Consider the following 64,271-nt stretch of genomic DNA (forward strand, 5'->3'; position numbering starts at 1 on the left):
GTAGCCGGGACAACCAGCGGGGACCCTGTCCTGTGGATATACCAAAACAGGAGTGTTTTAATCACTCGGCGTGTGCTGTGCTGCAGAGTACTGCACCAATCCAGAAAACGCAGCTTCGATGTTACAGCAAAACACGTCTCGCAATGCCCCAGGGGCCACGCGCAGGTTATCGGGGGCCACTATGACAAAGTTCCGTATAACAAAATATATGACATATCTGACAATTTCCTTTTAACCTTCCATATAACAAAACTCCTTTTTACATATATCCATACAGCCAGAATAATCATGATAGTAACCATGGTAACACAATCATTTTAAAATTGATATTATTGAAACATTCTGATCCTTTTCAATCCAAAATTGGATAATTAAAATTATTCAGCATACACAACATCACAGGCTCTATATAGTACCATAGAAGTGTATAAATCGAACTCCTAGATTGTAAGCTCCTTTGAGCCGGGCTCCCTCCCACTTTTTGTTTTCTTTAAATCCAGATGGCTATGCGATCTACTGCTTGTTATGTTCTGTTTACATGTTGTACAGCGCTGTGGAATATGATGGCGCTATAGAAATCAATAACTATCGAATGCCATTTTTTTATGGGGGGATGCCTATGGCTACCTAAACTGCAGGGCTTCATTAACAGCATGGTTACCCTGCACAATGCATAATTTAATTTGTGTATAATGCATTAACAGTATAGATGGTCACTCTTGTATAAAATGCATTATTCATGACATACTGTATAACTTTCTTCTATATGTGCATCGTTTATACCTATAGGGTAATAATATAATATATTACCTATAGTAATAATATAATAATAATATATTACTTTACATTTATTTATATAGCGCCAGCAGATGCCGTGGTGTTGTTACAATAGAGGGCAGTGAAAATATTTAACAATCAATTTAAAATAAATGCAATAAACACACGTTAAAAAATACAGGTACAGACCCAGCTTACAAACAATTGAATCGTCAGTGTGCCAGGGAGGGAAATCATAAAGGGTGCCAGGGAGGGAAATCATAAAGGGTGCCAGGGAGGGAAATCATAAAGGGTGCCAGGGAGGAGAATCATAAAGGGTGCCAGGGAGGAGAATCATCAGAGACTGCGGTACTTGCAAGATGTTTATATAGGGAGGAGGGCAAAGCCTTCTACTTAAATGGAATGCTATGGGAAAAAGTAGCCTAAATGTAAAATACACACTGGGAACCAGTAACAAAGAAACTGGTTGTATTTCAGATCCCTCATCAGGACATCTGTTTGTGATATATAGACCAGACAGTATATAATGGGGTATTTGTGATAAAGATACTTACAATTGCTATTAGATCAATTTGCTCCAATAAATAAAATAATAATAAATACACACAGACCTTATACAATGAGCCAATGGCAGTTGTGTATTTATTTAGTATGAATTAATACACAAACTTAATACGTATATAGGAGCCATATGTCCTAAAGATGAATAAGAATTCGCTGGGAAGCTGTATAGAGGTGATCGATTTCTAATCAATGATCTTAATTACCTCCAAGCACAAGGCAGCCTGGCTTTTCAAGGTCAAGCCATCCATTCTCTAAATCAAACCAGCAGGGGTTTAAAGCACAGACCTCATGCAACTTATTCTCTAAGCCAACACACAATGGAACGTTACAGACATCGACGTATCAAGAGACAATTAAGCAACTAATTAAATACATTGTATCACTAGTTTCACCGGATCCTTTAAAGCAAGAGACGAGTAGGGTAGGTTCGGGGGATATAATTACCTTTTTTTCTGGGGTCCCTTTCAAAGATCGATACGAAAAACACACAGAAAAAAAATTAAGGTTATGTTTCCCTCTGTCGCTTATAGGAGGCGAACGAGCCACAGATCGCCAAGAACACTTTGACAACTAGGATAGGAGAGCGCATGCGCGCGCAGCGGTCTCTGGGAGTTGTAGTCTTTTTGGAAGCTCGGGCGCATGACTGCTCTGTGTATGTTTCCAGGGCTGCAGTGCTGACCCCGCCTACTACACGTCAGCTGATACAAGGCAGTGCTGCAGATACGAGGGTATCAGGGCAGGTGATCTGTAGTTCTCCCTTCCCCTATACATTTTGAGATGAAAAATGTCCATTTTTGTCAAAAAGCACCACGAGAAATATGTAGTTCGCAGTGTATGTATTATAAAAGCTTTAAAAAAATTGCATGTTGATTGACATTACTGTTTTCCAAGATGTTCTGCAGTAGCAAAGTCCTATGCTATTAAGAGTGCAAATAAATATTTGTGGTCGGGTTGGATTAGCATTAACAATGCTAATGACAGCGCTGCGGAATACGATGGCGCTATATAAAAAAAATAATAATAATAGGAATAAAGTGTAACTAGTCTCCCGAGTGATCGGCAGGGAAGAGCAGTCATCAGGGTAGATGTATTTTACTGTTTATATTGTGGGATGGAGGCAGGGCCGGCCCGACAATGGAGCCGAGTGGGGCAACCGCTCCAGGCGGCACTTTTGAAAAAGGCAAGCCCTTTTTTTTTTTTTTTTTTTAAGCCGAGAAGACAGAGAGAGGGGTGCTGAGTGGTTTTATCTTACCAAGTTGTCAGTACCCGCTCGGCGTCCCTCTCTCTTTCCTCTGCGAGCCCTCTAGCTCGGTCTCGGTACCGGCGCCAGAAGATTACTTCATTTCCGGCGCTCAGCATTACAAGCCGGCACCGAGACCGAGCAGGGAGACTCGCCGCAGGACTGTAAGTTAAGTAAGGGGGGGGGCGGCATTTTAAACTTCGCCCCAGGCGGCATTTTGTCTTGGGCCGGCCCTGGATGCAGGGGTATATTACCCCACTTTATCCACAGTCGAGGGATTTTTAGAAAAATATACACTATATGGACACAAGTATTGGGACACCTGACCGTTACCCCAACAGGGACTTTTATGACATCACATTCTAAATACATAGACATTCATATGTAGGGGGACCTTTGCAGCTATAACGGCTTCAACTCTTCTGGGAAGGTTGTTCACAAGATTTTGGGAGTTTCTGTGGGAATTTTTGTCCCTTCGATAGTAACAATCTAGACACAGATGGGTCTTTATTAACCTCAGGTCCAGGTGCTCCAGACATGTTCTTCCATACCAAGCTGGAAACATTCTACTGCTTTTTTTTAGGTCAGGGTCCTTCTACTTATTGTTTCAGCATTGGGAACATTACACGGATTGTTGTAATCCTTATCCTTTGCACTTATCTTTTCATTTTCGTACATTCTGTACAGAAACAATCCCATGACCTCTGATATTTCGAATTAAATGTAACCTGTGGTATTTGCTTCACATAAAACCAATGATTACATTCAGCTGTTCATGTTATGTTTGGAATTTAAGTGCCGGCGCCGCACACTCAACGTTTCAGAGATGCTTCCCTAGCAACCAATCAGATCGCAGAAGCGAGTTATTCAACATAATCCTGAATACTTTTCAGTTTTATTCGCCTCGTCAGCTTTATGGATTCAAAAAAAAAGATCATTAGTGCTGACGAGATCAAGTTTGGAATACTTGAAAAAAAGCAATTCCTCCGATGCAGTCAAATTCAGCCGTAGAACTGAACCAAAGGGGCAAAATCAGAGAGTTACACCTAGGGGCAAAAGGGTATTGGGAGCTTGGAACAGTTTATTGTCCCCGAAGTGTTTAAAAGAGAGCACCGGACCTGATTGGAACATACCTCCCAAGTGTCCTGGGTTTCTTGTTTTACTGGCACAAGCGTCGTGGGCCAGTTAGAGAGATCTTCTGATCTCCCCTGACCAGCCCAGGGAGCTGTAAAACCAATGGAGGTCTGGGCTGGAGCACAGGCGGCCATCAGAGCTCCTATGTGGCCACCTCATGATGCTCAGCAGTTGAGCGTAGGAAGATGGCTCCTCGGATAAGGTAGACAGGTGGCCATGTTTCAAGCCCACCCACCTATGCCTCAAGCCCCCTCTCCTCCTCTCTAGCTGCGCCTCTCAACACAGGGGTCCCAACTTGGACACTTGAGATATTGGGAGTTATGGGTTGGGAGCAAAGATGAGATTGAGGGGCAAAGTTGGAAAAGTGGTCGCTTTGGTAGTGGTAGAATGGCCAGATCAACGTTTTAAGACTTTACACCAGAATTACCGGTACTTTGCATACATAACCCACAAATAATCAAACGCAGGTTACGTTACCGTAGAAACTGTTGTGTGCTTTAACTTTTCCAAAGTCAGGAAACCGTACTGTGCAAAAAATAAAACCGCCGGACTGCGCCATGCATTAAAACAATAATCTGCCGTAGTGTCCCTTTAAGAACACCCGCCATCTATGCGTTTAGGGTTCCTTATTGAGCACGATGGCGCATGGTACCATCCATACAATACCAGAATAGTATGGGGCTGGGGGGGGCTACAACAAATAAAATAATTCAGCTGCTGGTACGTCACATGCTACTACATTCATTTATACCCACGCGGCGAAACACGCCTGTGTTATTCCGCACCGACAGATTCCCCTTAAAACCCATGATATAAAAGCTGAGCATAGTGAAAGCTCACAATGCCTACAGATATTTATTTATTTTTTTGTTAGCGTAAAATAATTCACAATCTTTGTTTTACTATGAAAATGTTTAATTAACGGCAAGCTGCTCCGCAATCGGGACTCAGCCCACGCTTAGCAGTGTGTCACTTAACCCTTTCAGTACCGGTGGGTGCACCATATATCCCAAGCTACACTTTTGCACATTTCTTTCGGCACTTAAAACGGCATTGTGTATGGTACCAGGGATTTAAATACAATTCTATATGATATATCAGCTCTTCTATATACGTACATACCCCCAAACCAGCATGGCCACCCGAATAGCCACCTTGCAAATCCAGTGAGTCCCACCTGATTAAGATCCTCTCCTGTCCTGCATCAGCAATCTAGTAATTTATTACCTACAATGCTGTGAAATACATTTGTAATAATAAAAATACTAATAATTAATAATAATAAAAATAATGCTTCCCTTTCGGTCTCTGGGGAATTTGGACTGTCCCTATCCTTCGGATATAATATTTGAATTATATCTTTATGACTTGTTGTAAAAACATTTATATGATTTTATTGTTCTGTATGAGATCCCGTTGTAAAAAGGATTTAAAAAAAAACATTTTAAATCACATTGCCAATAAAACTAAGAGAAATTAAGATAATTGTTACAAAGAGGATGTCTTCTAGTTTTCTATTATTCTGTTGCTGTCTATCGGTGGAATGTGGCAATAAAGATTAGGTTGTAGTCTCTATAAATTAAAGGGGAACTGTCAAAAAGGTTTCCTGTCTTAAAATTCGTTACCGTATTCTCCCTGTATCCTTACAAAGGCTGGATGATCGTACCTGGGAACTCTTCGGGTTTCAATGGAGACTCCGGGAGAAGAGCTGCTTCTCCAGCTCGACACCCGAATCCTCAGGGTCGCCCCACTCCCCGCCCCCTTCCAATGGGGGTGTGTGCTGCGATGTTGTGCGGAAATGCCCACTGACCTCAGCGGAATCGTCCACCGACGTCAGTGGGCAGTCCTGGCCGCGTCCTGCTAGGGAAGGCTCCGGGTAGCCGGAGCCCAGAAGTTCCCAGGCACGTTGCATAAGTCAATCAACAGCAATCAGCAACTTAAAAGTGAAGAGATAAATAATAGGAAATAATAATTATGCAGAACAATAAGTTAAAATGGCTAGCCTCATGATATACGCATACCTGGGAACTCTCCGGGTTTGACATGGAGTCTCTGGGTGATGTCCTGCTTCCTCGGGTCAGTTACTTCTTTCTCTGAGAAGGCGAGGGGCATTTGACCACGCCCACTTCCCACTTATCAAGGGCTGTATGGGGCTAGCCTTGCATTGCTCCACCCCCAACAAAGCCACTCCTCCAGAAGAGGGAGAGCTTTGAGTAGCCTACCCTGGGAAGCTCCCAGGTACCGTTTACACGTACGATGACTTTAATATCAATATCTTGCCTGTTTAACCTGTAAATCCCATAACATGGGTTTATTTAGTGAATAGAACCGTAAAACATAGACACTAGTGCCAGATCTGGTCTAAATTCAAGTCATTTATATTTATAAATATTTATATCACTTCCCTATATATGATGTCCGACGACTTCTGATTCACCTTGTTCCTTATCTCCTCCACATATGTGTATATAATGAGAGAGAGAAGGGAAATCTGGCCACAGTAGACAGCAAGCCATGTGCCTGTCCGCCATGATGGGGATGGGCAATTGCTACCCCTTTGGCACAGATATATATATATATATATATATATATATATATATATATATATATATATAAATGGGCTAGAGAATTTAGCCAAGTGTTACCTGTTGTAATTAGTCATCGAGAACGGAAGACCTAAAATCAGTAAATTGGACCGTGTGTTGAGCGTAAATGCGCTAAGGAAAGCACATTAACCCTTTACTGTTTAATTGAGCTCATTTTTGGCATAGTATCAATGAAAAATGAGAATTGGGAAAATAACCCAGGATTTGTAGAAAGGTTTCGTGCAATTTCTTTGTCCTTGACGTAACAGTATCTAGAAACGCCGGGGACGCTGCTGCAGCTGGTGGGGCCGTGGAGTCAGCTCTCACAATGGAAATCTATACAGCAGCCATCTGCAGCGAACCACGAGCAAAAATAACTGCGCGCCCGTATCATTTCCTGCAGAGCAATCAGTAGCAGCGGATCCGAGGAGCAAAGGTTCGAGAACACGAGCCGCTTTGGTCAGAAACGCTGACGGCGTCACAGCCATAGCTCGGTGTGGCAGACAGAATGGGATCTCAGGCTGAGTCACGGAATACGTTCGTTTAGTTCTCTCATCTGGAAATGTTTTGCGGTCGGTAAAGACCAATAACAAAATAGCATCATGTCTGAGAGGTCCTTTTTGAGCAGATCCCATGATCCGTGCCACCCATAGGCAGTGGCACTTAGGAGGGCCCACGGTGCTGCTGCTTATTGCTCTCCATCGGGCTTGTGGACAGCAGTAGCCCTGCTTGCCCCTTCCTAGGTGCAAAGGAGACCTACAAATTCTTTTTGCCCTGGGTCCTGTAGCCCTGCCCATAATCATTCCCCGGTAGGCTATTGTTACAATGGTTTCATTTGCTCCTCTTCAGGTGAGTTGCCCCTTCACGAAGGGGCTGGGGTAGCCACATGAAGGGGTGGAGCTAGCAGCTAAAGCCTTTAGTAGGCATGGTAAAGGCAGGGAGTGGGAGTGGCTAAAACCACCACCCCTGTCTGGAGAAAGACTAAACTGACCCAGAGACCCCAGAAGCAGGGCTTCACTCAGAGACTCCAGGTCCAACCCAGAGAGCCCCCAGCGCTGCCTGTAATCAATGATTAACTCGACGTTATTTTTCTGTATCACTCATCTATCATATTGATTTATTATTAAATCCAAGTACATCAAATTGTTTAAAGCAAAGTGCTAACTGAACCTTATGTGAAATAGACTATGGAATAGAATGAATATTCCCTGCCCTAGTTAAAGTATGAAGGTTTCCTGCTCATACCATCTGTTTAGCTTTGGAAACAAAGAAAATTGAAGGTAAATGATATCTTGTTATATTTCTTAAAAATAATCCAATATACCTTATAATTTAAAATTGTTTAGAGATAATGGTTTCCCTGACACTCCGATTTAGATTACGGGTTATTTTTATATATTAGCCAAATGCGGAGAGTCCTTTAAGGAAGACAATGCTTTGTTGTACAAAGCCCTGCGGAAGCCAAATGTCATTTTATCCTAAGTCTGTACACCTCTTAAAGCCAAGTAATACAAACAGTATGTGCCAACCTGTTTTCTCATGTGTACATAAGGAACATGGGCGATGTCAGAGGCATGTACAAAAAGAATGTAAATAAAATGTACATGCTACTGAGAGATAACCAAAGGCTCTCCTGCCTAATCTACTACGGGACACTTCGCAGCAAACATGGACTACCCCGGTGTTTAGGGGGTAATAATTCCTTAAAGGGGAACTCTAACCTCCCTGCCCAAAGTGTATTTTTTAATGAAGTATTAGGTGTGTAAAAGTTTTGAAATCATTGATTTGTGAATAATCACCGACCCAAGATCCTCTTGAACTCTTTTACTTGCGACCTGGAAGCCAGCAAGAGCTTGGAAACCTACAGCAATGATGTCATTACCAGACCCGGACTGACCATCTGGCATATCGGGCAAACGCCTGGCGGCACGCACTCACTGCTCCAGCGTGCGGCCGCCGGCTGGATATGCCTGGGCGCACGTAATGTGAGTGTAAAAACGCTGTCACTTACGTCATCAGACAACCGCTGGCCTTAAAGTGCCAGGGTTGATACATCATCGCCAGTCCCACCTTGGTCATTACATAAGCATGGCGTCTAACTTTCCATATAGAAGCTGTGTATTGGCCAATCGATGTGTTTCGATGTTAAAACATTCTTGCGATAAATTCAATGTTTTTGTTAATCATTAATCAGACCCAGACTGGCCATCGGGTCCACCGGGGAAATGCCCAGGGGGCGGTGCCTGATGGCATCTCCCAAGTTTACTGATGCAGCTGATCTGATGCTTTGGTGTGCTGGATACAGACAGCCACACGCATGTCATTGATCGTCTGCTGGCCTTAAAGTGCCGGGGATGATTTTAATCCCCAATCCGTCCCTGGTATAAATTACGTGTGTGTGTATTTTGTAATAAATAGGGAATATTCAGGGCTATAGCTATGCTGTGAAATTACCCCATCTGTTTCCCGTTCAAGGTGAGACGTCGGCAAAGATTCTGCTTACATTTTGCAGCTAACTGACCATTTTTACAAAGAGGACAATATGTTTCTTTGTGGAGAAAGTGCAGACCTTTGGCAATTCCCCGGTAAATTAGTTGAGTCTGAAATTCTGGAGAGAATGAGCAGAATTTTAGAGTCTGGACGGTCATTTGAAACCCTGTTTTTTTTAGCTGTCTTTTGCTAGGGGTTCTTTGAGCTGCACTATTTTGGGATACCAACAAGATAATCCTAATGTTGATCTTATATATATATATATATATATATATATATATAATTCCTTCCAAGCTTATTGGGTAGAAGTATGTGGTTTAGATGGAGGATTGGAGTGACACAATTGTAGCTGGTGATAAACGGGTTGATTTTTGCCTGGTTTAGTAAATATGGAAAGCCACCTGCTGTCAGTCTGTGTTTTCTATGGCTACTGGGGCCATACGCCAAAACCCTCTCCGAGCCAGTACTGGTGCTGACTGGCAGTGAGTATATGATCCTATCCATATTTATATACTTGGGAACTTTCTAAATGATCTGACCCTGAGACCCTTTAAAGGTCCATCATGCAGATTCAATGTCGCAACTCATGAAATGTGTTAAGTAAGTGACACTAATAGTAGTCCTCACAGAAAGCTTGATTTGTGATTATTTAAAGATAAATGTAATTCATCAACCTGCATTCAAGCAGGAATATCAGCCATAACATACTGGTAGCAAGGACACCAATTGGGAGTCCTCTCCATGCTCAAAGCATGGACTGTGTGACCCTGAGAATTTGCTCCTTCACCCTGAGATTGGGATAAAAAGCCTGAGACTTCCCAGGTATGTATATTTCACCTATTGTTAAGCAGACATTGTACAGATGGGTAAGGAAAAAGGAGAGAACTATAGTACAAGAAATTGATCCTGTAATGCTGGCACGGCCACAGGCTGCCACCGATCATACCTTCCACAAGGTTAACCTTTTTTGCTAAACGTATTATTTATTTAACAAACATTTATTTCCTTTTCAGATAACAAACATAAACTGACAGAGAATTACAAAGCACCGCAGAGCAAATCGCTGCTTGGATTGCTGATACCTTAATGTTATCCAAAAGAAAGATGGCATCCAAGACTGCCAGTTTCAGGCGGCCCAACGAAGGGCACGAGCTGTGAGTTGTTTTAACTCATGAATTAACGAACAGTTCAAGCCATCACTACGAAGGCACATATGGAAAGAGAAATTACCAACAACTATTTTACCGGGGATACATGACTGTTTGATCCCACTGTGCAGCGCTGCGGAATATTATTATTATTATCCTTTATTTATACAGCGCCAACAGTTTACGCAGCGCTTAATACAATACATAAATTCAAGGGATATGACAAGACAAGAATTGACAGACTAAGACAAACCGATACATTTGGTGGAGAGAGCCCTGCTCGCAAGCTTACAATCTAGATGATGGCGATATAATAAACATTACTACTGCTACAAACAATTATAATGACTACTACAAGTAATAATAATTATAAATACTACAGGTAATAATAATAAATACTACAAGTAATAATAATAAATGCTACAAGTAATAATAATAAATGCTACAAGTAATAATAATAAATACTACAAGTAATAATAAATACAATACTACAAATAATAATAATAATAATAATAATAAATACCACATGTAATAGTAGTAACATTTGAGATAAACCCTGCCTAAAAAAGCACAGTCCACTAAGCGTCGCCTTGGTAACACGACCCCAAGCGCAATTCACTTCCGGTGCGCGGCCGCATGCTTCTGACGCAGTTACGTCATACGCACGGGACGTTCTGTCGTTGGGAACTGAGGCTTCTCTGACCTGACAGCAATAATATTAACGCGAGTTATCGGTCGCGGGCGGGATTCTGCGTATTCTGGGATCTCGCATGGCGGCTTTAACGTCCCGGTGCGGTGTGTGAGGCCCGGGCCGCGCGGTGTTGGCTGTTATTGTCATTATAGTATCGGAGGAGGCGGGAGGCGACAGGCGACATGTCGGAACCGAACAGCGCTTCCCTGCAGCAGATCCTTGACAGGTGAGCGAGGTCTACACGCTGCAGGCTGCTTCCAGACCGGTTTCAGAGCCCCGGGGAGGTGGTAGGGGACATTCATTGTTTATATACGAGGGGGGGGGGCGATTAAAAACCTAATCCTTTATCGAGGCCTTTTTGGATGAAGTTTATTGATCCGCCATAGAGAAGAATGTAAACGTAAATAACACCTGGAGTGGTTTCTTCTGAAGGAGAGACCTCTGAGGTCTGTAAATTCATATTTTTCTGTGCTGGCCCAATCTTAAACACTCCCATTTATTACAATGATATGCATTTTCCCTAAAATGCACCTCTGGAAACGGATGAATGTAGCTGGGTTGGGGCCAATCATTTTCCAGCGGGCCCTCTTTATTCCTACTTATTGATTTGTGCGATGCCGTTATATTGCGCAGCGCTGTGCCGACCTTTCGACTGCCTCGTAACCCACGTCTGATATTTGCTATTATTGATAAATACAAAAAAACCCTCTACTTTTTATCTGGACGCCATGGAAACCCAAACACGGGCGATAAACAAGAAGACAAGGAGATCTATATAGATTTCATGTATATAATATATATAATTAGCCATTTTTAACCCTTCCTTAGTGCTGCTTTTCTGGGTGGTACTCACCGGTTTGATGATTTGCAAACATGATGTCTTTTCCTGGTAAAAGTAGGATGACTGTTGGACTGCTACTCCCTTCATCCCCAGCCAGCAGCAGATTAGCCTCCTCGGCAGTGACCTTTATGATGTCAGCGTATCATTGTGCAGCGTCATAGCAGGACGACATGTCGCTGAGCATGATGGGTTTGCAGAAACCTCGCATCGAAACGTTCCTTTCCGTTTTGGGGATCGATTGTTCTTTCTTTTAGTTTATTGGGGCTTTTCCTTTCACTTTGCTTACTAAATATATAGATTTTATTACATTATTAATTATTTATCAATGATCGGCTTAATGCCAAACTAAATTTATGATTTTTTTTTTCTAGAATAAAGTGATCATTTGGGTTTTTGTATACTTTATTTTTTCTGTTGCTCTATTTTCTTACTATTTTCGTAGAAATGTATTTGGATAAATTACTAAGTTGATAGAAACTTAAAACGGATGTTCTTCTCATCCACGGGGTGCGGATATTAACCTCGGTCTTGATTCTGATGATGGCGTTAATTGCGTTATGACATCACGGCAGCTGCCGTGAGATGTTGTCCGCCTCTCTGCCGCAGAAAGATGTATTTATTACCCAATCTATAATATATAGGTCCTCCATGTAGACAATGTTGATCGGATTCCTTGTTTCGTGGTGTTTTATGCACACAATGTGTTTTTCTGCCATTCTTGTTGTGTACAGGATAGATGCTGCGGCGAGATGCCACATTTTGTCATTATTTTTCATTTTAAAGGAACAGCACAATTTGGGGCTCAGAACAGCTTTTCACGATTTTTGTCTGCGTGGCCTCATCGCTACGTTGTGTTAACTTATTAAATGGTTGTGCGTCGCTGAAGTGTTAGTGGCCGCGCCATCCTGGCGCCGAACCCGTGTGTTAAAACAGCACATATCAACGAAAGAACGTTAAAGAAGAAGAAGAAGAAGAATATATATATATATATAACACAAACATCTGACTGAGAAGCTGTCCTTCTCCTCTTTGGTCTGACATGTTTTGCCACTGATTGCCAAGCGATGTGAAATATTGCTATGACTTAATACCGCCTGCGATCACCTTGAGCTTTTTATGATATTAAAGGAACGGTGAAAAAAATAATAAAAATAAATTTTATATGTGTGTGTAAATGGCATTGGAACCCCATTGTGTGCTATAGGAAACCCATTTATTATGACGAGTGTTTGCAGGGGAGCTAAATATTTAAACTCCCTGACCTGCACCCTGGCCCGTGACGCTTGCTGTACCGATGATGGCACAGACCGTGATGCTATGAAGGAAAGAATACGTTCTCTGTGATCTAGTACAAGTGGAATCACACGTTCCATCTACCGCATTGTACAACGCCGCAGAATATGATGGCGCTATATAAAGCACGTCATTGCGTTTAGAACACAGCTGGTGTTCGGATCAGAAGTCGGCCCCGTCGGATGATGTGTGTTCTGGATGAGCCGGATCCTTGGGAGAGAGCTGATAAAAAGAAACCTTGATTTAGCCTCCCGGGCTGTTCGGTAGATAGAAGTGATGTCATTAAGAGACTTTCTCCTCCGACGTACATTCCCAGCAAATGCCGCTCTCCAGCGAAGCTCACGTGGCCTCCTGTCCCATGCGGGACGATAGATGTTCCTTCATACTTCCTATTGTGACACCTTGATTCTTGTGTTTGTAATTCCCCTGGAAAACATGGAATGGCTTCAGTGTCCATCATGGCGACCCATAAACTACTAATTCGTATGGATAGGATAGAAGCAGTTAGATGAGTCCATGCTTTACATGACACTTAAGGCTGTCACCTTGTTACGTTTCATATCCGTTTGATTTGAAGCATTTAAACCCAAGCCTGAGGGTTGGTCACCCGAGGTCTTAGTCGTGGCAACGAAGACCATCCTGAAGACCGTTCCATGTACCCGATGGTGGTTTATGGACACGGGGATGAGCGAAGGGTTGTGTGGAGCTACCTGTGTAGAAGGCTTATTAAGAACATTTAAGTTTTAGGCTTTCCAAAGTACGTTGGAATTCTTCTCTATGACTCTGTACAGCTTGGGGGTTGTTGTCGGAGTTTCATGATGTCCTGGCTGGAAATCGCTGATGTAGCGGAACAAATGCTTCCCTCGGGTTGCAACTTGCGTGATGGCCGAGCTTCGTACGTATAATACGGACGGTTCCATATCCCTCCCGGCTCCTCTAAACCTGATTTATAAAAAGTGTCATTATTCCCTCTGCCCAAGTAAAGATGATCAGCCGTTTTGTACCTTGTGTGTACTTGGAAGCTGCGACAAAGTCACGCGGCTTGGAGGGACGTAGGACACGGATGAGCTGGTAGGGGATCCGCGTCTAAATTAAGGTTGTAACTGGACGCTACCGAGTAAAGTGTTTTGATGGCCGCCCTGTTCCTCTGCATATCTCTGTGGCGGGTTACTTCTCATTTGAATCTTTTTCACGTACTCTTGCTGGGTTGTTGCTTGAGGTTAGTCGGTGGAGCGTTGCATGTGCTTGATGAATGTTCTTAGAACGCGAGCGATGACCAACCCGTAGTAAAGGGTATGAAGCTCCGGAGGGTTATAAGGGCTGGGCAGAAAATATCTCCAATGTTTCTTTGATCGGAACATAAAGTGGGTTAGGTACCTTGCGAAAAGTTTTTGAAAGGTGGTCTTATCAACATGGCAACCAACCGAATGTTTCTGCCGATCGGACCATCCCATTGGCCGCTACGGCTGGAAAGGCCACTTTTCCAACTTTTCTGGTTGATGTATGACGTTGGCGTGTGAGCCGCCTGTTGGTATTAAGGTTGTGCGCCTAGCTGTGAATTTCTAATGATCCGCTATGTACCGATCCAGGCATCTTCATGGACATCAGAGCACCAGGTTACTGTAGCAAGACTTCCAACCAGATTCAACCTAACGTGCAGGTGAAAGGTGCCCCCGTGAGGCACAAAGAAAATAAACAAATTCAAACGATTTAAATAAAAGATAGGGGGCCAGCGCCCCCAGAATATTGCTTTTAGCGGTCTGGGCTTCTCTCCTCCATTCATGAGATGGTGCTTGCGTGGGTCGCTGGATCTTGGCGTCCAACCTGCGTCCCTCCAGCTGTTGCAGGACTACATCTCCCATACTCCTCAGCCAGCCCCTTAGCTGAAAGAGCATTAACCCCTTGATGACAATTGCCGGTCCGGGCACGTCACCGAAAATCGTGACGATTATGACAATTGACGTGCCAGGACCGGCACGTCTTTAAACGGGTGAAAAAATCGATCCGTGATCGATTTTTTTCACTCAAACGGTGTTGCTCTAATGCCTCGACATCGAGGCATTGAGCAACACCAAAAAAAACATTCCCGCCCCCCCCCCGATCGCTCCTAGGAGCAAATAAAAAAACATGTTTGAAAGACTGCACGTCTTTCAAACATGGCGGCGCCCGCCGCCGAAAAACGGGTTTAGGAAGCGATCGCGAGTCGCTTCCTTTGCTTAGCTGGTGTTGCTAAGATGCCTCAGTATCGAGGCATCTTTGCAACACCTGTTTAGCAAAGGAAGCGACCTGCGATCGCTTCCTAAATGCTTAACTTACCTTCCCGGTGCCGGCGTCTTCAAAACACACGCGGTGTTTCAATATGGCGGCGCCCATCAAGCCGGGGGCGGAGCCTGCTGTCATCATCGGGGGGGGTGTTGCTGGATGTCATGGACATCCAGTGAATAACACCCCTAGTGGTCAATCACTCATAAGAGTGATCATGATTTGATAAATCAAAGGCAATGTTTTCTAAACATTGCCTTTGATCAGTATTGATTCTAGTGAGGGAGAGAGACAGATCAGTGTGTTTTCTGGTATTCTCAATAATATATATATATATATTGATCCAAAGGCTCTTATAAGAGCCACCCATTTAATATTAACCCCTTCATTGCCATTGATCACTGCATAAACAGTGATCTTGCATAGTGGCAATTGTTTTTGGGGTTCTTTTTTTTTTACATTTTTTTTAACTTTTTTTTTTGTACTTTTTTTTTAGGGTTTTTTTTAATTTTTTTTATTAGAGCCATTAACCCTTTCCTTCCCCACTATTTTTGCTGCAATTGTTGCCATGCAGCGGTATACGGCTGAGGAGGCATGTTCCAAATTTGGCCCTTTTGCCCCCAAACAATCTGACAAACCCATGCATGTGGGGTATCAATGTACTCAGGAGATGTTGCTGAACACATATCGGGGTGTTGTGTGACAGTGACATATACCAGGAGCTGTAATTTTACACCTGAAGTACAAAGTATGTTTAAAAAACAGCAAAAACAATTACTATCACAAACTTTGACAAGGGTTGGTGGTAGGATTAGTGCATGGAAAGGGTTAAACTATCAGCATCTAAAATACCCTGGGGTGTCTAGTTTTCAAAAATATATGGTTTGGTGGAGTAAATTTAATTTGCTGGCTTCAAAGATGCCCCAAATACCACATGGAGACAGAATTACCAGATTCAGAGAAAAATGGCTTTGAAATAGCAAAACGCTACTTGTACTTATTGCCCCATAACGTGTAGAAGAAAGCAAAAAAACATAAAAACATTGGGTATTTCTAAACTCGGGACAAATAGTAGAATCTATTTAGCAGGTTTTTTCAGTAGTTTTTTATGATGAATAAAAGATTTTTCAAATAAAAGTGAGAAATTTTTTTTTTTTTTCAATTTTTCGTCATATTTTATTATTTTTATTATAGAAAATTACATCATATATAAAAAATTATGGTGTCTGAAGAAAGCCCTTCTTGTCCTGAAAAAAACAATATATAACTTGTGTGGGTTCAGTAAATGGGTTAAGAGAAAATTACAGCTAAACACAAACACCGCAGAAACGATAAAACAGCCATTGTCACGAAGGGTACAAAAAATAGAATCAGCCTTTGTCACGAAGGGGTTAAGGGAGATGTAGTCCTGCAGCAGCTGGAGGGCCGCAGGTTGGACACCCGTGGTTTAGGGTGTGTAGCGTTCAGATAAATCAGCTCGGCGTGAACTACTAATACACTAATTCGATGCCTTGGGTGGGAGCCGAGAGACTTGGTGCTCCGTAGGAGGCCGCGGTCTGGATCTACGGCAGGCTGATGGGGTTGAGAGGCAGGAATGAATCGGTAAGGATGAGGAGTCACCGAGGAGGCGATAAAAGAGCCGTGAGACGCAGAAACTTTGTTCTGCAGCTGGCACTCGCTCCTCTTGAAGTCCTTCCACCCGGATCTGACCTTTTAATCGTTCAATGAAGAAGTCGGTGCAGCTGTTACTGAGCTGCGTAAACACGGGCTCTGCCAGGGGAGCTGTCATCCCGCCAGCGCTGCAATCTGACACCCCGGGAGAACATTCTGGCATGGCTGATAACGCTGCTACACCTCGCAGTGCCGACGTCCCCCTGAAGATGAGCCCCATCATAAAAGCGGGGTTTTCAGTTTTCGGTTAGTAGAATTTTTTTTGTCCTAGGCCACCGTGTGCCCGTTAATGCATATAATAGTCCCTTTAAATTTAAGTATTGCCCTCCCAGCTATTTTCCGTATTCGGCCGTGCGCCTCTCTTTGCGGTCGATGTACTTCCCACCGGTCAGCTCCACTTGCTGGTTAATGAATGCCACGGGAAGGGGGTCTGTTCTCTTCTCTCCCTCCAGCGCATGCACAGAAAGTGTTCCCATTCATTTCAGTGCCAGCGCTTCCCTGCCGCTAATCAGAATGCTCAGAAGCATTATTACACGGACTTATTCTGCGGAAATAACTGTTAAATTGTAGGATTTGTGGCGGTGACTCGCGCTGTTGTAGCTGTTTGCATGTCTGTATTCTTACCCGTTTCTGGTGATTTACATCAGTCCGGTAAGCAAAACACCGATTCCTTCTCGCTAGCTGTTCTTCCACGCCATGTTATTTCCAGCCGTATCTTATTACACCCCCATAGCAGGACCTCTGCCCTCATCGCTCGCCCGGCGAGCACCGCGTTCTTATCTAGCCAGCTGATATAAATGCACGCTATTTAAATGTTTATTCATGCGGCGCAATAAACATTTTTTATTGTCGGTAACAATACGCTTCCCATGGATTCCAGTTAGATAGCCGCGTCCCCGCTCGGCTGGAGAAGTAGATGTTATCGTCCTTTATTTTTGGAAACCCACGCCTTTTATTCTTCATGGAAGGAGAGACTTTTCTTATTCTTGGGAAATTCGAGTTTTTGTTTTTTTTCCCCCTCCACGCAAGAGGCTTAAACTTTTTTACGGTCACACTAATATATTGTGGTTATTAGAGAGGGGCGCTCCGGCCATCGCGTGCCGTTTGAGGCGTAGGGTAGGTAGGAGGTCCCTTTAAATGTATGCGACGTGCCGGCTCGGCGAGCGTCGCGGGGAAGGTCTAACAAACTCCCTGGGCTCGCGTGGGGAAGGCCCTTCCACGGATCCTATTTAAAAAGGAAACCGGGGCTTTGTGTGTAAATGTGGCACAAACGGCGTTAATCATTCTCCTGCCTTAAGTTCTCTCCCATCTCCTCCCCGACCCTTACCAAAGACCTTGGGAAGATATTAATTGGTAATATTCGAGGTGCACTCACGATTAAGCGTGCCTGATCCCCAATCACGACGCTCCCCGAGCCAGCGACCGGAGGCGAGTATATCGCGTGTCTGGCATCTCCCGCGCGTAATATAGCTGGGGGTGCGGAAAACGCGTATGGGGAGATTCTGCAGAATCCCCCCACATGCATTTGCAAAAGCAACGCCATAATAATTTAAAAGGGACCGCGCATTTAAGTCACATGATCGCCGGCGCGTCCCTTCAACCTATGAATCATTCCAGCGTCGCCATCTGCGATTCGAACGCAAAATATACCTTTTCTAAAAAAAATTCGTATTTGAACCCAATGCTGAAGCCGAAGGGACAGCGGACAAAACGTAACAAAGCACCAATTTGGGAAACCCCTTTTCTTTGTGAACGTTTTCTCCTTCATCCATGCAAGGCAAACATTTAAATCTTGTGTCCCAGGTGACATCCATGAATAACCTCCTTTAATGCCTGCTAGATTGTAAGCTCTTTGGAGCAGAGCCCTCATTACCCCTTGTTTCTGTAACTCGAGTTACGTTGTTTACTACTTGCGTCGTGTTTACCCATTGTACTGCGCTGCGGAATATGATGGCGCTATATGAAACGGTGCGTGATAATATTGGGATGGTCGTAAAGCCGGGTCTAAGCGTCTGACTCGGATCGTCGTGCGACGCTGACCCGTTCCAGCCGGGGGATCGAGGTCGTGTTTTATTCAAAGCAAGAAAATGGAGAGTCTGGCGCGAGCCGCGCTCCGAGAGAGAAAGCCGATGAGAGAAACCGGGGGACTTCTATTCATTAACCATACGAGGGTTATCACGCGATTCTCGCCCGCTGTAAGGTTTAACCCTCTGGCCCACAAAGGGTGAAATGAAGGTCGATCTAAAGAATAAAATGTGTACGGAGAGTTGGTTTTAACGGCAGAATTATTTAACCCTTAAAGGGGATTCCCACCATTTCTTTCTGGATAAAATATAACCCCCCCCAGCGCTGTATACAGTAATATAACCCCCAGCGCTGTATACAGTAATATAACCCCCAGTGCTGTGTACAGTAATATAACCCCCAGCGCTGTATACAGTAATATAACCCCCCAGCGCTGTATACAGTAATATACCCCCCCAGCGCTGTATACAGTAATATGATGACCCCCCCCAGCACTGTATACGGTAATAACCCCCAGCGCTGTATACGGTAATATGACCCCCCCCCAGCGCTGTATACGGTAATAACCCCCAGCGCTGTATACGGTAATAACCCCCAGCGCTGTATACGGTAATATACCCCCCAGCACTGTATAGGGTAATAACCCCCCAGCGCTGTATACGGTAATATGACCCCCCCAGCGCTGTATACCGGTAATAACCCCCAGCGCTGTATACGGTAATATGATGACCCCCCCCCCCAGCGCTGTATACGGTAATAACCCCCAGCGCTGTATACGGTAATATGACGACCCCCCCCCCAGCACTGTATACAGTAATATGACGACCCCCCCCAGCGCTGTATACGGTAATATGATGACCCCCCCAGCGCTGTATAGGGTAATAACCCCCCAGCGCTGTATACGGTAATATGATGACCCCCCCAGCGCTGTATACGCAGCATTGAAATACACCTTGTTTTATCTTTTTTTTCCAATATACCCCGTTTGACAGCAACGGCGGCTCCAGGTCGGCAGATAGTCGTGTGATATTTTGGGTGACTTTCACCGAGCTGTTCCTTTATGTCCGTTCCTCCGTAGGCTTTCATTAGTCAGAGTCTGATGGCGTGATTAAGACTCAGGCATTCTATTGTTTCCCACAGACTTATGACAAGGAGTCCGGTTCTTTGTCTGCTAGATAACTGAGCGAGAAACTTTTGGAAACGGATTTTTCATCTGATGTTAGTAATAATAATAAAAAAAAATGGTTGTAGTTCCCGATTAAATGGAGAGTTGTTGTGTTTTTAGTGACTTTTTTGGGGGGATATTAAGATTTGTTGTTTTTTTCTTTCCATCCAGGAGTTGCTGGGTATGCTTTGCCACCGATGAGGACGATCGGACGGCGGAATGGGTGAGACCGTGCCGGTGCCGAGGCTCCACCAAATGGGTCCACCAGTCTTGCCTTCAGCGTTGGGTGGATGAGAAGCAGAGAGGGAACAGCACCGCCAGGGTGGCCTGCCCTCAGTGCAACGCCGAATACTTAATCGTCTTCCCGAACCTGGGTAAGCGGAGCGGGCGCTGCGTATCTGTGCCCACACAAAACTGATAGGGATTGGAATCGTTTATTTTAACGCTTATCGTTTTATTAACGTAGAAGCCTTTCGGATATGGAGATTATCTCTATGTGCTTGAGACGTGACTACATGTAAAAGAAAAAAAAAACCCCACACGATGAATATTTTATATAGCAGGTATACTATTTGGGTCAAGGATGGATTAAAATGTGACTGTTTTAAATAAGAAAAAAACATCTTCCCCAAAGCCGAAAGTGGATATCGCTTTTACCAAATCCTTCTTTTCGCGGTTTTAGTGTCTTGGCAGCAGTCATCTCAACTAAAAAATAAACAATGCAGTGAGCTTAGTGATGTCATCGTGATGTCATACATAAAGGGGTCTCTATCCATACTGCACTCTGTAAAAAAAATTAAATAAAATAAAAACATAAATCTAAAACAAAAGCCAGTCCCCCCCCACTTTCTACCGTTTCAAATGGAAGCCCTATTTATTTTCTTGAGTGTATGAATTGTGCGGGTCCATCAAACACGGACAAGGGGGATCTTAATTAAACACACATATGGTAAAAAGGTAATGTAATTATGGCGCTAATCATGCTCTTGTATGTTTGCGGTCCGGCGCTCGTCGGTTTGTTTATTCTCCGGCGTGTTCTCTGTCAATACCGGTAGATCCGGAAATCTAAGCCTAAAACAACTCGGTGTCTCCAGAAACACAGCGGCTCTCTGGGTCCTTTTTAAAGAGGAAACGTCTCGTCCAGATCATCCCTAATCCCAGCGTTCGCTTTCTGTTTCTACGGCTGTTTGGGCCGTTAGTATAGCTGCCAACAGTCCCCAATCTGCCAAAGGCAGTCCTGATAACAAGCGACCGGCTGTCCATGGAACTGTAAACGCGTTAGTTGGTTTTGCCAGCTGTGAGTTACAATAGAACTTGTTCCCTCCCGGTATGCCAGGGGCCGTAAAGTGCAATAAGGGTCCTTTTTCTGTCGTATTAAGGTGGGTTTTTTTCAGCTCTGCTTGGGGGGGCCGAGCCTGACGGAATCTGCTGTTCGCTGGCCGTTTGTGACCTTGAGGAAGGGATGTGCTTGCTGAATAATGAATAATAATAATGTTCTGAGACATGAATGTAGTGAAGGGGCAGAGAGGATCTTATATGTATGTAATTTATATATACGGTGTAAATATATATGGATATATCTATATATCAGTCTCCGCTATTTGTAACCCGTAAATATTTTCTATCGTGTAAATTATTCACTGTTTTTGAAGCAAGTTGCTGGCAGGCAGGACGGGGCAGTTAGGTGGGCCGGTAACCGGGGGGCTGTGTGTAAGAAGTGGATCTACTAGTGATATACTAAGAAAACCGACGTAAAATAAGGAAATATAGAAAGACGTGAGAAGCGCACCTGATATATACTGACTTCCGTAACGTGCTTGGATTACGGACCCTGTGTTTGCTTTTAATCTCACCAGGTCCCGTCGTGTACGTCTTGGATCTGGCGGACAGACTCATATCCAAAGCGTGTCCCTTTGCGGCCGCCGGCATAATGGTGGGCTCGATCTACTGGACGGCTGTCACGTATGGAGCAGTCACAGTTATGCAGGCAAGTCTGTCGTTTCTTTCTTAGGGCGCGGGGGTGTTGTGTGTGCGGTGCTTGTGCTTCCGGACCAGTATTGGATGCTTCATTTTACTTTATCGCTTAATTATGACAATGCATGGGAAATCAGACCCCAGAGCGGGACGGATCCCCCGAGTCTGCCAGCCGAAGCCTTTTAAACGCAGCGTTATTGTGACCGTTCATTCCCAGCTTGGCTACGTCCCATCGTCTTGCCCTTCTTTCTTTCCTTCCTCCCTTTTTTCTTTTTTACTTTTTACCCTTTCCTATATTCACTGTTTGAAGAATTTTGGGTCACATTTTTACAGGGTGGGGGGATTATTCTATATAATATCGGAAGTTATCGCTTCCAGTCTGGGATTGCCCCGCGTTGCGTCACCACTACCCGGCAAAACGATTCCTGATTAACAATTCACCAAAATAACTCGGAGAAACACGTTACGGGTCCAATATATGCAGAACGTGGCAGATAATGAAGTTAACGTGACTGTGTTATATATATATATATATATATATATATATATATATATATATATATATATATATATATGAGCCTTTAATGTCATTCAGAGTCGCCTCTATACACGCGAAAAGAAATCACTTGAAACCACTTTGATGCCCCCGTGACGGGCACTTCTAGGTCACTTCAGCTTCCGCAATGGCTTAGTAAAGCCAAGTGGCTCAATGTCCCCGACTCCCCAGCCCTTCCCCCATAACTAACATATACTAGAACACACTCGCTCTAACACTTACCGTGCGTGGAGCGGGGTCTCACAGCGGTGTGACACGTGACCCCTTTGAGCCTCCATAATAGGGCCATCCAAGTTCAGACCAGCCCTGGTTAAAGAATTGGGAGAAGCCTAGGGGCCGTTGCTCCAGTGCCAGCCCAACCTGGTTGAAATCACTAACTTTCCTGTGAATAACCCCAAAGGCTCTTTTGATGGCACTCGCGTCGCAGGAGGATACAGGGGCTTCTCTAGCTGATGTGTGAGAAACCTCTCATAACGGTGTCCTCAGTCAGCTTTCTGCCTGTTCTCTGAAGATATAATCACGAGAGCCGGAGGTCTGAAGCTGGAGGAGTCGCAGCTGTGCCGATGATGGAGTCCTGAAGCCAGCGAGACGACGGCCCTTCTTACCACGCAGGAAACGGCTGAATGGAGAAGAACCGACCAGCTTCTCAATTTGCCCTCCTTTCATTTCAGGGATTAGCGGCGTGAAAATATGACCCGTTAAACCTAGTCGTGTGTTGCCGCTAGTGTGCGGCATGAGTGTGAGTGGCCATTTGACACGGAGGTCACGTGTCCTCTACTTCTCATCCCAGCAATAACCATCGTGTCCGCCTTGCACCAAGGGGCGATACATCATGAAGCCGGAGTATTGTCCCAACTTAAGCCGCGTTCAGCTGCTCTTGTGACAATACGCGGCTCGTCCGAGGATGTTTCTCCCCGTTTGCGGCATAAATACGTGATATCGTTGCATGTCCCGCGTTTATTAAGTGATTTATGACCCGTTAATAAGTTAGTTTTGACAAATGGCGGAAAAACCACGAAGATAAAATGAGAATGTATTTTAAATACATGCTTCGGAATTCATGATGTTTGTCTGACGTGGTTCTTTTCTGCCGTCGGCCGCCACGTTCCCGCGGTAAACGTCCGCATCCAGTCTGTGGATTCGAGAACCTCTGTCTGGCGGGAATCCAGAAAAGGCTGAACGCTGCAGCTGGCAGGAGCAGGAGGTACGGCTCGACCCGAGATATTAAAGCATTTCATGTTCCTGGGTGGCTGTAAAATGTTTTATGCGTCCATCCTTTATAATCCATAATAAAGATGCAACTGGATATGTCTCGGTGCCGTTAATAAAAATGCATACACAGAGTGCGTGTACATGTATGTAATATGTATATAATTTACACTACTTATGAAAAGTTTGGGGTCTAACAATCAGTCAGCCTTTTAAACTTAAGCTTGGATCAGCGAACACAACGTGCCACGTGGAACACAGGAGTGATGGGAGTGATAAAGGGCCATTGGGACACAGGAGTGATGGGAGTGATAAAGGGCTATTGGAACACAGGAGTGATAAAGGGCCATTGGAACACAGGAGTGATGGGAGTGATAAAGGGCCATTGGAACACAGGAGTGATGGGAGGGATAAAGGGCCATTGGGACACAGGAGTGATGGGAGTGATAAAGGGCTATTGGAACACAGGAGTGATAAAGGGCCATTGGAACACAGGAGTGATGGGAGTGATAAAGGGCCATTGGAACACAGGAGTGATGGGGGTGATAAAGGGCCATTGGAACACAGGAGTGATGGGAGTGATAAAGGGCCATTGGAACACAGGAGTGATGGGAGTGACAAAAGGCCTCTGTATGCCAATGAAGAGATTCCATTAAAAATCAGCCGTTAAAACATTAACTCCGTCTGCGCTGGATTTCTGATCGCTGTGTGTATATATATATTTTCTGACAATTACAAGCCTTTTTTTCTTTTCTTGAGAGGGCCAATTTTTAATAACTATTTTTATTTCTGCTGTAATAGCGATTTGCAGTGTGGGAGCGGATGTGGATTAATGTCGCCGGATTATATTTTTTTTACATTTTTTTTTTTTATATTTAGAGAGTAAATTTGTTTCGGTGACTGAACCACCAAACCCTAAATTCCCCTTTGTTTAAAAAAAAGACAAACTTTTTTTTTCTCCCTGCTAGCGGGTAATCAGACTATGTAAAAAAAAAAAAAAAAAAAAGCTCGTTAGTGATGATTATCGTTGTTAATTAACATCTGTGCTAATTATGTCAATGTTGACTTTGATTTTCTGCCAATTCCTGCGGCTCCCGTTGTGTGTATTTGCATAGGAAATATAAAAGTGATTTCTCGCAGGGGCCGAATGATTGTTTTCCGGGTGCTTTGAGATTTTGGCTTTCCTGCGATCTGTTAAACTCCCTGACGTGGGATGTACAGCGTTGCAGGCGCGCCGCGCTTACGTTGGGTTTCAGTACAATGCCTCCTGATAATGTACCTGCAGTGTGTCATAAACTGTCATTTGGAATTCTGATACACGACCGGTGCAGAGCCCGAAGGGCGCACGCTGACCAGGGCAGCTCCCATCACTCACAGGCAGTTTTTTTTAAGGTGTAAATTTATATATATATATTTGTTTTTTTCTCAGGTTGTCGGCCACAAGGAGGGACTGGATGTCATGGAACGAGCCGACCCGCTCTTCCTGCTGATCGGCCTTCCGACCATCCCGGTGATGCTGATTCTGGGCAAGATGATCCGCTGGGAGGATTACGTCCTGAGGTTGTGGCGCAAATACTCCAACAAGCTACAGATCCTGAACAGCATCTTCCCAGGTACCGACCGTCTTAGACTCGGGTCACCCCGTGGGCTTCCTTTATCTTAGTAAATTGGGGTTAACACCGGGGACCCCGCTTCCCAGAAATTCATGTTGTCTTTTTGGAGACTCTTGGCGTGAGTCCAGCTGGCGGCTCCATACATTATTATACGTGCGTATTAACCGACACCCCCCCCCCAGGCATCGGATGCCCCGTCCCTCGCGTCCCGGCTGAGGCGAACTATTTAGCGGATCACGTCTCTGCGACGCGGATCCTCTGCGGGGCTCTGGTTTTCCCCACCATCGCCACGATCGTCGGCAAACTTATGTTCAGCAGCGTCAACTCCAACCTCCAACGGACGATTTTGGTGAGTTTTACCGGCTGGTTCTTCGCACGTATTCAGAAATTCTTTGCCGTGAAAAATATACATTTTAATTCTGCGGCTGCTGCGGTGGAAGCAAATTCCGGAGGGTGTGATTGGTCACTAAAGAGCTGCCAGCTGACCAATCACAAACTTCAGCTTCTCCGGCGCCAACAATTTCCTCGAGTAACAAAGTGAAATCCTAAAAATGCGTTCTATTTTCACGGCCCTTACGATTACTTCATGATGTGTTTTTATTCCCTTTGGTTTATAAAGCGCCATCGCATGCTGCGGAGCCGTACAACGAGCTCGTTTTCACGAACCCTGTTAACATATTTTGCTCAGCATCGAGTTACTTTCCATAATGTGGGGAGAATAAGAATTGTATTGTGATCGGGGAGACGTTTTATCCCAGCAGCATCTGCTCCGGCGTCATTAAAGCCCAGTCACACGCTATACGAAGCGCACGGCTTTCTTCCGTCCTCGTAATATACGTTGAGTTATACATTATATAGGACGCGCTCAGATCTTTACGCTGGAAAAAGTCTGCTGGCGCTCATAATAAATAAGGGAAGTGAGAGGGTTAAACCCACAACTCTCCCTTTATTGAACTTCTTTGTATAACCACATCGATCTATAGTATAATCAGAAATATAAGCGACATATACTTTGTGTTAGAAGAGTTACACTTTCTAACGGTGCCACTAATTACTGATTATTATCCATTATCATTTTTTTATATATATTTATGTATTATCATATTTTTATATAATTTATTTTATATATATATTATATATATTTATATTTCATTTTTTATATGTATATATTTATAATTTATATGTGTATATATTTATGTTAAAATATATAATGTGTGTTAGTTAAGAACTGTAGCAAGAAGCCCGCTTTTTACGTGTATCGTTCTGTGTGTTTCAGGGTGGGATCGCGTTTGTCGCCATAAAGGGGGCTTTCAAGGTTTACTTCAAGCAGCAGCAGTACCTGCGCCAGGCTCATCGGAAGATCCTAAATAACCCCGATCCAGAAGAAGTATAAGATGGCCGGATCGTCGCCCGCACGGCTCCCGCGTCGTATTGATTTCCTCGTCGGTGCAAAGTAATTCACTTCATTTCCGATAAGCTGCTGCCCTCTGCGATTTTGGGTTTTTGTATGAAACGTAAGGCGGCGCTTACACGGGGCAGCGCCAGGCCGGTATAAATAATCCCAGAACCCCCCCCGGTGTGAAATCACTTTCGTCACCGTGGAGATTGAAATATTTTATTCCATTATAGTGTTAAATAATATTCAGCCGTAATTTTTTTTTTTTTTAAACACACTGGACACTTTTACAAGGTTTTCAAGGTAAGGATTATGAATAAGGGAATCTTCTTCTCCTCCAATCCGTGTTGCTGCCAAATTGAAAACGCTGATCAGATTTAGGGATCCGTAGATCGCCCAGGTATGAAATCATAACGAATCGTTCGTTATTTTTTTTTTTTTAATTATTTTGGGAAAACCCCACCAGTATACGCACGCTGCCCTTAGTTATCTACCCCTTTTGCTGTCAGATCCGACGCCGTTTTTGTTGTCTTCGGTAATATTCTAGGCTCGTTATCTGTTCTTCTTCCCACCCATGGGTCGGCAGATCATGGGCCCCGAGCTGCGGCGTCGGCCGGCTCTAATAAGACAAAGTGGCTGAAGTCCAAACCGGTGCGGGTGATCCGGAACCAACGTAATGGATAAGCCACGTCCAACCGCTCCATTTAAGCAAATACCCCCTGGCACGCGAAGCAGAGCCTTTTGAGTTTAAGTGAATCCCACTTATTTAGCAGACAGATGGGGGGGATGGGGGGGGATCAGGAACACAAACTGCTTCAGGCTCCTAAGGCCAAAGTGGGTATTGATGCCCCCTTTTGCTAGCTGCTTCTTGGCTCATTAAACCGGCTAGTGTAGCAAAGCTTATGGCTGCCGATTCATAGCCTCGCCGCTCACGTCTCTTTACATTCAAGCCGCTGTAAATACCCTGTGGATCTGTGTGGCCTGATACTTTAATAGCCATGGAGTCCGTTTTAACCCCAGCCTCTCCTCGAGCCCGTATTGTGACCGTCGTGTGTAACCCGCTCGTTGCCCCGGTGTACGTGTCTCTCGATTAGGCGTATGAGCCAAAAGTCACGCTACTTGTCATTATTCACCCGTTCATTTAATTGGCTTTTATTCAAATCTAAAATAACTGCACATTCTGCTGTATCCATGATTTTCTTTTGATGTTGAATATTAATAAAATCTATATATTTCCAATGACTTTGTGGTGCGTTCAGGCCGGTCCTTACATAGGGGGTCGGTGGAAACCTGTAATAACATTCAATGTGACTGCAGTAATTTATGTATTAATTGTTTAACATTAAAAGGAAAAGAAAAAAAAATACAAAATTTTACTGCCGTTTTTACCATAAATGGTGTAGAAAGCAGAGGAGCCGGATTAAAGGGGCACCTGAGCCGTGGTATGCACTCTAATGTGCTATGATAGCTGTGCGGCCCCTCTTGCAGTTGCATGGGGGGATTCTGTAGTCCCCGGACGCCATTTGCAGCGCAGGAGATGCCGCGGGATATACTTGCCCTCCAAGGGGGGGGGGTCTGTTCAGACTATGATGCATCCTATAGACAAACCGTATATGAAAAAAAAAACTTTAATAAATTCTATGAAAGTTCAAGCAGCCCAAAGTAGGTTCAAATGCTTTCTAGTTTTAGAAAATACATACATTTTTTGTCACCAAAGCCAGAAAAGGCTGATGGAAGAAGGGCCGAGGCGGCCCTGCATAATGTATAAATCTCTAAGAACTCCATTCTATATTTATAGCCCTGCATAAGATTGTCAGCGAGCTGGAAACGAAGAGACTGCGTAGTCTGGAATTGGATGTTTTAAAGTTCTGTATCTGGCATCCAAACTGTTCTAGAGCAGGTATCCCCCCCCCTCCCCCAGGTGAATAAAACATGACAAATGACATCATTGTCCGATATCTTTATTGTAAACAGAAAAACCACACGTTTGGATTCTGACATCACACGAAGGGAAATTTCACATCAGTCGCTCGCATATCAATCCAAGATTTAAATTAAAAAATAAAAATACAATTGAATAATTTACGAGTAAAACGCAGTAAAGCTGGAAACGGGGACCCGGTAGGTAGTCTGGTATTGCTTAGAAACTCTGCAGCTCTGGATTTGATTCCCCTCCCCCGAGGAGCCCTCGTGGTGAAGAAATTGCATAAAATGTGTTGTAAGGGTTAATAAAACGCTCGGACCCGGTGATGTCACGCCGGTGACACGTTATGGGCGCGTTTGTTGCATAAATACGGACGGCTGTACCGGTCGCTTCAATCTTCACCTGTCTGAAGTTACTGGGATGGCGTGGGGTACACATAGTAACTACATGACATAAGACCCTCAGCCGTCTGCCACGGGTAATGTCATCTGCGTGGGGAGTCTCGCATATCACATCCCTCAGACGTACGTGTGTGTGTGTGTGTATATTTTTATATATATATATATATATATATATATATATATATATATACACACACACACATATATATAAATATAATATACACATATAGGATCCATACAATTATAATAGCAGGCATTATTAAACTCATCTACAGCCAGAAGACTCGCTTCCCCCACCGTTCCTAATTCAATATATTTCTTTCTGTATGACAGACGGGATCTTGAGGTTGCAGGCAAGTTGCAGTTTCATCTCCCTTTCCATGATAAAGGGCTAAGCTTAGCGAGCTTCACCTCCGAGGAGAGCTGCATGCAGCGTATTTAAACCAATGTTATATCTCGAAGGTCGCTTTGCTGATTGTATTATACATCGTGCAGGGCAGACAGCTGTTCTTTATGTTAAAAAGTGGGAATATGTCCTTGGTGGAAAGACTGCACATTCACCCCCCCCACCCTACAGGGGCAGATAGTAACAGGGTGGGGGTGGACAGGCACCGTTGCATCGGGGTAGAGTTTAAAGTGATTTAATACGGGGTCTGATGAGGCGAGAAGTTACGGACTGTTATCGAAAAGATTTGGGAATTCTCACACAGCCCCCCCCCCTATTCTTACATCATTGGAGTTAAAGCTGCTGTTCCACTTACAACAGACAAACCTCATCAGATCTGGCTTTTCATTCTTTGCTCTTAGGGTTTAACTGCATAAAAAAGCCTTTTCATTCTACCTGGCCTATCGGTGTCTCCTTTTATGTCACATGATTATTTATGGAGTCCCTAAAAAAATTAAAATTATGTAAAAACAGTGTTTAAGGGATTATTTGTGGGGGAAATTACTGGGGCAATCAGCAGCGGTAAATAAAAGGGGTTAAATTCAGCGTGGAACAAACCCTCTTTTTACACGTCTTCTTACAAGAATTAGGAGTCAAATCAGCCCTATTCCATCCCGTCTAGCTGTTGTAAAGACTCAACCCCTAACCAGCTGTTAGATGCCGTATACATGTTTAAGTCCGCTCATTGTATTAACTACTACCACTTTTAGTGGGAGGCTGTTCCACTTAACTACCACCCTCTCGGTAAAGACATCAGTCAGGAGGCAAGCAAGAATATAAAATTACTTAAGATTATTAAAGTCTGGATTTTTAAAATCAAAAAAATTTTTATTGGTTCAAAGTACAGGGGGGGGGGGAATGTAAATAACGGTATTTAATTATAAAGCCTAATGGGATTAATAGGTCAAACCCTGAGAAACGAGAGAGATGTTACACAAAATAAAACTTTAATAAAATAATTAAGGTGAGAAATTAAAGACCCCAAATAAAGCTCTTGTGGGTTTTCAGCATTCCTGCCACGTTATAAAATCTCAGCGTTTGCCTTTAGAAAGATTAAAACCGTTACAACGAATGCACTTTACGATTATAGTCATTTTTCTTCCCAAATTTGGGTTTAGTTAACTCCAAACTATGCTGTAAAGAATAATAAATCAAGTTATGGGCGGCCATATTTGCGGGCGCCATCCTGGAGGTCATTCTAGACATTTATCCCAAACGTCCCAGTCTCATTAAGGGTCGCGTTACTTAATTACCATCCCGTCGCTTACAGCCCAGGCTAACCCTACGGGGTTAAACATTTTAAAGGCGGAATCGTCTATTATGTACGAAGGTCCCGGATCTCCCGACTTGCCGCTGAAGCGGGAGGGGTTTGTAGGTTTTGGGTAAGATTAGGACCGAATCTAAAATGTAGCCATAAATAAGTTTGGTGGAGAAAAGGTAAAGGATATGGTTTCCTGGCATTATCCGTATCCGCGGTTATACGTCGTACGCAACGACAGATGACATCATACATTTCTTCATTCTAAATCCATCGCAGGACGCGTTCCTGCTTCCCGACCGAGCGTCTCAGACATCCCACAAGGTGAAGCGAGCCGCAGATTCGTACTACAGAGACGCACTAAATGTCTATTTGCAAAATCCTACTATTTAAACCGATATTTGTCACTCGTTGTTTAAGGGCCGTTCCGAGAGATCCAGCACTTGGTTGTCTGCTTGCAGAAGGGATCATAGTTTTGCAGCCATGAGGTTTATGTGAGGCTTCACCAGGGGGAACAGAGGTAGACTTCGCTTAAACTCCGTCATGTTGTTAATGACAGCAGGCTGACAAAATAAGAGGCGTTTTAATGAAAAATAAACTTTTTTGCTGGCTCGTAAAGATTAAAGAGGGCCAATACACACACATATAAACACACACACACACTATATATACACACATATAAACACACACACACTATATATACACACATATAAACACACACACACTATATATACACACATATAAACACACACACTATATATACACACACACAATTTATTGGGGGAGTTACGGCAGCAGCGAAGGTTAATACGCCTCTAGTTCCACGTGTTTAAATTGTACACATATGTTCCGGATTTACACATTTATGCTCCGTGGCTTTTGCTTTGTCATGCTGTACCGGATACCGTTTGATGCGGGGTGGAGGAGCGTTGCGTCAACCTACCTGTGGAAGGGGGGGTGCCGGGGCCAGGTTAACATCGTTCTGACACGGGAACTCTTCCACCACAGGGCCTGCGTGGGGTCAAAAGATCCGAAGTAAGACACGGGATACAATAACAGTAACCTACTCAAAAACCGACCTTCCACCGCGCACACTAACGCCCCGCGATCTCATGGCGAGCAGGACGGTCTCCGTCGGTCGTCGGCACTCGCTCACCCTTTCTTTACTCCCTCTGCTAGGATCTAAATGGAGGAGCGAACGTTCAAACCCCGAGAACAGAAATATAAAATCTCTGCTCTTAAGAGGGGTTTCTGCGCATAGAGGCCGATCCGCAGGTTTGTTACACGGATGACTGCGCGATCGCGAGGTCCTTGTGTGTCTCATACATTGACCGCTGGTGGGCCAGGTGGGTACCGCGGAAGCGGGTTATCCATCACCGATGTGAAATTACTGCCACCGCTTTGTTCCTCTACGACGGCTCCACTTGACTTATGTTTTGATCTATACATCGTGACAGCCGAAAGGTTGGACATGGAAAGTAGTCTTGTGATTAGGTTCACGGTGCATGTAGGTCCAGCTCCCCCTGAACTGGTGACTGGCTTGAGACGCACGTCATGTATAGCCTACGCATTCCCAGAATGATTTACATTAACGATCTTATCCCCCCTACTCCAGAAAACCTAAAACAAGCCAAAATCGGCTCATCTGCGGCAGCGTCTCTCCCGTACATAGCACCGCTACACCCCCAGTAATTCAGGGTCATTGTTACACCAGTGCTGCCGACGTGTTCTGAAACACTGAACCCCCCAACCTCTGAACGCACTCACATGAATCCATCTCTCTGGCCAGAACGTGGACAGACACTTTGTGTCTCCTCGGGGCCTCCACGGCCAGCAGATCCTGAAACAGAGAAATATATTAACAAGACGCGTAAACCAAATATGAAAGTGACTGCCAGCAGAGATAAATCACCAATTTTAGAGGCTAAAAACATCGAGACCGGCACACCATTCAGAGAAAGCTCCAGAACACCCCAAAATACATCTGGCACCGCGATCGGGGGGGGCCTGAACCCAGTAAGAGACCCCCAATGCCCCTGCGTAACGGCAGGCGGACACTTTATTCCGTATTCCAGCCGATTACAGGATGGAATAAAAACCCGGATACAACGGATTGTGACTTCAGAAAAACAAAAATATAATTACCGTGTAAAACTTGATGATGTCATCTTTTACAAGGGTCTTCAAATACGCGACTTCAATATTATCTGTAACAGGATGAAAGGAAAATAGAATAATTATTTTACAGGGTTTTTGGCTTAAAAACAAAAAACACTACGTTTTAGAAAAATATTTCCAGAATAATCCGCGTTTAGAAGGTTTATCGCCTTTGATAACAGTCACTGTAAAGAGGACTGCGGCCAGCACAGCAGTCCGGTGCAATAAGGGTTAAATAGCTACCGCCAATCAGAAAAGACTGGAAAGAGCTCAAAGCTACTTCTTAACAACACCTATGATTCTCAGCCAGCCATGGCTCAGTATCTTTACATCGGCATCATATGGCTGTAAGCGCCCACGTGCGTTCGTTCATGTTGAGTCTCACCTCTGTCAAAGTTATACTGCTGGGAAATTATTTCTCCCCAGTACTTGGCGCACTCCGCAGAGAGCTTCTTTGGCTTGTCTAGACGGCGTATCGCCAGCGCCTGGATGTGCTTCTGGAAGGCCTCGTCGGACATGTCTGCCAGGGACTTCTCCGTGGTCTTCAGGAAAGCCTCCACGCGGCTCTCCAGGTAATGAGGCGGCTTCTCGGACTGGATAATAAACCGCAGGCCCTGGATCCCATTGGCCCTGCGGGGGCCGCTGAACACGATGTAACCTTCAAAAGGGCAAAAAGCTGTAAGTCTGGGGAGAAGAACGTCTCTGGCAAAAGCGCCTGCCGAGCCTAGAACCGAATCGTTACCACGTCACACACGTGACATGCATCAGAACAGTAAGTGGCTCGCATTAAAGCGAATCTGGCCCTAATTAGATATGTTTTATGCCCACTTTATGGAACTCCTGATTCTCCTTAACGGTATGCAGAGAAACATAGAACCTGATGGCAGACAAGACCCAATCGGCCCCTCTATTCGGTCTATTCTTCTCGATGTAAATAATCCGTCCTTAGTCTGATCCTCACATTCAGGAGCCGTATGTCTATCCCATGCATGCTTAAATCCCCTCACTGTATTACCCTCTACCACTTCTGCTAGGATGCTGTTCCACTCATCTACCGCCTTCTTGGCTACCTCCCAGTAACCGGAGGCTCACATACAGTTTTGAGCTCTCGCTAGCTTTATCAGTCGGATTCCAGATGAGCCCCGATACCATTTCTTACATTTTAATAGCGCTAATTGTTTATTACTACTTCCATCTTTATTCGACCGCAACACTGTAACGAATCTCTAGCGCTAGCAGACAGGAAGTCTGATACAACTTCCTGCTTGGGCTGAAAGCCGGTTCCCACTACAAACTGCACAGGGTGGTAATGGGATGTGAAGGGGGATTTGCATAAATGGTAAGAAAGATAAAGCGATCGATAAATTAGTTCATTATATCCGAACCACAGAAAGTTCTGGATGGTGGTGGTGGGGGGGGGGGGGTTCTTTTGGCGGACGCGTCTCACCCAACTGCTCCTTGGTCCTCAGGGTGTTGAAGCACGGCTCGGAAATAATCTGGCAGAAGAGCTCGAGGAGCATGTTCTCCGAGGTGCTCTGCATGTCCGTCTGGTAATAAATCTCTATCCCGCAGTTATTGTGAACCTCGTTCCTTTGCTGATAGACGAACCAGCCCCCTGCAAAGACACCAAAAATATATATTTATACAATCAGAAGAGGCGAAGCCGCCGAGACGCTCACCGCTCCCGGGACTTACGGTCGGGCAGCTGCACCTCTCTGTATCGGACCAGCTGGCTCGGCAGGAGAGGCTTGGTGTGCGCATGCTCGATGAGTGTGTCCTCCACCATCTGCGTGATGCCCAGCGCGGCCTGCGGAGGAAAAACACGGATGTCAGGTCAGCGACAGAAAGCCGGCTTCTACTCTATGCCACCGAAGGAGAATTTTAAACTGGGATTCCAGCATAAAACATCCAGGGGTCAGGGCCAAGTTCCCCTTTAGTGCAGTAGAGTGCTCAACTGCCCATCCACCGTTTACTTTGTCGTAACAAATCCAGCTAAAACACTTTTTACTTTAAATTTTAGGCCCGGGGTTAACAATAGCGGCCACTGCAATGCAATGCGAAAAAGCTACAGTCCCCGGACCGTAATGACGTAACGTTATCGAGGGGGTTTTTGGGCATGGAGAGGGAGGCTGATAACTCACCTGCTTTGTGATATTGCCATGAAGAAGCGCCTCGACGTGCAGCCGGGACAGCAGCTGGGGAATGAAGGCTTTCAAACGATGGAGGGTGACATCTGTAAGACACAAGCAGAACCAATGGGGGGGGGGGGGGGGGATTAAGCACTTTCCGGTCGTTTATTGAGGTCGTGAAACATCCCCGGCATAAACCCAGCCACTCCGTTTGCCGTCCTCTGCACAGGATTAGCGACGGTCGGCCTGAAGGGACCAGCGCAGAGCCCAATGAATGGACCAAGAGAGTCTGGAACGGAACCCAAGCAGGAGAGACAAACCAGATCTCCAGCGACAGAGAACTCCGTCCCTACGGACCCTGAAACCAGCTTAACCACCGCGATCTCAACCCAGTCCAGCTGCTGGGGGACACGGGGTGTTAGACTTTTCATCTTACACCGAAACAAACGTTCCAAGCATCGAAGTCACGTCGATACAAACGTCTGCAACCAAACTGCCAAGGATGCTCCAAATAACTGGAAGACTTACTACAGCCGTGCCAGAGTCCTATAAATCATATACCCGCAAGATATAAGCATCAAACCCGGCCCGTCATGTCCAATGTCACGTCACAACCCCCCGGATCCAACCACTCCGCAGAACAACACCGAGCACACTAGATAGATATATATATATATATATTACATACACGCATAAACCTCCACATTTGGCTTTCCAATCGCTCTTTGCAGACATTCTCGCTCCGGAGGAAATCTCTTCTGTCCGCCGTGTGGCATACGAGATAAAAAGCCACAGCTCTGCGCAGCACTGAGAACAGGCTGTATTTTGCTGCCCGCGGCGCACGGGGAGGAAAAAAATGGCCTATTAAACAGGTGAAGATCACCTCCAGCTACAACAGTCTCTCCATGCAGAGGAGAAACAAGTCGAAACATCTTTTTTTCTAGTCTATACATTTTAAATTTATAAATCAGGACCCCGGCGTTAAAAAAACAAAAACCACAAAACAAAAAAAGGAATATTCCGAGATTTACTTAGATGCAGGGCAGTTGCTGCATTCAGGGGCATTTAATCTTTTAGAAGACATTCAGTCGCAGCCTGTAGCATAATTTGCCTGAATTAACCCGAAGCGCCTGCAGCGCGGCCGTCAATTAATAAATTAAGAAATCAGATTAAATCCCTCGGGGGGCCGGAGAGGAATCCTGACGTCATTGAAGCGGGGGGGGGGGGGGGAGACATTCACGCTGCCTGCTACGGACAGTGCGTTGCTATGGAAATGTTATCCAGTTGTCTAAAAATGAAATGCTTGAGTGGATATATATGGAAAGGAAAACACACGATAATCCTCAATTATCACCTGAGCTCAATGATACGGGCTCGGGGGTCCCGAGAGGATCGTGAACTCAAGGAGACATCTACGGAAGAATAATATTGGGGGTCGGGAAGCACCGGACACCCCGAACGCATGACATCTACTCACTCACCCTCCAAAGCCTCCTTCAGCTCATCCTTGGTCCAGGCCACCTCGGTCATCAGCAGCCGCAGGTAATACATCGCATGCTGGTGCGGCTGTTCTGCGCGGAAATTATTAAGGGAACGCATATACTGCGCGGGAAGAAGAGAAAGAACATCTGTATAACACGCGGAGAAACATGAAATGTATCGGAAATCCAGCGCAGACGGGGTTAATGTTGTAAATGACTATTGTAGCTCGAAACGGCTGATTTTTAATGGAATCTCTTCATAGGCGTACAGAGACCCTTTATCACTCCCATCACTCCTGTGTTCCAATGGCCCTTTATCACTCCCATCACTCCTGCATTCCAATGACCCTTTATCACTCCCATCACTCCTGCATTCCAATGACCCTTTATCACTCCCATCCCTCCTGCGTTCCAATGGCCCTTTTTTCACTCCCATCACTCCTGCGTTCCAATGGCCCTTTATCACTCCCATCACTCCTGTGTTCCAATGGCACGTTGTGTTCGTTGATCCAAGTTTAAGTGTAAAAGGCTAATTGATGGTTAGAAAACCCTTTTTGCAATTATGTTATAGCCAGAAATCTCCTTGTTTTCCATGAGTGACCCCAAGCCTGCAGATCCCCTTTCACAGATGTATAGAAAATGTGCAATATGCGTAAAGTGACAAATCTGCCGTATTTATTACCGTCGCTCTAACAATCTGCAACACCGCAGATGCTGAACACGACATCATCTGACATAACAAGACCGGATAACTCACCGCTTCTTTAATAATCTCAAATCTTTTCTCGTCTATCTCAAAAGTGGCCATTTTTTCGACGATCTTCTTTAGTAAGATGTGCTGCTTGTCGTTGTAACCTTTTACCGACAGCTGGAAGGAGAAGAAAACACACGAGCGCTTACACCCATTCTCCTTACACAAGAATCAGGAAGACCCGCAACGCTTTCTAACACTAATGTGCGGTTTAATGTGTATGATGGCTGCAACGTGGTGTCCCCCATATGCTTATTAGTCGCCTGATGACCACAGAGGGACAGACAGGCGTTCTGCGGTGATGTTGGATCCGCCACCAACCCCAGCTATTAATTAGGATGAAAGTCCGACAGATTGTGATGCATGCAGAGCGGTTATAGAAAGCAGAGAGTTTATCGTGTGTGTGAAAGAGACAAGAAATGCATTGTTCCAAACATCTTCACATCTAAATGTTCTGCAGCAATTGTCAGAGGTAAGAACATGCGCTTCTTCACCCTCTAAAAACCTGACATTGTAGTCATATTCTTGTTTTGTAAATATAAGGGGGCGCAAGAGAGAGAGCGGGGGGGCGAGAGAGAGAGAGAGCGCGGGGGGGGCGAGAGAGAGAGAGAGCGGGGGGGGCGAGAGAGAGAGAGAGCGGGGGGGCGAGAGAGAGAGAGAGCGGGGGGGCGAGAGAGAGAGAGAGAGCGGGGGGGCGAGAGAGAGAGAGAGAGAGAGAATTTCTGGGCAGAAAGCTTCAAAAGTGACCCATAGGGACCCAACCAGCCAATAGCGCTGAAGACGAGTAGAATGCTCCAATCAGGGCAGCTCTGGAGTGAAAGTGACGGCATTACCGCGGACTCTCTAATAGAAGGTAAGGCACCAGAATATTTTCTGTATTATCAGACGATAAAGGCTAATTTGCAATTATACCAAGCGGGGCTGTAAAGGGGGATTCATGGTTTGGTATCTTTATTGCCAGTCAGCACTTTCCTGCCCTAACGCTGCCAACCACCCACCCTCACGATCCAGTTCTGCCCCCAGCCAGGGCCACGGGAGTTGCTCAGGGTTATGAGGCACAATCTGCCAAAGCGCTTCATCTTTAAGGCCAAGACTGGGGATAAAGACGTCAAAAGTGGTATAAAAAAAATGACATTTTTTATTTTAGTATAGAACACACCAACTGGTTAGTATTAGTAAACGGGGGGGGGGGGGGAGTGAACATTAACTCAGCCAAATCACTCAAACACAAAAGCCTGAAGCCTTAAACCCATTATTGGGACAAGTGCACAAAAAAAAAAAAAAAAAAAAAGCCCAAAATCCACCAAACGTGGCTGCAAACGCTACCGCATGCCTCAACGCTCAGCCTGGCAGAGACGGCTTCCTAGGGTCATTTACTTACAAGGATGGCATTCATTCCAGACGCAATGCCATAGCCCAAACCCGAGAGGCGAGCTGCATATGTATACTCTTTTAAATCATCCTTCAATAGTCTCAGAAAGAGGTATGTCATGTTGCAATGAAGAGGGTCGGCATAAAGGTATCGACTAACAAACGGGGGGGGGGGGAGAGAAACAAAAATACAAGAGAAAATAAAACGAGAGAGACTGTTTGATGATGCGAGCAATGACACCGACGAGGACATGGAGGATCACGAATAAAAGAGTATGTATATGCAGCATCACCATCAACGTCTCCATGGATGGAGGACCTAACCGTTGGGTTGGAAGTTTTTCTCATCGCGTTCTACAACCTACCCATCGAGGAGGTAGACATTTTTATTTTTTATTAACTGGTAGAGTTTGAGGTCGGAAGGTGGGACTGAAATAAGAACACCAAATGGAATGTAGGAAACTAGGAGATGAGAAGAAGTCCTCCGACGGAGGAAGGAGAAGGAACGGCCTTGGTTTTAGGTACTTACATACATCCCATAGATGGTGTTCTGGAGATCATAGTTCAGCCCGGCTAGCTCTGCTGCATATGCATACTCGTTGAGGGAATCTTTTAGCAGTTCAAGATACAAATAGGCCATGTTACAGTGCAAGGGATCCACATAAGCAAATGGGCTGAAAGAAAACATTGAAGTCAAACTGGTGTGTCATTACTTGTTGGGTTACACAACGGGCGGGCAGAGGATAAGACGACATTTCACGATCCAACAGGAGTAGACACGGCCCCAGGGACGAGCTACATTACTGTGCGGCTTTACGTGGAGCACGGGCCGTATAACCCCGACAAAGAATCATTAAAGGCATGACGGCCTCACGGTCACCGGGGGCCATAAGGAAGCTTGATCGGTCAATCTTGCTAAGAGTTCACCTTTAGAAGAGGACAAAGGGGTCTATTTATTCCCGATAGACTCACATTTTACGCCTACGGGGAACATCCCAAATCCACTTTCAGCCCGTAGAATTTAATAGCCCATGTAGTTTGCCCATATGTCCCCAAACTAAACACCCAACGAGGCCAACTGCTGACATTATACTGATCTGAGGGTACGGCGAGGCCATAGCCGTCAACCGGCAGCCCAAACGCATGCAATGAACCAGCGACGTCTCATCTATTCCTGTTTGAACCCGCGTCCTCCGCCTGCGTTCCTCGATACACCCGCCTGACGCGGAGAAAGACTTTCCCGATGTTTTCAGAGACAACAGAGAGCCACAAAACCGGCTAGTCGTGTTCCTCCGAGATTAAATCATTTTATTAGTAACTATCATTATTACAAAACAGCTAAAGGAACAACGAGGACCTCCTTCAGTAACCTCCACGAAGCGATGCCGGGACCCCCTCTCAATGCTCACATATGAAAACCCACCAAAATTATTTAAAAAAAAAAAATACGTTTTCAAAAATTAAACAAGAAAAAATTAAAATAACGGTTGACTTTTTTTCTATGGAAGCTTTAAGGGCCGTGAAAACTATAATGAAGAGAAAAAAGTGATTTGATCTCCAAGTATAATTATTTCAGGGGGGAAGTAAAGAAAGTTTATTTCTGTCTCGGGGGGGCGCAGGGAATCATCCATCAAGCCGTTGAGATTGGCAGAACACCGCAGAACGTTCGCCGTCTAATGGTTATGGACAGAAATCGGGAACAGAGTCATTTAGGAGCATCCATGAACACAAGACGGATGAGCCGGAGGAACGGTCAGCGCGCAGCTTTGTGACAGATTTACTGCCGCCCCCCCCCCCCCCCCCCTAACAAAAACCATAAAGACAGAGAAAAAAAGCTAAGCGGGCGCTCATCCGGCATGCCTAATAATTACAGCCCCACACGGAGATATTACCGGGGAGAGGAGCTCCGCCGGTATTAATGCCCTGCTCGGAAAAGATTCTCTCCGCTTCTATATAAATAAATTACATTTCAGACAAAGAAAGAAAAATTGATTTTAACCCCGCGATAGTTTATCCGGATGGAAATAAAGGAGATTTCTACCTGAAGAACTCAAAGTTCAGGCAAGCTTTTGGAAGGAAGAATTTGTCGTCTTGTTTGAACCAGACTTTGCTCATGGCGGTGTCCTGCGGGAGAGAGACGAAACGTTACAACACCAACGCGCCGTTGGGACGACAAGCCCCTTCATCTCATTTATAACGTCAGCGTAATCATAACGCTCTCATGCGCATCCCCTACACATTGTGGGGGAGTCTATACCGACTTCTCCACACCGGGGGTTATTGTCTGGGGTGACTGCCGGTACCCCAAGCTTGGCATCAAGACGCCCCCCCTGGGCACGTAGACATTTACTTTGTCGTCGATAACGGCGACCAGTACCTTAATCAGGGCAGGATACGGCGACGCGTCTTTCTCCAAAGGAAGGATCTCGAAATTTGTTGGTATAAACTCGTTCTTAGTCGGCAGCTTAAATTTCCCGTTGAGGTCCGCATTCTGCCATTTCTACAGCAAACAAATGGGGCAAATCCCCGGGTGAGACACGAAGGTAACAGACGCCAACTGCCCTTTAAACAACATATTAACCGTTTGCTGCAGTCAGCAAACCCTATAGAATCCCTTTCCTATCCATATCAAGTCCGTCTCAGAAGTGTATGGCATGTCTTTGGCATTTAAATGGTTTACTCAGCGCTCTATACAGTAATACCCCCCTCCCCCAGCACTTTATATAGTAATGTAGGACAGGGTTGAAATAAACTTGGTTTTATTTTATTCTGTTCTAATTCTATTAGAATTATTCCAAATGCTAATGACAGAACACACGCAGCTGCCCGAAACATTACCCAAAAACTAAAACTATTTTAATATATATATATATATATATATCTTAAAAAAACCCGCATTTTTAATGTGATAATTACCGTATTTGCTCGATTATAAGACGACCCTGATTATAAGACAACCCCCCAAAATCTGAATATTAACTTAGGAAAAAAGAAAAAGCCTGAATATAAGACGACCCTAAAGGAAAAAAGTTTTACCAGTAAATGTTAATTCATGTAAACTATTTTTTTTAATAAAAGCTATGATTGAGAAAAATATTTTTTTTGTTTTTATTTCTTGTATTTTCCAGCCTGTCCCCCAGTTACGCACATCTGCCCCCAGGCTTGCCACACCAATATGGCACTGTGGCCCATGATATGCCTTTTAACCCTCTATATGCCACTGTGCCCCATGGTATGCCTTTTGACCCCCTATATGCCACTCTGCCTCCAGAAATGCCTTATACCCCTATATCCCATTCTGGCATTTAGGGGGTTAAAATGCATATTATGGGGCAGAGTGGCATATAGGAGGTATAAGGCATTTCAGGAGGCAGAGTGCTCTATTAAATGCCCCCTTAACGCCACTCCAGAAATGCCCTATGCCCCCATTTAACTAACACACACACACACACTCTCTCCCCCCCCTCCCCTCCCCTCTCCTCTCTCCCCTCTCCTACCGGTGCTTCCAGCCGGGGCAGCGGGTTGACGTCGCCTTCTGCTGCAGCCGGAAGGAGGTGGAGTTGGCAGCGGGGGTTTGTATGCGTCCGTCGCGTATACTTTCCCCGGCTGTCAGAGATCAGAGATCTCTGACAGTCGGGGAAGGTCTACGCGACGGACGCAGACAACCCCCGCTGCTAGCCACACCTCCTTCCGGCTGCAGCGGACATTGTCTACGCGGATCGCGTAGACGTCAACCCGCTGCCCCGGCAATACAGCAGGAAGCACCGGTAAGTAAGTGTGTGGGGGGGAGACAGGAGGATCCAGGTCCCCTGCAGCGGTGCGGGGGATCTGGATCTTAGTCTCCTAATCAGACTCTATTTGAGGTCTGATTAGAAGACGACCCCGATTAGAAGACGAGGGGTATTTTTCAGAGCATTTGCTCTGAAAAAACCTCGTCTTATAATCGAGCAAATACGGTATAATAATAATGGTGGGTGCTCTCCTACAAACACAATCTGACAATAAGCAATATATAATGGCCTCCACTGACCTCAATGGCCTCCGCCGGGAGGTCCTCTTGCTTGTACTGCGTGCCGTACCATTCCTCTGTGCGATCAGTCTTGCCCTCGAAGGATTTGGAGACTATTGCCACCCTGTAGAGATCAGCAGGAATACGTTACATTCCAAGCGCAGAAAACTAAAGGTTTTCTTAAAACTTCAGGATCCTGTAAAATGTGAACATCCTACAAACCGGATTCCGGGAAAAAAAATTATCTAGCAAACTGTACGGATCAAAGTATTACAGATTTTATATATCGCATCCCAGGAAACTGAATAAGGTTAAAAGTAGCCGTGCTGAAGAAATCTGTTTCTTAGTCTGATCTGCGGTGCCGAACCCGACGCGGATTTTCTTATAATAACGGCCCTTCTGTCTCCGAGCCGCAACGCTCGGGTCACGTGGAAGCCGCGACGGGGATCTGTTCTGTAACAGCACCCCGGGCCGGCCAAGGGACAGCAGAGGCTCCCCAGCTACCCCATGATCCCCATCTCCTACAAAAGCGGGAGTGTAGGGCAGGTGCATAGGACAGCACCTGAAAACTGAATTTACCCTGTTAAAACCCAGGACTGTTGGAATGTATGGTGTCAGGAGAGAGAAATCTAGCAAGAAGCAGTGGCGTTTAAGCTTTAAGTTTAAGATAAATGAAACACTTCAAACCCGTTCCGATACCGCTCTGTCCTGCGCTCCTTCCATTCCGACCCAGCTCTTTTTATGAACCAAAGGAGGGTAAAACCAAATTTAATTCCTTAACAGCCATACGGCGTACTATCATATCCTAACGACCATGCGCCAGGTCACCACCAGGATGTAGCAACATATCCTACGGCCGGTTCATGGATGGGGTCCTTCCCTCCCAGCAGGGGCCGGAATCACTGGCTAAATGTCACGGGGCTCAGCGGGTTCCTCTAACGGAGAACGCTAGAACTTCCGTTCAGGAGCTCTCTGCCGGCGGTGTTGGCGTAACGGTCGCGCATGGGGAAAAATAAATAAATAAAAAAAGGAATTTTACCGAACGTTTTCTGGCCTCAGCTTATCGAGCACCATCTCGATCAGGTCTGGCCTGAATTCTTCCAGTAAATACTCCGCTGCTAAGGCTTCCTCTAAGGGGTAGTACTGGAAAAAAACCCAAAAAAAACAAGACATTGAATACAGAGAAAGGAGAGCTTGAGAAAAAAAAACATACAATAATCACATTTTATTCTGCATAATTTAGCAAGTAAGATATAATTAGGCTATGACAATATCATCGGAGAATAAGACATGGTCCTATGGATAAGTGTGAAAGGTAACTTCCTATAAACTGCTCTATCAATTAAGCAGGGACTTCCTTGTCTTCGTTTTAGTAAATCCAAGCTTAAAAAGCCACCCGGTACTTTATGTTTGCGGGTATTTTGGGATTAGTGGCTCTCCACCTGGAAAACCCATCTGCATATAACAGATCTACTCAAAAACAATTCCATCGGGTGACTAAAGCCGCGTATCACTTACATGTAACAATCCTGCGAGCTTCGAGGTGTACCCGCGCGGTCTCTCCTTATCTTTAAAGCGAAAGGCAACTGCATTTAGATCCTAGAATTAAGAGAATTTAAAAGTAAAAGTGTTTGGTTTTTGTATAACCAAAAAGAAGCAGATGACAGCTTATCGTCGGAAACTGTTAGGAGAACACCGCGCACACACACATACTGACACACAAACCCACCTACCCCTACACACACTCACATACATACCTAATACCCTGCATAATGTATAGTTCAATCAGCCAGCTGACTTTCAAGATCTTTAAATATGCTCCTTGTATCGCAAGCTCACTGGGATCGACCCTTCATAATGTACAATAAAGTTGGCAAACTGCGCAAGTATCGTCATTTAGAGTTCTACACCTTATAGGGGTGCTGGAAACTCGATTGACCTTTCTCTTTTTGGACTATAACATTTTTTGCAAGAGGGTTCATCATTTGATTAAAGTATGCAGTTGGGGGTCACGTTTTAACTTCTGATTCCTAGATGACTTAATCGCAGACATCACCAACACGCTCCTTTATACTAAAATGCACAGTAAGAGAATGGATATCGAAGGGCTGAGTGGCTTAATGGTGCTCGATGAGGTTGTAGGGTACATGCTGATGGTTACGGGGTTACCTTGCACTCCTGAAACACCCACTCCTGGGGCCCTTCCGTACGGAGCTTTTGGATGTACTGGAACATGTGGAAAATGATGTCATCAACATGCACTGGGAAAGATAAAAAAAACATAATTATAAGACAAAACAGCAATACCATTTCTCTCTGTGTTATTTAACCCCTTCGTGACAAAGGCTGATTTTACTTTTTGTACCCTTCGTGACAATGGCCTTTTTAACATTTCTGCGCTGCTCGTGTTTAGCTGTAATTTTCTTCTTTCCCGTTTACTGAACCCACACACAATAGATATTGTTTTTTTCAGGACAAGAAGGGCTTTCTTTAGATGACATTGTTTTGATTGTATCTTATTATTTACTACTAAAAAAAGTATAAAATATGGTGAAAAACTTAGAAAAAAATGACTGTTTCTAACTTTTAGTTGAAAAATCTTTTACTCATCTATAAAAGGTAATGAAAAAACCTGCTAAATAGATTCTACTATTTGTCCTGAGTTTAGAAATACCCAATGTTTTTATGTTTTTTTGCTTTTTTCTACCCATTATGGGGCAATAAGTACAGGTACCGTTTTGCTATTTCAAAGCCATTTTTTCCAAATCTGGTAATTCTTCCCCCCATGTGCCATTTCGGGTATCTTTGAACCCGGCCAATGCAATTTACCCCATCAAGTCATATATTTTTGAAAACTAGACACCCCAGGGTATTTCAAATGCTAGTATTTTAACTCTTTCCATGCACCATATCTACCACCAGTCTTTGTCAAACTTTGTGGTAGTCATTTTTTTGCATTTGTTTTGCCACACACATTTTACTTCAGGTATGAATTAAAATGTTCTCGTTTATGTCACTATCACAAAACACCCCAATATGTGTTCAGCAACATCTCCTGAGCGCAGTGATACCCCACATGAATGATTTTGCCTGGCTGTTTGGGGGCAAAAGGGCCACATTTGGGGCATGCGCATTTTTCAATGTTGAACTTTGGCATTTGGGGATCCACTGCCCATGCCCTATTTGGTACATCTTTGAGCCGGGCCATTTCAGTGTGCCCAACAAAACCATATATTTTTGAAAACTAGACACCCCAGGGTATTTTAAATGCTGGTATTTTAACTCTTTGCATGCACACATTTTACCACCAGCATTGTTTCAAAGTTTGCAGTAGTATTTTTGTGTGTGTATTTTTCCCACACACACCTACTTTATGTATGAATTTACAGCTCCTGGTATATGCCGCTGTCACACGACACCCCATAATGTGTTCAGCAACATCTCCTGAGTACAGTGATACATGCATGAATTTGTCATTTTTTGGGGGAACTAAAAGGCCACATTTGGTACGTGTGCATTTTTCTAATTGGAAATTAGATGTGTGGCCATCCTTCCCCCGGTGTTAATTGGGACGTTGTTGAACCTGGCCAATTCAATTTACCCCATCAAATCATACCTTTTTTAAAAGTAGACACCCCACGGGCATTTAATATGCCAGTATTTTAACTCTTTCCATGCGAGAATTGTTTTAAGCTAATATGCTAATTTTAGGACTTGCTCACAAAAATATATTTTTTATATATATATTTTATATTTTGTTGCCTTTTTTAAAAAAAAAATTGTAAACATTTTTTTTTCAACTTGGAGGTTCCCCTGATAGTGACATCAGTGGGAAATGATTTTTACATTTTACTGTTTTTTTACTATTTTTTTCTAATTATTAATTTTATTTTATTTTTTACTTTTTTTTTTACTAATCACAATGTGATTAGAAAGCTGGGCTCCATTGACTTGCATGGTGAATGCAGTACCTGTATTCAACCTGCAAGTGGAGCCAGAGTTCTCTAGATGGTCTGGAGACCGTCTAGCGAGCTTTTAAAACTTGCTTGTTTCTCTTGCAGGGCGGCGGCCATCTTCCTTTCCACCGAAAGGTAAGTGTTTGGTGTCGCTGGATGCCTCCTGATCGAGGCATTCCAGCGACACCATTTAAGTTTAGGAGGCGATCGTTGATCGCCTCCTAAACGCTTTTAAAACGGGCGTCCGCCGCCATACAAAGTATGGCGGATGTTGACGCCCCGTGGAGGGGCCAGAGATGGCCCCTTCGTGCCGATCGCGGCGTTGCTGAATGCCTCGAGGTCGAGGCATTCAGCAACGCTTTTTGGGTGCAGAAAGCGAAAGTAGATCGCTTTCTGCACCCGTTTAAAGACGTGCCGGTCCTGGCACGTCAATTGTCGTAAAGCACATGCTTTTCCGTGTCGTGCCAGGACCGGCAATTGTCGTTAAGGGGTTAAGCAGAGGAATGTAATGATCTAAGAGATCCTGATCGTGGTAGAAGGCGACGCTTGACGAGGACAGCCGAGAACGCATGATGTAAAGAGACATTGCGGAACCACACGTGGAAACAGAGAGACGCAGAGCGATTGGGGAGGTCGCAGCTTTACTTACAAAGACCTTCTTCGGTCAGATCCACGTTAATGATGAAAAACATAAATCCTCTTGCTCCTTCTTTTTGGCCACCGACCAGAGTATTTACCCAGCCTTAAAGATAAAGACAAAAAAAAAAAAAAAAAAAAGAAAAAAGGGATGAGTAAAAAGAACATACAGAGAGCGGAGAGACACCTATACAGGACTGGCAACGTAGTAATGGACTGCGGTAATGTATATAGTTAATCAGGGCCAGGTTAGGACCTTGGGGGCCCCTAGGCACATACATGATCCCACTATGCTATCTGAGCATTGCAAGACTATACATTAGTGCACCGTGAACCCCCAGAGTACGGGGGTTTTGTGAATGGATCAGTTGTTGGCAAGCAGAGGGCAGCCACGCATCGCAATAACCGTTACCTTTAGACTTCAGTTCAGACAGGAGACTGCCTGGTCCTTCGTGGCCGATGAGATGTCCAAGGTAATGGCCGGGGTTGGACTTGTAATACTTCTGCAGGTCAGGTATCGGGAACGTGACGTATAGATTCCGTATGTCCTTCACAGGCACGATCTTGTAGATTTGCTATATGAAAAAATACAAACATGAGACATGCGAGGCTCGCAGCAATGCTCAGTCCCATTATATCCCTCGCAGTAACCCTTTAAACTTTAATCCAAAAGGACAAGCAGCTGGGTTATAATGCTGCCAAAGAACACGGTCGCCCAACAAAGTCATATCTGTCAATCATGCTGGATCTACGTCGGGGTGATCATCTCTGAAACCGACGGGATGATCTGCCGATTGCTACAAATATCTGTCCTAAAACACAGCATCTTTCACGAAATCAAGTCGGAAACCTTTCAACTTCCCTTCCTGTTATTTTATGTTAACCCCTCGTAGAACTTTATATTAATCCTCACCCGGAGATGTTCCTCCTGGAAAGGGTTATCCGGGAATTCGGGGAGAGGGACATTTTTGTTCTCCACTTCGGCAAAAAGCTTCACGACCAGCTCCGTCATTTCGTCGAGGGATTCTGAGGAAGACGACAGAAGAGGTTCCCGTTATCCCCAAACACATATTATCCCCCTAAATGTACATTCATATCGGGACGCTTCATTTCCGCCATTGGAGCACAGGAGTGATGGGAGTGATAAAGGGCCATTGGAGCACAGGAGTGATGGGAGTGATAAAGGGCCGTTGGAGCACAGGAGTGATGGGAGTGATAAAGGGCCGTTGGAACACAGGAGTGATGGGAATGATAAAGGGCCGTTGGAACACAGGAGTGATGGGAGTGATAAAGGGCCATTGGCACACAGGAGTGATGGGAGTGATAAAGGGCCATTGGAACACAGGAGTGATGGGAGTGATAAAGGGCCGTTGGAACACAGGAGTGATGGGAGTGATAAAGGGCCGTTGGAACACAGGAGTGACGGGAGTGATAAAGGGCCGTTGGAACACAGGAGTGACGGGAGTGATAAAGGGCCGTTGGAACACAGGAGTGACGGGAGTGATAAAGGGCCATTGGAACACAGGAGTGACGGGAGTGATAAAGGGCCATTGGCACACAGGAGTGATGGGAGTGATAAAGGGCCATTGGCACACAGGAGTGATGGGAGTGATAAAGGGCCATTGGAACACAGGAGTGATGGGAGTGATAAAGGGCCGTTGGAACACAGGAGTGATGGGAGTGATAAAGGGCCGTTGGAACACAGGAGTGATGGGAGTGATAAAGGGCCATTGGAACACGGGAGTGATGGGAGTGATAAAGGGCCGTTGGAACACAGGAGTGACGGGAGTGATAAAGGGCCGTTGGAACACAGGAGTGACGGGAGTGATAAAGGGCCATTGGAACACAGGAGTGACGGGAGTGATAAAGGGCCATTGGCACACAGGAGTGATGGGAGTGATAAAGGGCCATTGGCACACAGGAGTGATGGGAGTGATAAAGGGCCATTGGAACACAGGAGTGATGGGAGTGATAAAGGGCCGTTGGAACACAGGAGTGATGGGAGTGATAAAGGGCCGTTGGAACACAGGAGTGATGGGAGTGATAAAGGGCCGTTGGAACACAGGAGTGACGGGAGTGATAAAGGGCCATTGGAGCACAGGAGTGATGGGAGTGATAAAGGGCCATTGGAATGCAGGAGTGATAAAGCTTCTCTGTACACCTATGATGAGATTATATTAAAAATCAGCCGTTTCCAGCTACAATAGTCATTTACAATATTAACCCCGTCTGCTCTGGATTTCATGTTATTTTAATAGACAAAATTGGCTTTTCTTTCAAAACCCAAGAACATTTCTAACATTTTTCACAATCGTGATAAATTTTAAGGTTAATTTGTGGAACACAGAAACGTGACAGACGGGGGCCATTCGGGCAAGCAAATTATTGCTCTGGAATTCTCCGCCTGGCACACAAAATATCAAACAGAGCAGCAGAGTCCTCGGTCGGCACCTCTCTCCGTCTCGTATTTAAAGCCCATTCAGATAGCTTTATACACCGTTCTAAGCGGGAAGCGACGAGCGGAATATTCCGACGGCTTCATGTTTAGCGCTGTGCCGGGAATCGCGGGTTTATAATAAGCGTCCCATTGTTCTATCTTTATATTGTCTATTTCAGCGGGACGCTCGCGTACAAAGCACGGCGCTAAACACAATAAGAAAGCCCATGTGTGCAGTTCAGATAAGAAGAGCCCGCGTTACCTCGTCCGAGGACGCACAGACTCATCAGATTAGACGAGTAGTACGTGGAGTGAAATTTAAGCAGCTCCTGTCGGATGTCGATGCCGTCCTGGGTTGGTCTCGTTTCAAGAGTCAGTTTGTTACCTTTAGGGGAAATAAAAATAGACAATTGCCATATTAGCCCATGACGGCCCAACAAAAAGGTAAAAATGTACACAAACATTTGGGACAACACAGGTCTATAATTCACATAGAATCACATCTGAAGAAGAGACCTCTGAGGTTCAAAAAAAACCCTTAAAGTTACTTATCTATAAAATATAAATTCAAATGTCCCAAATCTAAAAAATAAAAAAAATAAATATAAAAACACCCATCAAACAGTGTGTGTGTGTATATATATATATATACACACACACACATACATATATATATACACAATATATAGAATATATTTTTTAATAGCTGGTTTTACTTTATACCATTTGATTTCAGTTTTGCTTATTTTAACCTCAATTAGCCCAATATGCGACTTAACATTATGAATGAGACAACAATAATGTTCCTGCTGTCGCTGCCATACAGGTTAACCATATAATGGGCAATTCATTATTGCGTGTATATAATTATATATAAAACGTGAAGATTCAGGCAAGCAGCGAGTTATTTTTATAATTATGTGATGGGCTGATTACTTTATTAATAGCATATATATAATTATGTGGGTGCTTTACTTAAAGCGGAACAGAGGATATTCAAGATGGGCCGGTATGGTACTTTTATTATTTGCAAGCGTTTAATTAAAGGGGAGGTCCCATTTAAAATAAATAAAATATATTATACATATATATATTATACATTATTGGGCAAAAACTGTTTAGAAAAAAAATGAGGGGGTTCCTACTAAATTATACTTGCTCTATTTATTTTCTCAACATACAACGGCCGATAAACTACATATTAAATATTTTTGGATTCACTGCTTTTTCTTAGTTGTATTCACCCTTTTACTTGAGGGACGCGAGGCTGTTAAAGGAATTTGAGCTCTTAGGCTTCCCAAATCTCACAATAGCGGATTGTGATTTCAATGACCCTTTTTTAAAGCAGCCATTGAGGAGAATCCGCCGCTGGGCCGCGGGGACAGGAGTAAATCAGCTGCCATAGAGCGGATACCGGAAGTGCAATACTCTAAGAGACCACTGGGTGGCAGCCTGATATCACAATAACACATAGGTGTCTATTCACTAAAGGGCGAGTTGCCAGCAGCGCGCTCTCTCTCTCAGCTACTTTACATCACGACGGTCCAACCCTAGTGAGCTTCTCCCGCAGGAAGAGCGCGGCCGAGCCTGTATAATGTATAGTTGAAATCGATTTCTTTGTGCATTGAATTATACAGCATGCAGGGCCAGTATAACGAATAGTAAAGTGAGTTAAAACTAAAACTCTCCTGCTAACAAGTCTATATTATAAAATGTGCTGCTCTGCTTAGAACATGTATAAGCAAACCGACCTTAGCAGATCTGCCCCTTTAATTTTTTCTCTCTCTCTTTGGAAGATTTAGTGTAGAATAGCTTAAGACGTTCATTCAGGCTGTATGGCAACAACCTATCAATGACTGGTTTTTTTTGTCACGTGACAACTAAGTGTTCCCAGCAAAAATTATGAATAAAGCAAAATTATACTTGATTAAATAATTATTTTTGGAGTTTAGCGTCATAATAGTCAGTATTTGACTTAAGCATATACGGTAATTCAATGGAATCATGAAACTTTGCAACGGCTACTGGGCTCAAAAACTGAACATCCTGAACATTTAATAAAATTCACACTGCGAACGGGCTGAACGCAGATCTCTTCCACACCCGGAATAAGGCATTTATTAACCTGCGTAGCCAAGATAAGCTAAACCCGACAGGTGAGCGGAAGCGAAGGTAAGTCAGCGCAGAAGAAAATCAAGGAATTACCATTAATTATTGGAAACCTCAACCGCTCCAACTACTGCCCGGCAAAACTATTATTAAACCGTTCAGAGCAGCCAAAAATGGCTCCACGACCATAAAGCTCCGTGTTAACCCTTTGCACAACATCCACAGAACAATGTAAAGGCAAAAACACCGGCTTGTCGGATACGGGGGGGGGGGGGGGGGGGGAGAGATTAATGCAGAATTAATCCGGCTTGGCGGAAGTCGGAGACCATTAGGAATAGAAAGCTACAGACTTCACGTTTCAAATCACTTGGAGCGTTAAGAGCAACAAACTGAGAAGAAGCACTGTGCAAAACTATTAGGACTCCAAAATGTGGAAAATCACTTATTTTCACGAGCAGACAGAGGTGGGAGCGACATCGGCGCCCCGAGACTCGCGGCAAAAAAAGAACGTCCTAGGAGTCCTCGTTAATCGCAAATAGATCCATCCCTGCTAATGGCGATCAAACGGAAACTATTAGTACTTCACAGCCAGTATATAATATAATTATATGATATGACATATATACACCGAACTTCTGTCCACTGCCTACGCGGGGATGCCGCTCTCCGATCCCCCACAACGCCTACCTTCAGCTTTAATTACGGCCCGAGCCGGACGGATGCACGAGCCCGCAGCCCGTTCTCAGCCAAAACACACTTTATAAACTTAATTATTCATATGGTTACTATCATCACCTATTACGCAAGTAGTTTTTGTACTTCAGTTTATTAAGAATATATAATTAAAAGAAAATGATACTATTAAGGAACGTCCCTACAGACAGGAGTTCTTCGTTACGGGAAAAAGCGGCGCCGAGAGTTCTAAAAGGCAACAGTAATCAATATGTAACTTTTTAACTAAATTCTATCAGTTTCCCAGGTACTCAGCTAATTATCCTGACATCCGACAAACTCCCAAAATTCAAAGGTGCAACAGTAACAGTGAATCAATGGAAACGAGGGCTGCGCTTTACTGCCGATAATATTATTATATTATTATTTTATGTATGTATATCATTATGTTATTGCACTTGTCCCTAAATGACTCCCCCCCCCCCCCCCCCGATGCCCCCTGCAGCACAGACCCCCTGTCTTGGAACGGAGAGAATAGCAGATATTATATTTAAACAGGACAGGTGCAGCCCAGAAACCCAATCGCCACGGCCACAGCCCCTGCTGCCGAGCAGAGATACGACATCATATCCCAGAACGCAACCTCTTGATGTCACACAGATCGAGGTACTGCAGAGATCTCCCTTGAAATGGATGCACCGAGCATCACGGGGGGGGGGGGGGGTGTCTTTATCACACAGTTAAGTCAATGTGCCCCTGTGTGACACAGTGTGCCTAATCTTTTGGTGCTGCACTAAAGCAACTTGTCCCGGAGGCTGGAAGGGTAATAAGAATTGTTACAAATACCAGGCGGTTACCAGACACGGGAAAGAAAGGGTTAACCTACCAGTTCCAAATTTGCTAAATGGATGTTTCGGATTCCCGGTGGCCTTTTCCAGCTGGAAGAGACGCCAGGCGTCGTTCATCAGATTCTTCTCGTGCTCCGAATCCACGGCGTTAACCTCTCGGTCCTTGCAGCTCTCGTCAAACAGAGGGCACAGAAAAAACTGGGCAAACCTGGGGGAAGATCCGCGGTTTCAGCAAAACTCACGCTCCCGTAAGTATCACTTACAAGCAAACGTGTGTGCATATAAAGAGAATGTCCGTCATTATACAGCATCTGTTCCACTAAACCGGGTTATTCCTCCCCTTGGGAAATGATCCATGAGGCAGCCCACCTAAAAGTAGCGAGGGGAAAGCAGGGTAATAGGTTCTACGCACACGAGACAGACAATGTGGGCATGAACATTACCTAAAATACATAAAAAAAATAAAAAAAAAAAAAAAAAAAAAATCTAGAAGTCTTTAATCGCCTGATTTTTATTTTGGAATACAACTCCCATCAGCCTTACCAGTCCGAATGGGGGTTACAGGGCTGGAAGCGTCAGGGGCGTTATATATATATATATATATATATATATCTCTATATGCTAGCGGTTAACCGTCGCTGCGGCCGCTGGAAGAATAACGTTCCTGTCACCTGTCCAGGGCGCCTTCCAGATGCTTGTGCGAGACGTCGAAGTAGTAGTTGGTGTGCTCGCCGCTGGTGAAGGCGTTGGAGCTGCCCGCGTGCTCGCTCAGGAACTGGCTGTACTCGTTCTCCTTCGGGTACTTCTCCGTCCCCAAGAACAGCATGTGCTCGCAGAAGTGGGCCAGACCCGCGATGTTATCGGGGTCGGACAGCGATCCTGCCGAGAAGAACCAGGGAAGAGTTAATAAGAATGCTTTTTTATCTGAAGAAATATGATGTGACCTTGAGGGAGTCGGGTCTTTTCTCTGACCTAAATGACTATGGCCAGCAAATCCGCCCATCGGCAGCACGGATACCCCCATAAGTTACGGTGGGTAAAGGTGATGGAAACCCCTTCCACTAAAATTAAGGGGGTAGTAGAAGAATTAACGTATTTGCTCGGTTATAAGACGAGGTTTTTTCCAGAGCAAATGCTCTGAAAAATACCCCTCGTCTTATAATCAGACCTGGATCCTCCTGTCCCCCCCCGCCCCACTTACCGGTGCTTCTGAGCCCCCGGTGTGTAGCTGGGGCAGCGTGTAGATGTCTATGCGGTTCGCGTAGACAACTACCGCTGCAGCAGGAAGGAGGTGTGGCTAGCAGCGGGGGTTGTCTGCGTCCATCGCGCAGACCTTCCCCGGCTGAACTCTGATCTCCGACAGTCGGGTCTGGGCGATGGACGCAGACAACCCCCGCTGCAGCGCAAGTGCGTGGGATCTTCACGCTGCCCCGGCTACATGACAGAGAAGTCAGAAGAACCGGTAAGTTGGGGGGGGGGGGGGGGGGGAGTTAAATGGGGGGCATAAGGCATTTCTGGAGGCAGAGTGCTCTGTGAAATGCCTTTTAACCCCCTTAATGCCACTCTGCCTCCAGAAATGCCTTTTTAACCCTCTATACGCCACTCTGCCTCCTGAATGCCTTAAACCTCCCTATATGCCACTCTTCCCCATAATATGCCTTTTAACCCTCTAAATGCCAGAGTGGCATATAGGGGTATAAGGCATTTCTGGAGGCAGAGTGGAACATAGGGGGTCAATCGGCATATCATGGGGCACAGTGGCATTTAGAGGGTTAAATGGCATATAGGGGGTAAAAGGCATTTCTGGGGCAGATGTGCATAACTGGGGAGGCAGGTTGGAAGATAGAAGGAAATAAAACCAAAATATTTTTCTCAATCATAGCTTTTATTAAAAAAAAAAAAAAAGTTTAGATGAATTAACATTTACTGGTAAAACTTTTTTCCTATAGGGTCGTCTTATATTCAGGCTTTTTCTTTTTTTCCTAAATTAATATTCAGATTTGGGGGGTCGTCTTATAATCAGGGTTGTATTATAATTGAGCAAATACAGTATTAATCACTCATCTACAGACACCAGACGGCTTGTTTTCCCCTCAGAAATCTCATGGTGCTGCCACAACCACAAGGGATTCTGGGTAGCCACATGCAAATAAGGTCAGCAATGATCACCTTTGCCTCTATATCCACTTTATACATGGATCCCTTGAAAGTTATTGCCCGCTGTACTCTACTACCCCTCCTCCTCTACTCGGGAAGAGGTGCAATAACCAGATCACCGCTCATTGCCAGCTGCTTCGTCCTTAATATGAGACTGGGATACCGGCTTAATAGTCGAGGCTTGGGGGAAGCACGAGAAATACCAATAGGACTTTATGCAGCGCGCGGGGCAGCTGGATCACTCTTTTGCAATGCAAATCGGGAGAGACTAAAAGAAGAATGAAATACCGATGTGCACATCGAGGGCAGCCGAGGATTTATCGGTGGTGGGGTCGCTGATGAGGATCGCTTTGATGCCGTTTGCCAGCTCCAGGCCTCGGTAATCCCTCTTGTCCTCCGGAGACTTGACGATTTCGTTGACCACCCGCTTCATGGCCAGGCTGTTCATGGCGCCGACGCTACGTTCCTGAAACCTGCGTGGAGGAAAATCGAAGAATGAGCACAAAACAACACATTTCAGGGCCAAATGATCACTCTTTACTGCTACTCGGGGGCAAAGCCAGCTACGGTACAGACTACTGTACTACTCCCCCTTTTTGGGGACCTTTGAGCAGCGAGTTTGTAGCAAGTCGCACCCCAACAGTCCAGTTGCCAAAGACAGACATCTTTGTTTGGGGGGGGGGGGACATGGTGGGTCGGAGAAGGACCGTTCATTACCCACCCAGCTGTCACAACGCACGGATGCAGAAAGCACGCCGGCCAGGTGAAGCTGCAGCTCCCCTGCCCGCTCCCTCTTTAGTAAATAGAATCTGCCGGCAGATCGGCCCCATTCGGCCCCCGTCTAGTCGCCCGTTTCTCCTGCTGTGAAGACTCAGACCTTAATCAGTCGTCGGTCTCGTCTGAGAGTCGGGAGCCGTATGCCGATCCTGCGCATGTTTACATTCCCCTCGCCGGATTAATCTCAGTCTCTCTATCACTCAGAGATGTGGAAATAGTGGCCGGACGGGATCGCTCGCTCGCAGATCCAAACACACCCGTTACAGAAATATCCGACGGCTCCGAGGTGAAGGAGATAAATATCCAGCGAAAGGATCTCGGTATTCCTGAAAGTAGATCCAATCCACCCGGCGACTCCGGCACCAGCTCCTAAATCACTAAACCCGTCAACTTTTACTAATAAGCTTACATCTTCTAAGACCAGCGGTTTCCACGACGACTGCCACCAACCTACCTACCATTTCCAGCCAGCCATACCCTGAAAGCCCATAGCCACGGCGCACACTCTGCTTCCGCCCTCTCGTTTACTCCGAAGAGCCGATCACTCAAGAGATCCTCCTCGGATGCGCCCCGGGTCACTGCACCGAAACACCTGCCAGTGCCTGCGGGTAACCATGACGACACAACCCAACCGCCTTTCCTCTGTCACAGTCCTTCCGGCCGCGAGCTTATTCTTAACGTCCGATACCTTGCAGGCGCCATCGCTCCCCCCCACTACTAACCGACGTCTAGCTTTGGGCGCCGCAACCGCTTTAACCAGAGGATTTCTCACCAAGCGCTCCCCGGTATCCGTGGATAACGCGTCGCCCTGGTAAAGGACTTTATATTTCTTTAGGAATATTACTGAGTGTAATGAACGCCGTGCACAGCAACAACAACGCCCCCACCGCGCGCCCTGCGCCGCACCAACCCCCCCCACCGCGCGCCCTGCACAGCAACAACCCCCCCCACCGCGCGCCCTGCACAGCACCAGCCCCCCCACCGCGCGCCCTGCACAGCACCAGCCCCCCCCACCGCGCGCCCTGCACAGCACCAGCCCCCCCACCGCGTGCCCTGCACAGCACCAGCCCCCCCACCGCGTGCCCTGCACAGCACCAACCCCCCCCACCGCGCGCCCTGCACCGCATCAACCCCCCCCACCGCGCGCCCTGCACCGCATCAACCCCCCCCACCGCGAGCCCTGCACCAGCCCCCCCCCCACCGCGCGCCCTGCACAGCACCAGCCCCCCACCGCGCCCTGCACAGCACCAGCCCCCCCCCCCCCTGCACAGCACCAGCCCCCCCCCCCCCCCCTGCACAGCACCAGCCCCCCCCCCCCCCCTGCACAGCACCAGCCCCCCCCCCCCCCCCCGCACAGCACCAGCCCCCCCCCCCCCCCCCCGCACAGCACCAGCCCCCCAGCTCAAACACCACACTGAGCCAATTCTCTATGGTAATGCTGATGAAGTCTGTCTATCCATAGAGTTTCATTAGTCAGAGTGTCTGGCTGGGTGATTAAGACCGAGTCATTCAGTCATTGTTCCCCCACAGGCAGTATGATAAGGAGTCGGGTGTCTGTCTAGTTGATAAAGCATGAACTCATACAAACGGCTGATATGCAGCTGCCTGAAAACATTATATTCTGGGGCAAAAACTACAACTGGCTTAAGAAAAAAAAAAAGCCCGATATTTATTAACGATGATAATAAATTATAGAATTTGCTGCCACTCCTGTATAGCACATTATATACACATATAAAACCACCAAGTCCATTAGCAGGTGTTACACAACAACTTTCTCCGCATACTTTGGTAAAACAGGAAATTGTGATACCAATTTGTTAATGGGTGCTGGATAAGTGGAACAGCCTTACAGCAGAAGTGGTAGAAGGTAATAAAGTGAGGGAATTTAAATATAAATTGTAAGCTCGTTTGAGCAGAGGCCCCAAATTGCTATGTTATATACCACTTGTTATGTCCCGTCTACCCATTGTACAGCGCTACAGAGTATGATGGCGCTATATAAAACAATAATAATCACGCATTGGGATCGGCACACGGCTCCTGAATCTAAGACGAGACCGAGAACCGATTAAGGTTTGAGTCTTTACAGCAGGAGAAACGGGTGACTAGACTGGGGCCGAAAGGGGCCGACACGTTCTGTTTTGCTCGGGGCCAATACCAGACACCCTAGTTTTAGGCTCACGGATTGACGATAAGCTAGAACGCAGTACAGAGGCCGGAGGAGTCGTTATGCAGCAGAAAGGGGGTTTCGCAGCCCCCCTAATAATCACAAACACCACAAATTTTCTTAAATATATAGGAAAATTGGATATTGACATATTAACCCTTTAACTCAAGCGGTTCTATTATTTGGGCCAAAGTGGTAAAAGATAAGCTATCGGGACATCGGAGGTTTCATAATCAGATGCAAAAGGAGACTTCTGAGGCTCCAAAGGCTTACGTAACTTCACATGTCTTTCTAGAATAATAATAATAATAATAATAATAATAATAATAGGTACACACTCCGGTTAAAGCCCCCTGACTATTATGGGGTCCCTGTGGCTATTTCTGGGGCCCCCAGGAGCCCTCCTTATAATCAAACAGCCTAAAGTTCGCATCACTGTATAAAGTAAATGTCAGAGCAGAGAGGACTCGGATGGGGCCCCCAAACCATACAGTGCAGGCCTGATGGGGTGAGGGATACACAGAAGCCCCTTTAAAGGCCCAGGAGCTCCCCGCCTGTGTATTCGGAGACACGGGGGCTCCGCAGGCACATTCTGCTGACTCACAGATTTACAGAGTCGCAGCCGGTAAACAGAGGGGCTAACCAGGGGAAGGGGGCCGGCGGAGGGAGTGCAGAAGCCCGGGTGTCTCCACCCTCTTACCCTGCTGTCAGTAATCTGTGGCCCCAGAGGTAGCTGGCGAAGCGGCGGCAGCCCTGCAGCATGGCCCGGTAACAACAGGCAGGAGAGGCGGGGAGCAGCCAAGGTGAAGGCCGCCTGCTTGAAGCAAGGCCCACCTCCCGGCACCCATAGATTCCGCCTCCAATCACACAAGTGGGACGGCTACCCACCACCCCCCCACTCCACTTTCAGGTTCATCGACCATTAACAACCCTGAGGGGACCACAACATGGAAGACATCTCGCCTACATATGTGAAGCCTCGTTCTACCTGAATTGCCCCTGGGCGCGCGTTCCAATCGAGTCCCGGGATGTAGGCCCAAAGCAGGCCGCAGCTCTCTATACTTGTGAAATCAGCTGGCGCGTGAGCCGGTGGAGTGCCGGGGAGTGAGAGCGGGAAGGAGGAGTTGGCTGGGGCATTAGCTCGGTCATGCTGATTAGTCACAGCTCACAGGGGTGTTTTCTTTCTTTTTTTTTTTTTTCTCGCTCTTTACCTGGCAGACGGCAGGAGTTATTTATAGAGGAGCAGGACTCTCACCCAGAGGCGTTTTCATCAACTTGGCAACAAAGATAATGAAATCTAGTTGGTACAGAAGCCATATGCCTGCCCCGTGCTTGTTTGAATTACCTCACAGTATTAACCCCTACCACTTCTGCCGGGAGCCTGTTCCACTCATCTACCACTCTCTTAGTAAAGTAATACTTTCTTACATTCCGTCCAAGCCTCTGATTCCATAGTATTTAAATGTTTCTATTACATCCCCTCTCTTCTCTCCTCCAAGCCAGACATATTGTGTCAGTCCTATTGCACAATGCTGTTTTTGGCATATCACTCATTATATTATTACATTATATTATAAATAATAATATTAAATAAACTTGTTATATCACTCATTATATTAAATCATAACTATATTAAATATAATATAAAATGATCACTCATTTATATTACATTATAAATATAATATGAAATAAACTTGTTATATGACTGGTTAAATTATGTAAAAACTATATTAAATATAATATGAAATAAACTTGTTATATGACTCATATTAAATCATATAACTATATTAAATATAATATTAAATACAATTATATTATAACTATTAAATATAATATGAAATAAACTTGTAATATCACTGGTTTTATTAATATATTATAAATATACACTTGTTTTCATTCATAATAATAAATGCTATAAATATATTAAATATACTATTAAATACATTTTTTATATTGCTTGTTATATTAAATTATATTATAAATATATTAAATGCAGGCCTGTCACACAATTCTTGTAAGATGCGCGCTAAAACGAGCCATCTGACTACCCGACGATCTATAAAACACGATTTGCCGGCAGATCGGCCCCATCCGGCCCCTGTCTAGTCACCCGTTTTTCCTTCTTTAAAGACTCAATCCTTCATCGGTCGTTGTTCTCATCTTAGATTCACGAGCCGTATATCGAACCCAGGGCCGGCCCGACAATGGAGCCGAAAGGGGCAACCGCTCCCGGCGGCACTTTCGAAGCCCTTTTTTTTTTTTATTTAAAGTGAAAGAGAAGGGGGCGCCGAGTGGTTTTCGCTTACCAAGCTGTCAGTGCCCGCTCAGCGCCCCTCGCTCTCTCCTCTGCGGCGAGTCTTCCTGTTCGGTCTCGGTGCCGGCTTGTAATGCTAAGTGCCGGATTATTTCTGGCGCTCAGCATTACAAGCCGGCACCGAGACAGAACAGGGAGACTCGCCGCAGGACTGCTGAAAGGTAAGTACAAGGGGGGGGGCACAGAGGGAGAGGAAGGGTAGATAATGGGGGGGGCGATAGGAAGGGTAGATAAGGGGGGGCGGCATTTTAAAATTCGCCCCAGGCAGCATTTTGCCTTGGGCCGGCCCTGATCGAACCTGTGCAGGTTTAAATCCCCTCACTGTATTAGCCTCTACCACTTCCACTGGGAAGCTACTCATGTCATACGCCTAACCCGGCATCTGTAGATTTATCTTTATGGCAACTAGCCGGGGGGGAAATGTTTAGGGGCATCTTGTTGAGTAACTTAGTGAAATGCTGCATGGACAGCGAGCTGGCAGGGTCAGTGTAACGATGGCCATGATTGCGCTTTGAAGGAACAGCGATGGGATGTTTGGGCCGTGGCTTCAGCCCCCACGATGAGTAGGCCCTGCATAATGCATAAGTAATGCAGGAGATTTAGCCAATGCATTATACAGGGCCAGCTTCTGAGGAAGCGAAACGCGTCCCCCGCGTCAGGGTCTGGGTCCTGTTTAAAGGGAGTTTAACGCCTCTGACACCCCTAGTATAGAATAATGTATATTAAAGAACTCCGGGTGACCCCAATCGCTGAGTGAGTTAATATACATTCTTCCAAGACCACAAAGAACTTACCTGACGTGGAAGGAAAGACCCCCTCCAACGTGGTCCAGCGATCCTTGCCACAAACCGACCGCAGCAGCCAATCAGCTGCAGGAAAGCGTTCCCATCGCAAACAATGAGAGCCCTGTCGGCCCACGTCCCCCACTGCAAATAGCTGGGAGAGGGTAAAGGGTTAAATCCATATGGGGGGGGATGCTGCAGAATCCCCTCTATCCATTTGCAAGGGGGACCCCTCTATATTAACGGGACCCCTCGGCAATCATATGCAGTAAAGCAGGCGCTTCACTGGCCTTTCCTACCAAAGATTATTCTTTTTTTTTTTTTTAATAATCTTTATTTGTAATTACAGGAGCTCTGTGGACACATATATATATATATATATATATATATATATATTATTATTTATATAGCGCCATTATTTTCCGTAGTGCTGTACAATGGGTAGACAGGACAAGCAGTATATAACATAACAATTTTACTTACAGAAACAACAGGTGAGAAGGGCTCTGCTCAAAGAGCTTACATTCTATATATATATATGTATATACACATATAATATTTTATTTATATGGCGCAAACAACATTCGCAGATATATTTTTTCACGCAGACTCCTGGAATTGATAGATGAAAGTTGATAAAGGCTCCCTTCTCATGTACAGGATGGAGTCCTTAGTCGAATGGAATGCTTTTTATTGGTCCTACATAGAACAATATGTACTGTCACAAAACCTCAGAAGTCTCTTCTTTAAGTGGGTCATGTCTTATGTTCCCAGGCTCTCCGTTCACCGTGTAGCGGACGGACACAGGAGCGGATCTTGTGTGATTTCGCACTTCCTGTTAGAGCGCTTCGGTTCGTGACGTCCCCTAAAAAGCAGCATGTGAACGACGAGTTTAAAAAACTGTGTCGAAAGGCCTTTGGCCAATCCGGGCTCAGGTGTCATCCTAACAGCCAATCCACGCTGGGCTTTGTGTCCGCTGGGCCAATCCGCGTTTAGTTGTCAGCCGCCGCGCCATGATTGGTCGCGCGGATCGGAAGCGCAATTTTCAAACTGTGGCCGAAGCGGAGAGGCTGTGTAAGTAACGCTCCGCACGCGAGCAGGCGGCATCTGTGATCGGGATCGGAAGGTGAGACCCGGGGGTAGGAAACAACTGAGGCCTGCGCTTGCTGAGGGAGTAATTATTTGTATCGGAGCGGGGGATTGGGGGCTTTTCTGTGTATTGTGGCTCTCCGTTACCGGGTCACGGTGTGTGCGCGCGCGCGCGCTTTGACGGGAGAACTGTCACTCTCAGCACCCTCAGCCATAGCGGAGGTTTATATAGTCAAAACACGTTCAGCCATTCCCCGCCTACCTACCGTCCCCGTTATCTGAAATGCATCCTTTGTGGCGTGTCCGTTGTTTTGTTTGATTTGTAAATATTTTATGTAAAAAAAAAAAAAATTTTGATCGAGTTAAAAACTTTACGTTTTCACGCATTTTGTTCAAATGTTTTCAGCATAAAATTCAGGTGAGGTACCAGCGCCTGTGTGACCCAACGTATGACGTCATTTCCAGTGTATGCTACTCCAGTGGGTCTTATCAGAATCAGGAGACATTTAAATACATAATTTAACAGTACAGGAGGAGAGCCAGAGGCTTAGATGGCGTGTAAAACAGTTTCACTTTACTGAGAGTGGTAGATAAGTGGAACAGCCTCCCCAAGAGTTGGTAGAGGCTAAAACACTAAGGAAATTTAAACTTGCATGGGATGGGCATATGTTAGATGAATGTTGGCACTGTGGTGTTACCCCTCTATACGTTACGATGTATACAGTGAATTCTCGCGCCGTATGCTGGATACGGAACATTCTATTGGTTTCCATAGTTGTTGGTCTTCCTTTAGAACTTGGCCTTGGAATAACCCCCTCGTTACTTAATTCTGCATCTGAAGGGGTTAACAAAGTGTAGCCCACCGCCAGCCGATTTAATGATGCAAAGAATGAGCGTTGTGGATGTGCGGTGACGCTTTATATTAATCCCTTATATCCCTCATTCTCTGATCTCTTATATGATAAAATGAGTTATACGGCGGACGTTTAATTTTCACCCAGATTTATCTCCTTAAACTTGCTCTTTTTGTCTGATGTAACGGGGAGAAGGGGTCTCTCCCTCTGCTGCACACTATATAATCGCTATATAGCACCATCCTATTCCACAGCGCTGTACAATGGCCACAGCAGAGCGTTAGTAGTCAACACATAAGAATCTGGATTGAGAGCGGGGGTCCTGACTACATCTCCCAGACTCCCTTGCCAGCCTCCTGGCATTCTGGGAGATGTAGTCCTGCAGCAGCTGGAGGACCACTGTTTGGAGACACCCCCCCCTCCCAATGGCAACAGATTACAAGCTCTTCAGGACAGGACCACGTTCCAATGATGTCCTGTTTACCCTTTGTACAGCGCTCTGGTATATGACGGTGCTATGTAGATCAATCGCTTTATTATATACTGCTGGCCACAGTAACTTTTACAAAGCGTGTTGTCAGAAAGTTATTGAAAAGCTTGCGATGTGTGAAGCTGCAGCGCTCCTCGCTCTGTTATTACTGACCCCCCCCCCACACACACACGTATTCATTTGGCTGGGGTGGGCCGGCCACTGTGCTGCAATCTGATTGGCTCTTTCATGTATACGTTACTCCGATTACATGTCAGGAATGTATAGATGTGACGGCTGAACAAGGCAGAACGCTCCCCTCGCTAATAAACAGCATTTCCCCCGTAATCCCGGAGGCGAAGCGTTCTCCAAAAATAGACAGAAAACCTGTATTTATATAAAATCTTATGAAAAAACGTAACCCCCCCCCCCATCACTGTA

General features: G+C 45.3%; 2 protein-coding genes across 3 annotated transcripts; one reads left to right on the forward strand and one right to left on the reverse strand.

Annotated features, from left to right (window-relative positions):
• Positions 1-10,811: 10,811 nt before the first annotated feature.
• On the forward strand, positions 10,812-26,631 carry LOC149288674 (E3 ubiquitin-protein ligase MARCHF5). Its single transcript, XM_089491542.1, has 6 exons — positions 10,812-10,855; positions 20,058-20,260; positions 21,743-21,873; positions 25,055-25,238; positions 25,421-25,587; positions 26,515-26,631. The coding sequence occupies exons 1-6, from the start codon at positions 10,812-10,814 to the stop codon at positions 26,629-26,631; spliced, it is 846 nt and encodes a 281-aa protein (XP_089347668.1).
• Positions 26,632-31,129: 4,498 nt separating this feature from the next.
• LOC149288675 (insulin-degrading enzyme-like) lies at positions 31,130-55,841 on the reverse strand. Of its 2 annotated transcripts, none has more exons than XM_089491478.1 (24): positions 55,664-55,841; positions 53,890-54,097; positions 53,257-53,426; positions 49,852-49,974; positions 48,066-48,178; positions 47,565-47,727; positions 47,166-47,258; positions 44,730-44,821; positions 44,079-44,159; positions 43,600-43,703; positions 42,582-42,684; positions 40,929-41,051; positions 40,593-40,675; positions 38,562-38,706; positions 37,187-37,297; positions 36,430-36,550; positions 34,961-35,052; positions 34,515-34,626; positions 34,267-34,434; positions 33,205-33,477; positions 32,808-32,869; positions 32,430-32,502; positions 31,606-31,673; positions 31,130-31,225 (listed from the first exon to the last, which is right to left on the reverse strand). In XM_089491478.1, the coding sequence occupies exons 1-24, from the start codon at positions 55,821-55,823 to the stop codon at positions 31,130-31,132; spliced, it is 2,937 nt and encodes a 978-aa protein (XP_089347604.1). In that variant the 5' UTR covers positions 55,824-55,841. The 2 variants fall into 2 exon arrangements, with proteins under 2 accessions (XP_089347604.1, XP_089347603.1); XM_089491477.1 differs by lacking the exon at positions 38,562-38,706 and adding an exon at positions 39,081-39,225.
• Positions 55,842-64,271: the final 8,430 nt, after the last annotated feature.

Source organism: Sceloporus occidentalis, unplaced genomic scaffold (assembly GCF_023333645.1).
Source record: "Sceloporus occidentalis isolate IW3139 unplaced genomic scaffold, rSceOcc1.0.p SCAF_50, whole genome shotgun sequence".
In the NCBI taxonomy this organism is placed as follows: domain Eukaryota; kingdom Metazoa; phylum Chordata; class Lepidosauria; order Squamata; family Phrynosomatidae; genus Sceloporus; species Sceloporus occidentalis.

What these genes read in the sequence shown, in the direction of transcription:
- LOC149288674 (XM_089491542.1), top strand. Translation starts at nt 10,812, where the DNA reads ATGTCGGAACCGAACAGCGCTTCCCTGCAGCAGATCCTTGACAG. An exon ending in AATCGTCTTCCCGAACCTGG is followed by an intron (nt 20,261 to 21,742) that starts GTAAGCGGAGCG and finishes TAATCTCACCAG; the next exon opens with GTCCCGTCGTGTACGTCTTG. An exon ending in GAGCAGTCACAGTTATGCAG is followed by an intron (nt 21,874 to 25,054) that starts GCAAGTCTGTCG and finishes TTTTTTTCTCAG; the next exon opens with GTTGTCGGCCACAAGGAGGG.
- LOC149288675 (XM_089491478.1), bottom strand. Translation starts at nt 55,823, where the DNA reads ATGAACAGCCTGGCCATGAAGCGGGTGGTCAACGAAATCGTCAAGTCT. An exon ending in TGCCCTCGATGTGCACATCG is followed by an intron (nt 54,098 to 55,663) that starts GTATTTCATTCT and finishes TCTTCTCGGCAG; the next exon opens with GATCGCTGTCCGACCCCGAT. An exon ending in GCAGTATAACTTTGACAGAG is followed by an intron (nt 32,870 to 33,204) that starts GTGAGACTCAAC and finishes ATCCTGTTACAG; the next exon opens with ATAATATTGAAGTCGCGTAT.